This window comes from Sus scrofa, chromosome 6 (genome assembly GCF_054392235.1).
Source record: "Sus scrofa isolate SSC_HxYL_T2T_F1_AM1 chromosome 6, Sscrofa_HxYL_maternal_Yorkshire_Landrace_v2.0, whole genome shotgun sequence".
NCBI classification, from domain to species: Eukaryota; Metazoa; Chordata; class Mammalia; order Artiodactyla; family Suidae; genus Sus; species Sus scrofa.
Window position 1 is genome coordinate 39,423,616 of NC_139388.1, and position 60,948 is coordinate 39,484,563.

Genomic DNA, 60,948 nt, shown 5'->3' on the forward strand with positions numbered 1-60,948 from the left:
TATAGGAATATACATATAGAATATATCGGGAAAATATCAGCTAGTAATAAGTACGAGGTAGAAATTAGAATAGGGTACTGTGCTGGAGGTTGACTGGAAGGCTACTTTTGTTTGAGTGGCCAAGTAATGCATCTCTGAGGAGGTAAGATCTGAATAGCTGAAGGAGCTAAACATGAAAACCAGGGAAGTCTAATTCTAGGCACAGGGAAAAGCAAAGGTAAAAGTTCTGAGGCTGGATTTATTCCAGGAGTGTAAACTTGGTACTATTGGGGAGGGGAAGCCACCTTAGTTCTTCTTCTTCTTCTTTTATTTTATTTTATTTTATTTTTTTTCCTTTTTCTGCTATACACGTAGCATATGGAAGTTCCCAGGCCAGGGATCAAATCCAACCTGTGGCAACACCAGTTCCTTAACCCGCTGAGCCGGGCTGGGGATGGAACCAGCAATGCCACAGAGACAAGCTGGATCATTAACCCACGGTGCCACATCGGGACTCCTCCCTTAGTTCTTTTGCCTGGCAATTAAAATGACATAAGGCAGACTGACAGGAGAAAATCAAGCTTATTACATGTGCAATCCACACAGAAAGCAAAGCAAAGTGAGGTATTTGTATATTCGTATATACAAATATTCAAATATTTGTATATTCGTATATACAAATATTCAAATATTTGTATATTCGAATATTTGTATATTCTCAACAAAGGAGAAGGAGGTGGGCGTCTGAAGCTTCAAGGGAAAGTAAGGTAATTCAGAGGAAGATAAAAAGCGTTAATATTTGGTAAACAAATGTTTGCTGGCCACCCAAAGACACTGGGATGCAGAGAAGACTCTGATCGAATGGGCCTTGCAAGGTTTCTGTCTCCCACACTAATGCTTTACTATAGTTGTCCATGGGGATAGCTGCTTCTTGGGATAGGTTTCCTACATTAAATTATTTAAGGCAGTAAGGGGGAAGTTCAAAGGTTCTTCCTGAGTCTTTTGGGTCTTGATTGTTTTCAGTTCAAAATAATCCACATGCAGAGTGGCACATCTTGGGGATAGCTTGCCCTGAGTTCCATCAGTACAAGATAAGGAAATATATTAATATTGTGTCATATTGATAAATATAAGAGGAAAATCTCACAAGGTTATCTCTGTAGATGCTGAGAAGGTCTTTGGCGAAATTTGGTACCCATTCATGATAGAGACCCTCAAGAAAATAGGGACTGAAGAAAATTTTAACTTGATAAAAGTATATCTCCTAGTGTTAAAGTCATTATCTTATTTATACGGGGAAACACTACAGGCATATCCACTGAGATCAGAAACAAGCCAAGTGTCTCCACTGTCTCCACGATTGTTCAGTGTTATATTAGAGGCAAAATAGCCAAGGCAATTATATCACTGAGTAAGAGGTATATGAATGAGTAACAAAGAAATAAAACAATAACTATTTGTAGATCATGGTAAACCTGGACCCCAGAGAGTCGGTAATAAAACTAATCCAGACAGTGAAAGAATTCAGTGAAGGAGCAGGATTTAAAATTAACAAAAGCTAGCTTTCATATACAGGCATACCTCATTTTATTGTGGCTCACTTTATAGAGCTTCACAGATGACTACATTTTTTACAAGTTGAAGGTTTGTGGCCACACTACATCAAGGAAGTCTTTTGGTGTCATTTTTCCAATAGCATTTGCTTATTCCATGTCTCTCTGTTACATCTTGGTAATTTTTGCAAAATTAGAAGTGGAACTTAAAGATGTGACTGAATTGCTGTAATCTCCTGATAAAACTTTTTAACAGATGAGAAGTTTCTTCTAAGGATGCGCAAAGAAAGTGGTTTCTGGAGATGGAATGTGTTCCTTCCTGGTCAAGATGCTATGAAGATTGTTGAAATGACAACAAGTAATTTAGAATATTATATAAACTTAGTTAAGCGGAGGCAGAGTTTGAAAGGATTGAATCCAGTTTTGGAAAGAAGTTCTACTATGAGTAAAATGTTATCAAACAACATTGCATGCTACAGAGAAATTGTTCATAAAGGAAGAGTCAACTGATGTAGCAAACTTCTTTTTTGGCTTATTTTAAAAAATTGCCACAGCCACCCCAACCCTCAGCAACCACCACCCTGTTCAGTCAGCAGCCATCAACATCAACAGGCAAGACCTTCCACCAGCAAACAGAGAATGACTGAAGGCTCAGAGGATGGTTAGCATTTTTTAGCAATAAAGTATTTTTTAATTAAGGTGTATACATTTTTTTATCCATAATACTATTTATTGCACACTTAATAAGCTGCAGTGTAATATAAACATAACTTTGTAAACATGTACTGAGAAACCCAAAAACTCTTGTGATTTGTTTTCTTGCAATATTCATTAATGCTGTGGTCTGGAACCAAACCAGTATTTCTGAGGTATGCCTGTATACAAACTGTAAATATAAAATTATTTTACAGAAAAGCTCATCTATAACAGCAAAATGGAAGATTAAACACTTAGGAATAAATTTAATAAGGTACAAAACCTATACAAGGAAATTTTAAAATATCCTTGAAATATACTAAAGTGGATTTAAACAAATGGTAAAACATGAAGTTGTCAGTCTTCTCTAAGCCAATTCATAAAACCAGTGCAACCCTAATAAAAATTCTAACAAGTTATTTTACTGAGTTAGACAAACTGATTTTAAAGTTCACATGGAAAAACAAATGTGCAAAAAATAGCCAGGAAAATTGTCAATTGACTTAAAATAGGGTCCTTAAGGAAATTAAATGGTAAAGAAAATCTTTTCAACGAATAATGTTAGTATATCCCGTTGGATATCTACATGTGGAAGAATGAAGTTGTGTCTCTATTTCACAATATATACAAAAATAAATTCAAAGAAGATCAGAAGCCTAAATATAAGAGCTAATCAAACTGTACAGTTCTTCAAGAAAAACATAGAAGTTTTTGTGACCTTAGGCCTTGAATTCTTAAATATGATCCCAAAAGCACAAGTGACAAAACAAAAAATAAATTGGACTATCGGAAAATTCAGAACTTTTTTTTTCTTTTTGCTGCAAATGATATCATCAAAAGTGAAAAGACAACTCACAGAATGGGAAAAACTATGTGCAAACCACATTTCCGATGAAGGACTTGTTTCCAGATATAAAGAAGTAAAATAGTAAAAAGAGAAATAACCCGATTTAAAAAATGGGTATATTGGAGTTCCCACTGTGTTGCAAGGGAGATTGGTGGCGTCTTGGGAATGGTGGGATGCAGGTTCCATCCCCAGCCCGGCACAGTGAGTTAGGATCCCTGTTGCCACAGATTTGGGCAGGTCACAACTGCAGTTCGGGTCTGATCCCCAGCCCAGGAACTCCATATGCTGAGGGGCAGCCAAAAAAAAAAAAAAAAAAAAAGAAAAAGAAAAGAAAAAAAATAAAAGGTATAGTTGAAGACTATTGTGATGGGGCTTTTTCTGTAAACCTGCATTGTTGGAAACACCTCATAGAGTAACAAAGAGCTACATGTTAGGTCTGTGGGAAAGAACTACAAAAAAAAAAAAAAAAAAAAAAAAAAAAAAGAACTGCTGAGTAAACTATGGAAAACCTAACAGTCAAATCTTTTTTTTAAATCTTAGGTATTGGCATATTCCCAAGGATCTGTACTGTTCTAGGGTGTGATAGATTAGGAGTGAATATGATTTGAACTTAATGCATGTTTAGAAGATGTCTAAAATTCAGAACCAGGCGGATCCATCTCTTCTGACCCTAAAGGTAATCTTATGTAAAGCGAACTGCTTGAGTAAATTGGGTCCCAAAGGTAGGAAAGTTTGAAGTGTGTCCATATTCCGTTTGAGATCAAAGAAGGCTGACTAAAAGAACTGTGGGCTACTTTTGAAGATAACGACTCAAAAGTTGGAATGACTCAAAAACACTGGAGAAAGCAGTGGAAAGAGAATACTTAAAAGTTTATTGACTTGGAGTTCCTGTCGAGGTGCAGCGGAAACGAATCCGACTAGGAACCATGAGGTTGCGGGTTTGATCCCTGGCCTTGCTCAGTGGGTTAAGGATCCAGCGTTGCCGTGAGCTGTGGTGTAGGTGGCAGACATGGCTCAGATCCTGCGTTGCTATGGCTCTGGCGTAGGCTGGTGGCTACAGCTCTGACTCAACCCTTAGCCTGGGAACCTCCATATGCCAAGGGTGTGGCCCTAGAAAAAGCAAAAAAAAAAAAACCACACCAAGTTTACTGACTTAAATCTTGCCTATGTTACACATAATTAAAAAAAAAAACCCTTTCACTTTGAAAAAAATGGGTATAATAAGATCTGAATAGAGTTTGTCTAAAGAAGATATACAAATTGCCAATAAATACATGAAAAGATAGTCTACATTGTTAGTCATTGGAGAAATGCAGATCAAAATCATGGGATACTAGGAGTTCTCCTGTGGCACAGCAGGTTAAGGTTCTGGCTTTGTCACTGCAGCACCTTGGGTTGCTGCTATGGCATGGGTTTGATCACTGGCCTGGGAACTTCTGCATGCTGTGGGCATGGCCAAAAAAATCATGAGATACTATTTCACATACTCTATGATTGCAAAAATAAAAAAGACAAAATAACAAGTGTTGAGGAAAGTTGAAAATTGAAACCTTCATCCATTGCTGATTGGAATGTAAAATGGTGAAGCCACTTTGGAAACAGTCTACCAACTTCCTCAAATGGTTACATAGAGTGATCCAATGATCCAGCAATTCAACTCTTAGGTATATACTCAAAAGAACTGATAAACCTATATCTACACAAAAATCGTACATGAATGGTACTAGCAGCATTATTCATAATAGCTAATAATAGAAATAATCCTGATGGCTCTCAACTGATGATAAACAAATGTGCTATATGATGAAACAGTATTTTACAATAAAAAGGAAGTGATATATGCTACAACAAGAATGACTTTTTTTCCTCTTTTTCTTTTGGCTGAATCCACAGCGTATGGAGGTTCCTAGGCTAGGGGTCCAATCGGAGCTGTAGCCGCCAGCCTACACCACAGCCAGAGCAAAGCAGAATCCAAGCCGCACCTGCAACCTACACCACAGCTCATAGCAACGCTGGATCCTTAACCCACTGAGCAAGGTCAGGGATTGAACCTGAGTTGTCATGGATGCTAGTCGGGTCCTTTAACCACTGAGCCAGGACAGGGACTGCAAGAATGACTTTTTTTTTTTTTGGTCTTTTTGCTATTTCTTGGGCCGCTCCTGTGGCATATGGAGGTTCCCAGGCTAGGGGTCAAACTGGAGCTGTAGCCACTGGCCTACGCCAGAGCCACAACAAGGCGGGATCCGAGCCGAGTCTGCAACCTACACCACAGCTCACGGCAACGCCGGATCGTTAACCCACTGAGCAAGTGCAGGGACCGAACCCGCAACCTCATGATTCCTAGTCGGATTCGTTAACCACTGCGCCACGACGGGAACTCCAAGAATGACTTTTGAAAACATACTATGTGAGAGAAGCCAGTCACGAAAGATCACATACTGTATGATTCCAACTATAGGAAATGTTCGCATAGGCACATTTATAGACGAAAACAGATTAATAGTTTAGGGCTGGGAAAGTGGGCAATGGGTACAGTCTCTTGTGGGAGGTGGTGCAAAAAAAATCTAAATTAGATTTACAACCATGTTAATGTACTAGAAACTATGGAATTGTACACAATTGAACAAATATTATTTTTTGTTCCATTTGTTTTTTTTTTTTTGTCACACCTTCTTAATAATTCCATGTGAGCTGGCCAGTCGTCTTCAGGATTAAATAGTCTTCTTTAAGGTAATTCTTACATCTTACCTAAGCAAAGGGCTTCTGAGGTTAGTGCTAAGTCTACTAGGGTGTATTCTTTATTTTCTTCTTTTAGTTTTATTGAGATGTAATTGGCATCCAGCACTGTATAAATTTAAGTGTTATTTGACCTACGTACATCGTAAAATGATTACCGCAATACATTGAGTGAACATCCATCATCTCATTGAGATACAAAATAAAAATAATTTTTTTCCTTCTGATAAGACTTCTTAGGATTTACTCTCTTTAACCACTTTAATATGTACCCATGGAAGTGTACCATGTTGTATACTATATTCCTAGTACTTATTTATCGTACAACTGGAAATGTGTGCTTTTTGTGGTACTTCGTCCAATTCCCCTCCCCTTACCCTACGTCTCTGGTAACCACAAATCTGAAACTCTTTGTGAGTTTGTTTTTGACGTATAATTGGCCTACAACACTGCAGTAGTTCCCGATATATAACATAGTGAATCAGCATTTCCATGCGTTACAAAATGGTCACCACAATAAGTCGTTAACCACCTGTCATCATACAATAATGTTATATTATTTTTGAATGTATTTTCCACACAGTACATTTAATACCTGTGACTCATTTATTTTGTAACTGGAAGTTTATACGTCTTAATCTCCGTCCCTTATTTCTCTTTTCCCTCCACCCAGTCCTCTCCCCTCTGGCAATCACTTGGTTGTTCTGAGTCCATTTCTGTTTTGTTAATGTTTATTCATTTCTTGTTCAGATTCTACGTATATGTGAAATGATACAGTATTTATCTTTGTCTGGCTTATTTCACTGAACCTAATACTCTCTAGGTCCATTCATGTTGTCACAAATGGCAAGGTTTCATTCTTTTTTTAAGGCTTAGTAATATTCTACTGTGTAGTATGCATACCATGTATTTTTTTTTTTTTTAAAGCTCCATGAAGACAGGGTATTTTGTTTGTTCTACTCACTGATTTATTTACAGCTGAATTCTTTTTTTTTTTTTTTTGTCTTTTTGTCTTTTGTTGTTGTTGTTGTTGTTGCTATTTCTTGGGCCGCTCCCACGGCATATGGAGGTTCCCAGGCTAGGGGTTGAATCGGAGCTGCAGCCACTGGCCTAAGCCAGAGCCACAGCAACGAAGGATCCGAGCCGCGCCTGCAACCTTCACTACAGCTCACGGCAACGCCGGATCGTCAACCCACTGAGCAAGGGCAGGGATCGAACCCGCAACCTCATGGTTCCTAGTCGGATTCGTTAACCACTGCGCCACGACGGGAACTCCCATACCATGTATTTTTTATCCATTTATCTATCAGTGGGCTTTTAGGTTGCTTCCATATCTTGGCTATTGTAAATAATTTGCAGTGAACATAAGGGTGCATGTATCTTTTCTAATTTGTTTGTTTGTTTTGGCTGAGCCCATGGCATACAGAAGTTCCTTGGCTAGGGGTTGAACCCAAACCATAGCAGTAACCTGAGCCACAGCAATGACAATGCTGAGTCCTTAGCCACTAGGCCACCAGGGAACTCCTCTAATTAGTTTTTTATTTTTCTTTGGATAAATACCCAGAAGTGGAATTGCTGGATTGTGTGGTAGTTCTGTTTTTGATTTTTTGAGGAATCTCCATACTGTTTTCCATAGTTGCTGCACCAGTTTACATTCCTACTAACAGTGCATGAGGGTTCCCCTTTTCCATATCCTCTTCAATACTTGTTTTTTTTTAATGTTATGGTTTTTGTTTTTTGTTGTTTTTATTACTCAAATGAATTTATCACATCTGTAGTTGTATAATGATCATAACAATCCAATTTCACAGGATTTCCATCCCTCAACACTTGTTATATGTTATCTTTTTTTTCTTTTTTTCTTTTTTTGGCCACACCTGCAGCATGTAGAAGTTGCTGGACCAGGGTTCAAACCCAAGCTGCTGTTGCGACTTGCACCACAGCTCTGGCAACACTGGATTTGTAATCTACTGCACTACGAGGGAACTTCCACATGTTGTCTTTTTGATCATAGCCATTCTAACAAGTGTGACGTGGTACCTTATTGTGATTTTGATTTGCATTTCCCTGATTAGTGATGCTGAGCATCTTTTCATGTGCCTGTTGGCCGTCTGTATGTCCTTGGAAAAACATCTCTTCAGATCCTCTTCCTATTTCTTACCAGGTTGTTTGTGTTTTTTATATGGAATTGTATGAGTTCTTTTGTCTATTTTGGACAATAACCCTTATCAGATATATTGTTTGTGAATATCTTCTCCCATTCAGTAAGACAGGCTTTTCGTTTTGTTCAGTTTCCTTCACTATGCAAAAGCTTTTTAGTTTGATGTAGTCTCATTTGTTTATTTTTTCTTTTGTTTCCTTTGCCAAGGAGACATATCCCAAAAAACATTGCTAAGACTGCTGTCAAAAGAGTATGCTGCTTAGAGTTCCCATTGTGGCTCAATAAGTTACCATCCCAACTAGTATGTTTGAGGATTCAGATTGATCCCTGGCCTCAATCAGTAGATTAAGGATCTGGCATTACCCCAAGCTGTAGCATAGGCTAGCAGTTGCAGCTCTGATTTGACCCTTTGCCAAAGAACTTCCATATGCCGCAGGAACAGCCCTAAAAAGAAAGAAAGAAAAAAAGTGTGTCTGCTTGTTTTCTTTTAGAAATTTTATGGTTTCAGATCTTATGTTTAGGTTTTTAATCCATTTTGAGTTTATTTTTGTATATAGTGTGAGAAAGTAGTCCAGTTTGATTCTTCTGCATGTAGCTGTCCAGTTTTCCTAACAACATTTATTGAAGAGACTGTCTTTTCCCCATTTTGTGTTCTTGCCTTTGTTGTAGATTAATTGACCATAAAAGTATGGGTTCATTTCTGGGCTCTCTCTATATTCTGTTCCATTGATGAATGTGTTTTTTTGCCAGTAGCATGATGTTTTGATTTCTGTAGCTTCGTAGTATAGTTTGAAATCAGGGAACGTGATACCTCTAGCTTTGTTCTTCTTTCTCAAGGCTGTTTTGGCTATGAATTGTGCACTTGAAGTGGGCTAATTGTATGGTTTATGAATTATGTATTAATAAAGCTGATTTTAAATATAGCTGGGAAAACACTTATAAGGTAAAACTAAGAGGGTTGACTAGCTCTACTAGTCATTAACCTGCATTATAAAGCCTCTATATTTAAAACATTGTGCATTGACACAGACAAGCAGACCAGTGGAAAAGAATAAAAAGTGCAGAATTAGACCCAAATTCATATAGAAAATTAGTATATGACAAAGGTGGTATTGCAAATCTCTAGGGTACAAATGGACCTTTTACTTCTTTTTTTGTGGTGAAATACATATAACGCAATATTTACCACTTTAACCATTTGTAACTGTACTATTCAGTGACATTCAATACATTCACAGTACTGTGTACCCATCACTACTATTTATTCCTAAAACTTTCATCATCCCCAACATAGGCTCTGTACCCATTAAACCATTCCCCCTCCACCCTGCCCCAAACCTCTAGCAATTTCTGTTCTCCTTTCTGTCTCTATAAATTTTGTAAATTTTGTTCTAGGTACCTCATGTAAGTGAGATAATACAATATTTGTCATCTCTATCTACCTCATTCTACTAAGCAAATGTTTTCAAGGTCTATATCCATGTTTTAGCATATACCAAAATGTCATTCCTTTTTATAGCTGAATAATTTCCATTTTGTGTATGTGTCACATTTTGTTTAACCATTCATCTGGTTGGTGGGCACCTAGGTTGTTTCTACCCTTTGACTATTGTGAATAAAGCTGCTGTGAATGTTCAGGTACGAGTATCTGTCTGAATCCCTGGTTTCAGTACTTTTGGGGACACACCCAGGAGTGGAATCACTGGTTCATGTGGTGGTTTTGTGTGTAACGTAATAAAGAACTGCCAAACTGTTTCCTACAATGGCTATACTATTTTACCTTCCCACAAAAAATTCCATCCAATTGTTTCCACGTCCTTACTAACATTGTTATTTTCTGATTTTTTAAAATATTCAATCCATCCTAGTAGGTGTAAAGTGATATCTCATTGGGTTTTATATATTTCCTTAATAACTAATAATGTTCAGCATCTATTCATGTGCTTATTGGCCATTTATATATCTTCTTTGGAAAAGTGTCTATCCAGCTCTTTTGCCCATTTTTAGCTGGGTTGTTTTGGGGTTATGTTAAGCTACAGAAGTTCTTTCTATATTCTCAGTATTAATCCCCTGTCAGAAATATGATTTGCAAATATTTTCTCCCTTTATGTGGATTGTCTTTTCACTTTCTTGATCAGAAAATTCTTAATTTTGATGAAGTCCAATTTATCTGATTTTGTTAATTTTTATTGTTAATTGTGATAAAATACCCAAAATATAAAATTTACCATCTTAACCATTTGTAAGTGTGTATTTTAGCAGCAGTAAGTATATTCTCATCTTTGTGCAACTGTTCTCTAGAACTTTTTCACTTCCTGAATCTGAAACTCTATACCATTAAACAAAAACTTCCCATTTTTCCCTCTCCAGCCTCTGGTAACCTCTCTTCTACTTCCTATCTCTATGAATATGACTATTCTAGGTACCTCATATAAGTGGAATCATACAATATTTATCTTTTGGTGACTAGTCTTATTTCACTTAGCATACATCAAGGTTCATCCATTTTGTAGCATGTATCAGAATTTCCTTCCTTTTTTTTTGGTCTTTTTTTAGAGCCGCACCCATGGCATATGGAGGTTCCCAGGCTAGGGGTCAAATCAGAGCTGTGGTTGCTGGCTTACTACACCATGGCCACAGCAACCCAGATCCAAGCTGCGTCTGCAACCTATACCACAGCTCATAGCAACACCGAGTCCTTAACCCACTGAGCAAGGCCAAGGATTGAACCTGTGTCCTCAAGTATGCTAGTTGGATTCCTTTCCACTGAGCCACAACGGGAACTTCCCACGACGGGAATACATACTGGAATATTATTTCAGGCTGAATAATATTCCAGTATGTGTATTTACCATATTTTGTTTATCCATTCATTGGTTGATGGACATTTGAGTTACTTCTACCTTTTGGCTATTGTGAATAGTGCTGCTATGAATTTGGGTGTACAAATATCTCTTTGAGACTCTGCTTTCAATTCTTTTGGATATATTCCCAGAAGTGGAATTACTGGATCATATGGTAATTCTATTTTTAATTTTTTACGGAACAACCATACTGTTTTCCATAGCAGCTGCACCATTTTACATTCCTACCAACAGTACCTAAGGGTTTTATTTTCTCTGTATCTTTGCCAACATTTGTTATTTTCTGTTATTTTGTTGTTGTTAGCAGCCATCCTGATGGGTATGAAGTGATAATAGCTCTTGGTGGTTTTAATTTGCATTTTCCTGATGATTAGTGATATTAAGCATTTTTTCATATTCTTACTGGCCATTTGTATATGTTCACTGGAGAAATACTTATTCAAGTTCTTTGCCTATTTTTTAATCAGGTTATTTGTTTTGTTGTTGTTGAGTTGTAGGAGATCTTTATGTATCCTGGACATTTAACCCCTTACTAGATATATGATTTGCAGATATTTTCTTCCATTCTGTAGGTTCACTTTGTTGATTGCATCCTTTGGATAGAAATTTTAGATTTTGATGTAGCTCAGTTTACCAATTTTTACTTTTGTTGTCTGCACTAGATTCAGTGTCATGAAGATTTTCCCCAGTGTTTTCTTCTAAGACTTGTAAATTTTACATTAAGGTTTCTGATCCATTTTGAGTTAATTTTTATATATGGTGTGGGTTAGGGTCCAACTTCATTCTTTTTTCTTTTTAATTTGATGGCTACACCTATAGTATATGGATATTCTCAAGCTAGGGACTGAATCTGAGCCATAGTAGTGGCAGTGCCAGATCTTTTTAACCCATTGTGCTGGGCCAGGGATCGAACCCTTGCCTGTAGCCACTGCAGTTGCAGTTGGATTCTTAACCCACTGCACTACAGCAGGAACTCCCCAACTTCAACTTCATTCTTTTTTTTTTTTTTTTTTTGCTTTTTTGGGCCACATTGGATACATATGGAAGTTCCCAGGCTAGGGGTCAAATCAGAGCTGTAGCTGCCAGTCTACAGTGCAACCATGGCAACACTGGATCTGAGCCACATCTGTGAGCTATACCACAGCTTATATCAATGCCAGATCCTTAATCCACTGAGCAAGGCCCAGGATCAAATCTGCATCATAATGGATACTAGTTGGGTTTGTTACCCCTGAGCCACAATGGGAACTCCCAACTTCATTCTTTTGCGTGTGAATATACAGTTTTCCCAGTGCCATTTGTTAAAAAAACTTTCCCATTGAATGGTCTTGTCATGACACACTTGTCAAAAATCAGTTAACCATGTGTATGAGGGTTTGTTTCTGGACTTTCTGTTCCAGTGATCTTTATGTTTATCCTTATGCCTATACCATATTGTTTAAATTACTGTAGCTTTTTAAAAGTTTTATTTTAGGGCCACACCCACAGCATATGGAGGTTCCCAGGCTATGTCTGCGACCTACACCACAGTTCACAGCAATGCCGGATCCCCAGCCCATTGAGTGAGGCCAGGGATTGAACTCGTGTCCTTATGGATACTAGTCAGTTTCATTTCCCCTGAGCCACGATGGGAACTCCGAGATTGCTTTCTTAATTTTCTCTTCAGATTATTCATTGCTGGTGTATAAAACGTAACTGATTTTTGCTCCTATACCCTACGACATTACTAAACTTGTTTATTAGCGCTAGTGACTTTTTGTGAATTCTTTGGAATTTTCTATGTATAGAATCTTGTCGTGTATGGATAGAGATTTCTTTTTTTATTTTTTCTTTTTTTTTTGCTTTTTAGGGCTGAACCTGTGGCATATTGGAAGTTCCCAGGCTAGGTTTCAAATCGGAGCCACAGCTGCTGGCCTGTGCCACAGCCATAGCAACGTGGGAGATCCAAGTCTCATATGTGACGTACACCACAGCTCAGAGCATTGCCTGATCCCTGACCCATTGAGCGAGGCCAGGGATCGAACCTGAATCCTCATGGATACTAGTTGGATTCATTTCCACTGCACCATGACAGGAAAACCTGATAGAGATAGTTTTTACCTCTTCATTTCCAATTTGGATGCTTTTTATTTCTTTTTCTTGTCTGGTAGTTCTAGTTGAAAACTTCTAAGTACAGTGTTGCATAGCAGCAGTGCAAGTGAGTATCCTTATCTTGTTCCTGATCTTAGGGGGAAAGTTTTTAGTTGTTCATCATTGAATATGATGTTAGCTATGGGTAAAAATGGACTATTTTTTTTTGGTCTTTTTAGGGCCACACTTGTGGCATATGGAAGTTCCCAGGTCAAATCAGAGCTGTGGCTGCTGGCCTCTGCCACAGCCACAGCAACACCAGATCCAAGCTGAGTCTGTGACCTACACAGAAGCTCATGTCAACACTGGATTCCTAACCTTCTGGGCAGGGCCAGGATCAAACCTGCATCCTCATGGATACTGGTCAGGTTTGTTACCACTGAGCCACAATGGGAACTCCATGATGGACCTTTTAATACTAGTGCAGGGACAAATGTGTAGCCATTTAGAAAACGATCTATTTTTATCATGGAATAATGAACTATCTTACTTTTAGAAATTTCTGAATGACTACCCATTTTTCCTTGTACTGTTATATAAAAGTTCATCTGAATCCACTGCTAACTGCAGAAAATATGGTTAACGTGATATACAACCATAAGGTCACACAGCACACCCTCACAGCCCCACAACACATGCAAACCACGCACAAACACACAAAACACACAGCACACTCAGAGCCACAAAACACACACTCAGAACCACCCACACCTCCCCAACACAGCACACACTCACAGCCTTAAATATCTATTAGTCTTAATAGATATTTATAGAACATTCCATCCAAAAGCAGCAGAATACATATTCTTCTCAAGTGCATAGGGAACATTCTCTAGGATAGATCACATTCTAGGCCATAAATCAAGCCTCAGTACATTTAAGAAAATTGAAACCATATCAAGCATCTTTTCCAACCACAATGCTATATGACTGGAAATCAGCAATAAGAAAAAAACTGCAAAACACACAAACATGTGGAGACTAAACATGTTACTAAACAACCAATGGGTCACTGAAGAAAAACAGAAATATAGATCAATGGAAAAGAGTAGAAAGCCCAGAATCAAACCCACACACCTATGGTCAACTAATCTATGACAAAGGAGGCAAGAAAATACAGTGGAGAAAAGACAGTCCCTTCAATAAGTGGTGTTGAGAAAACTGGACAGCTACATGTAAAAGAATGAATTCAGAACACTTGCTAACATCACACACAAAAATAAACTCAAAATAGATTAAAGACCTAATATAAGACCAGATGCTATAAAACTCAGAGGAAAACATAGGCTAAACACTCTCTGACAGCAACCACAGCAATATCTTCTCAGATCCACCTCCTAGAGTAAGGACAATAAAAACAAAAGTAAACAGATGGGACATAATTAAACTTAAAAGTCTTTTCACAGAAAAGGAAAACCTAAACAAAACAAAAAGACAACCTACAGAATGGGAGAAAATATTTTCAAATGAATCGACTGACAAGGGGTTAGTCTTCAAAATGTACAAACACCTCCTACACATCAATATCAAAAACCCAAACAACTCCATCAAAAAATGGGCAGAAGAGCTACAGACAGTTCTCCAGAGAAGGCATACAGATGGCCAAAAAACACATGAAAAGATGTTCAGCATAACTACTTATTAGAGAAATGCAAATCAAAACTAATATGAGGTACTACCTTGCACCAGCCAGAATGGCTATCATCAAAAATTCTACCAACAATAAATGCTGGAGAGGGTGTGGAGAAAAGGGAACCCTCTTACCCTGTTGGTGGGAATATATATTGGTACCACTACTGTGGAAAACAGTATGGACATCCTCAGAAAACTAAAAGTAGAATTACCATTTGATCCGACAATCCCACTCCTGGGCGTCTATCCAGAGAAAACCATGACTTGAAAAGATACATGGACCCCAGTGTTTACTGCAGCACTGTATACAATAGCCAAGACATGGAAACGACCTAAATGTCCATCTACAGAGGAGTGGCTAAAGAAGATGTGGTACATATATACAATGGCATATTACTCAGCCATAAAAAGGAATGAAATAATGGCATTTGCAGCAACATGGATGGATCTAGAAATTATCATGCTAAGTGAAGTTACTCAGACAGTAAGACGCAAATGTCACATCAATCACTTACATTTGTAATCTAAAGGATACAATGAACTTATTTGCAGAACAGAAACTGACTCACAGACTTTGAAAGACTTACCAAAGGAGACAGGTTGTGGGGGGAGGATTGGGCTGGGGGTTTGGGATGGGAATGTTGTAAAATCAGATTCTGATGATGGTTGTACAACTATAAATATAATAAAATTAATTGATTTTTTTTTTAAAAATTGAGGGACAAAGTTCTAGGCATGAACAGAAAACTGACAAAAAATAAGCCATAAATGTGACTCTCAGGTATATGAAACACATGTTCAAATTCACTCATAGTTAGAGAAATGCAAATTAGAACAGTACCTGTCAGTGGCAAAAGTTTAAAAATATGACAGTATTCTTTGTTAGGGAAGCTGTGGGCAAACAGGTGTTCTCATACATTGCTGGTGAAAATACAAATTGTTATTGGCAATACCTAAAAATACTACATAGATATTTATTTACCTTTTGACCTAGCAAGACCATTTCTGGGACTCTACCATGAAGATACACCTCCAACAGTATGAAAATACTTGTAGGCAGATATTCACTGCAGCATTGTATGTAACTGCAAAATATTGGACACAGACAATCTAAGTGCTGAAATATAACAAAGTAATTCACCTGTGGTGTATTGATACAATGGAATGGAACTATTAAAAAAAAGAATTAAGGATGATACCTATCAACTGAGAGAGTGTTTTCCAGAATATACAGTTAAGTGAGAAAAGTAAAATACAGGAGTATAGTACACTACCTTTTATGTAAAAAAGGAGATATAAGACAATCTACATGTATTTGTTCATATGTGCAAAATTAGTCTCTGGAGGTTAAACCAGAAAATGAAGTGATTGGTAACCTATAGGGGGGTAGGTGGGAAAGGGGTGCAAGGAAATGGAGAAATGGGAACTGGGTAGCAGGAATGAGGAAGGAGTGACATTGAAGAGGATGAGGAAGAAAAGAACTAACGCACGTAATCTTGGAAAATATCTTGACTGGATACTGTGATTTAAATGGTAAAGACATGAGAACTGTGCCTTCTGGTGCAATCTAGTCAGTAAATGTATTTCTCACAGGAGTATAGATTAGCAATTCTGAAACTGCTTTGTGTGTATAACCTAACCGAACAAATAGGTAAGAATTTTTAGATAATAAGAACTGGGTTTCTCATAAATAAGGAAAAGAGGAGGCTAAAATAAACCCTGTAGGGTTGGAATGGAATGAGATATCACTATATGTGTGGATTAGAATGTACACATGTATTTCCTAACTCTCTCCACTGAGAGCGACTAGAAGTGATGACACCTCAGCAGTAATAAATGAATCTAGCATCCAGTTTTTTATTTCTAAGTATGATTCTCCAGTAAAAGGAACCAGGGCTCTTGGGAGAGGTGGTCGATTCTAGGACTGAGATGGGGGAAAGGTGCCTGGAACATCTTGAGGTGTGATAGATAATAACAAAATGCTTATTTAAAAAAAAATTTAAGTATAGTTGATTGACAGTGAGGTGCCAATTTCTGCTGTACCGCATAGCGAACCAGTCATACTACACACACACACACACACACACACACACACACACACACTCTTTTTCAAAATGGTTTTTTTTAAAAAAAGAACAGGGGGAATATTTATATGGGAGCCACCTTAATGGAGTTCCTAATGGCCAAAACTGGAACAATTTGAGCAAAAGAAATAATGATTTCGTTTGATTACCATCTGTAGAATAATAAAGTAAATATCCATGAGTCCATACTGATATAAATTTTAAAATGAGGGGAGGAGTTCCTGCGGTGGCTCAGTAGTAGTGAACCTGACTAGTATCCATGAGGATGCAGGTTCCATCCCTGGCCTTGCTCAGTGGGTTAAGGATTCAGCATTGCTGTAAGCTGTGGTGTAGGTTGCTACATGCGGTTCGGATCCGCATTGTTGTGGCTGTGGTGCAGGCCAGCAACTGTAGCTCTGATTCAACCCCTAGCCTGCGAACCTCCATATGCTGCAAGTATGGACCTAAAAAGCATTATTTAAAAAAAAAAAAAAGGAGTTCCCGTTGTGGCGCAGTGGTTAACGAACCCGACTAGGAACCATGAGGTTGCGGGTTCGGTCCCTGCCCTTGCTTAGTGGGTTAACGATCTGGTGTTGCCGTGAGCTGTGGTGTAGATTGCAGACGCGGCTGGATCCCGTGTTGCTGTGGCTCTGGCGTAGGCCGGTGGCTACAGCTCCGATTCGACCCCTAGCCTGGGAACCTCCATATGCTGAGGGAGCGGCCCAATGAAATAGCAAAAAGACAAAAAAAAAAAAAAAAAAAAAAAAGGATGGTTCTTCCTTATAATACAATTTCAATTAATAACTGTGGAAGAATTGCAAGGAGTAGAAAATAAGCATTAGCTAAACAGTAATTGTTGCAGACAAGATGCACTGATGGATAATAAAATAAATGAGTGAAAATTTGAGGGGAAATAAAAATTTTGTATTGATGCTAAGTATCTCCCCCAAGATCTTCATTAACTACACAGGGAAAGATAGTAACTTAATAGGGATGAATCCTGCCAGAATTTACCTTATTCAGTGATCAAAGTGAACATCACAATAATAAAACATATTACTGACATCATGGAACCCATGACAACATGCACTAAAAAGGATACATCCCTTCTGTGTATCCTTGTCAAAAATACTTAACCTTAGTCAGCCTATAAGAAAACATCAGCCAGACACAAATGAGCTACATTTGCAAAATGATGTATCAGTATTCTTCAAAAGAGTCAAGGTCATGAAAGGTTAAGGGAAGACTGAGGCTCTGGCAGAGACTGGAAGAGGCTAAGGAGGCATGACAACTAAATATAATGTGAGATTTTTCTTTTTCAAATGGCCTATTCTTGGATTCTATTCTATGTTTTCTGTTTGAACATTTAAGGCATGTTTTAAAATATCTTACTTTAACTTGTCTTAAAATGTCTGTTTCAGTTTGTTCCATTATTTGTATGTAGTTCTGAGATATGAATTCTATTCCTGTGTCCCTTCACCCCTGTGGCTTTGAGGTCTACCCTCCCTTCCTTGTGCATTTGAGAGAGTCTCTCTTCAGATTTAACTCTGTATTAAAATAAGGTTGTTTTTGTTTTTTGAGTGCGTGACAATGTATTATTAGGTTTGTAACTGTATTTATTTATTTATTTATTTATTTTCTTTTTAGGGCCACACCTGTGGCACATGGAAGTTTCCGGGCTAGGAGTTGAATCTGACCCGCATCTGTGAACTTTGCCACGGCTTTCAGCAACGTGGGATCCTTAACCCACTGAGTGAGGCTACAGATCCAATTTGCATCCTCACAGGTATTAGTTGGGTTCTTAATCCACTGAGCCACAACAGTAACTCCCAAGTTTTTTTTTTTTTTTTTTATCTTAACATATTTGTTTGAAGTGGAAGATGGACTTCTTACATCAATTAAACCTACTGTATTGATAGGAAAACTCTCCCCTAGTTCTATTCCATTAAGGAACAACGCGTTAGCTCCTTTCAGTATATTAGGGACTAAAATAAAGCTACTCGCTTTCCTAGTATTTTTCTTAGAGTTACTACATATATATATATATATTTTTTTTTTTTGAAAACAATATTTTAGGGTTGAGGTCAGATTTTTTTCTTTTGTAATAGAAGATTAATTATCAACTTATTTGAAGTAGCTTAAGTTAGAATTTAGGTGAGAGCAATCATTAGCCAATACACTTTCTACATCACCATTTTGGAAGCAGGGGTGGGGAGGGAGGGAGGGTGGAAAAGTTGCTATGGAGGAATATGTACTGAAATTAAAGCTGCTGAAAAAGAAACCTCCCCGTTTCCCCCCAAACACTGTGCACATCTGGATTCTGTAAATTAAAAAAGAACCCTTTTGGAGTTCCCGTCGTGGCGCAGTAGAAATGAATCCGACTAGGAAACATGAGGTTGTGGGTTTGATCCCTGGCCTCGCTCAGTGGGTTAGGGATCGGGCATTGCCGTGAGCTGTGGTGTAGGTCGCAGACGCGACTCGGATCCTGCATTGCTGTGGCTCTGACATAGGCAGGCAGCTACAACTCCAACTGGACCCCTAGCCTGGGAACCTCTATATGCTGTGAGTGCAGCCCTAAAATGACAAAAAACAAACAAACAAAAAAACAAAAAACAAAACCCCAATAAATAAATAAATAACCCTTTAGATGGTTTAGGGAACATGTATGTGATGGCTGTAGTTTTGAAAAATGCAGTAGGGGAGTTCCCGTCGTGGCGCAGTGGTTAACGAATCCGACTAGGAACCATGAGGTTGCGGGTTCGGTCCCTGCCCTTGCTCAGTGGGTTAACGATCCGGCGTTGCTGTGAGCTGTGGTGTAGGTTGCAGACGCGGCTCGGATCCAGCGTTGCTGTGGCTCTGGCGTAGGCCGGTGGCTACAGCTCCGATTCAACCCCTAGCCTGGGAACCTCCATATGCCGCGGAAGCGGCCCAAGAGATAGCAACAACAACAACAACAAACAACAACAACAAAAGACAAAAAGACAAAAAAAAAAAAATGCAGTAGGTAGTGAACTCTAGTGCTAGTTAGAATACATGACTGCAGGTGGAGGGGGGACGGTGAGGGATACAAACTTAGACAAACTGTTCTCTCACATCCCTAAAATACATCACTTTTATTCATGTACACACAATTAAGTATGAGGCCAAGAGGAGTGAAATAGAGGTGAAAGAAGATAAATTCTATAGTAAACAAGGATTTAGAAAACATGAAGAGGTCATGAAGTAGCAATTTTTCAGATCATATTAGACAGGGAAGAGGAAGACCTAAAAATACTTATGTCAGAAGATATAAGAAACAGGCATTTGTCAACCCACTATGGGAGACTCTTTCTCCAAGCATTTAATTGATCTGAGATCTTACTTTGATAGTACCGAGAAATTGTTTAGTATGTATTGAGTTCCTGGATTTAAAAGCAATACTTGTATTTTAGTTCAGAAGCATTTCTTCCATAGTAGATGCTGATAAAATTATTGAAAATTGTGTTCCTCTTGGAAAGCCAAAAAATTTAAAAGTATCATTCACCTGATATAAACAGATAGCAGCAGAGTACAGTGATAAAAGCATGTATTTTCCAAATAAAATTGGTGATATTTGACCAGTTGAAACTTGATCATGATTGGTAAAGTTGATATCAAGTCTATTTTCAGTTGTGTTTAATATTTGTAATGATATTATGCTATTCAGTTTCCTTTAATTATTGAGTTTTTATTGTTTATTTTCTCCACAGAAATGAACAATACCATGTCTTTGAAAGATTTATGAATACTTTTTTTTATATGAATTTAAACTAGGACATAGTGCAGCCATGGCAAGCAGAAACATCAATTCTGTCTTTGGAGAAGTCTCTGTCAGTGAAAGGACCATCCGATGGTGGTTTGAAAAATTTCGATCTGGGGATCTGAGTCTGAAATATGAGCCTCTAGGAAGACCCAAATCTGTTTTAAAAGATCAGTTGAGAGCCATAGCGGAAGCTAACCCCAAAACAGCAATTTGAGGTCTGGCAGCAGACTTAGGAGTTTCTGCTATAACAGTTCCTCGATACTTGGCTGCAACAGGAAAGGTGAAAAAACTGGACAAGTGGGTAGGTACCACACCAGTTGATGGATGGTCATAAACTCAGATGGTTAAAGATTCGCTCATCTCTTAAGATTTGAAAGAACAGGGAGACCTATTTTGGAGAGGATCGTAATGAAATCAAAAGTGATCTGGCCAATGGCTGGATGTTGATGAAGTTCCTGAACATGTGTTAAAATTAGCATTGCAAGGTCCTCCTGTTGTGGCACAGTGGGTTACGAACCTAACTAGTACCTCTGAGGATGCTGGTTCGATCCCTGGCCTCTCTCATTGGGTTAAGGATCCGCTGTTGCTGTGAGCTGTGGTGTAGTTCGAAGACACAGCTCAGATCTGGCATTCCTGTGGCCGTGACACAGGCCTGCAGCTGCAGTGCCAATTCGACCCCTATCCTGGGAACTTCCATATACCACAGGTGCAGCCCTGAAAAGAAGAAAAAAAAAAAATCACTGCAATCAAAAAAGGTTCTGGTAACTTCTGGTGTTCTGCAGAGAGTGTTTTCATTATTGCTTTTTAAGCCAGGTAAAACTAACAGTAGTATCTCATTGTCAGATGCTTGAAATTATGTATCAAAAATTGATCTAGGAGTTCCCGTCGCAGTGGTTAATGAATCCGACTAGGAACCATGAGGTTGCGGGTTCGGTCCCTGCCCTTGCTCAGTGGGTTGACGATCTGCTGTTGCCGTGAGCTGTGGTGTAGGCCGGTGGCTACAGCTCCGATTGGACTCCTAGCCTGGGAACCTCCATATGCCGCGGGAGAGGCCCAAGAAATAGCAAAAAGACCAAAAAAAAAAAAAAAAAAATTGATCTAAAAGACCTCTGGTTAGGAGACATGGCCCTCGACTTTTCCACCACAACATGTGACCACAGAAATTGCAAACCACCATAGGGAAGTTAACTGAATTGACCTAAAAAATTTTGCCTTACTTGACATTTTTTCAACTGATTTCCACCTTTTCTGTTATTTGGAACTCTTTCTATGAAACAAACCTTTCTCCAATTGAGATGCAGTAATTAGAGGATTTGAATAAATGTTACAAATGCCAAATTTTATAAATATGGCATATATTATTTAATATTTCGGGAAGTTTACCACTTGGGGAAAGCAATGACGACATTGCATATTTTGGTTGAATGAAGATTTTCTTTAAAAAAATTTTTTTATTTTTCTCAAAAATATATTTTCATTTGACTATAAAAAGGCAATTTCATGTGGGTCAACTTGATACCTTCCCAGATGCTGAAAGAACATGAAGGCTGAAAGGTACCTAAGACACTGGTCAACTTCAAGCTGCTCCTGAGTTTTGGGTTTCTTCACTGGAGGAAGGTGGAAAAACCCAGAGTATCTATGTATATAATGGGTACTTAGGAGTCAACCATGCAAAGGTCTGGGTAAAGTGAATTTCAGGGAAATAAAGCTGCTTCATTGGAGTTCCCGTTGTGGCTCAGTGGTTAACGAATCCGACTAGGAGCCATGAGGTTGCGGGTTCAATCCCTGGCCTTGCTCAGTGGGTAAGGATCCGACGTTGCCGTGAGCTGTGGTGTAGGTTGCTGAGGTGGCTCGGATCCCGCGTTGCTGTGGCTCTGGCATAGGCTGGCGGCTACAGCTCCGATTTGACTCCTAGCCTGGGAATTTCCATACGCCGTGGGAGCAGCCCAAGAAATGGTAAAAAGACGGAAAAAAAAAAAAAAAGGCTGCTTCATCAGAGGCTCTAAGGATCTCAGAAAATATTTTTTGTCTAAAGAAAGGAGAGCATGTTCTAACACTAAAAGCCACACACACGCAGCTCAGTGGTGCTTTTGGATAACAATAATGATTCTGTCACACAGAGCCAGTCCTTGCATATATATTCCATTCTCTCCATTGCTTTGAAAAAGGGGGAACTATAGGAACTTAGAGCTCTTTAGGAGCTATACTGGGTTTTCAAGAAAAATGATAAATTTTATATACACTAAGACCTCCCAAGCATCACAATGCTCTTGTTCTCCTTTCCCAAAGAAGAAATAAAAGGTTTAAAAGGCCCCTTGGTATAAACTTTGGTTAGTTTGAGTGTCAGAGGAGTGGCGATGGAGGCTGCTACCTCTCACCACTATCCCCCACCCCCTGTGTCAGGAACTTGGGTTGTAACTACAAAAGGGATGCAAAATGGCTTTGAATGGTCATTTTGGTTTCTCAAGTACATAACACCTATTACTAAAGAAATTCCTGCTTGGTCTAATTGCTTATTGTGAGACTGGAGCACCTCTAGCCACTTGAACAGCACACAAAAGATTTTGAGCGAAGTCAGAAGTAGCATTGAAAGATAGTGGAAGGTGGACCTTCCAGCACCCATCCTCAGTGTGCTGGATTCTCTTTTCCTCTTTCTGTTGGTGCTTCAACCACAACAGCCTCTTTTCACTTCCTTTTAACCTCAGCTAATTTGCCCATGCTTTCTTTATGGCTGAATATTTGCTATTCCCCTTTTCCTCATTAAATCTGCCCATCATCCAGGAAGTCTTCCCTGATTGCCCTAACCTACCACAGGTCAGATCCCCTTGTCAGTGGCCTTAGAACCCCAGTAAAGTACCTTCATAACGATAGGTTCCCAGGAGGATGGAGACAGACCCCCACTCCCTGAATGTGACTGTTGACCTTGGAGACCTGCTGTGGACATGGGTACAGCCCAGCACAAGATCTACACCCTTTCCCAGAATGTGGAGCATAGATTAACCACCCATAAGGAGTCACTGCCCTCTGTCACAGGACTCGGCCATCTACCCCTCCCTTGACCTTCCCCTCCTCCTCCTTCTTCACTGTTCCTGATACAAGTTCCCACCATGAATTCTAGCCACAGATTCCCACCACAGATCCTTTAAAAACCCAGCACCTCCTCACAGTCAGGGCTGGCACCATCTTGAGCTCAGCCCATGCCCTCTGATGCCTCCATAAATCTCTTTTGCTTTAGCAACTAGGCCTTTCGCGTTCCTCCCTCAGCAAAACTAACACATAATTGTGACCACAGTAGTTATGTGTTTATTTGTAAAACAGTATGTGTTTGTATGAGAGTCATAAGAGCAGGAACTTAGTTGTGCTCACAAGATCATACCTCGTATAAGTATTCAATGAATGAATAAGTGTCAGGGCCAGTATCATCCACTCTATAAAAAACCTTTGTTTTGGTATCAGTGTAAGTATGGAGTATGTTTGACAGCAGATAATTGAAAACGTAATGGACAATGGTTTAAAAAGTAGGCTTTGTTTCCCATAATTTATGAAAATTTTCAAACATACAAAATGTTTGAATTTTGTAGTGGATAACTGTATGACCAGCTAGATTGTACCATTGACATTTCACTAGCATATATTTGCTTTATAACTTATCTACCCTTGTAGCCATTTTTTAAAAAAATTTATTTCAATGTAAGTTGTGGGCATAAGCACACTTCACCCTAAATACTTCAGCATATATATCACTACCTAGAGTTCATTTTTTTTTTTTATTCGTTTGTTTTTTAGGGCCGCATCTGTGGCATATGGAGGTTCCCAGGCTAAGGGTCTAATTGGAGCTGTAGCCGCCAGCGTATGCCACAGCCACAGCAACGTCAGATTGGAGCTGCATCTGCAACCTACACTACAGCTCATGGCACCGTTGGATCCTTAACATACTGAGCGAAGCCAGGGATCGAACCTGCAACCTCATGGTTACTAGTTGGATTTGTTTCTGCTGAGCCATGATGGGAACTCCTAAAGTTCAATATTTGCTTAAGGTTCTTGTTGAGGTAAAATTTAGATTCAATAAAATGCCCAAATCTTAAGTGTACTTTTCAATACATTTTGACAAATGCAAACATTTGTGTAACACAACACCTATTAAGATACAATCACTGTCAGTCCAGAAAGTTCCCTCATACCCTTGTTCATTTAATCCCCACCCTTATCCCCAAGAGGTAAACACTGCTCTGATTTTTTTCTATCATGGAATAGTTTTGCTGTTCTAGAACTGCATAGAAAAGGAATTACAGTTATGTGTTCTTTTGTGTAAGGCTTTTTTACTAAACACAATATTTTTGAGATTCATCCATTTTGTTGTATGTATCACTAATTTGTTCCTTTTAAAAGCTGATTCATATTCTATCAAGTGATTATGGTACAATTTATTTAATGTATTTGATAGACATTTGTATATTTATCCCGCCTTTTTTTTTTTTTTTTTGTCTTTTTAGGGCTACACCCACAGCATATGGAAGTTCCCAGGATAGGACTCAAATAGGAGCTGCAGCTGCCAGCCTGCACCTCAGCCAGAGCAACTTGAGAGCTGAGCCATGTCTGTGACTTATAGCACAGCTCATGGCAACGCCAGATCCTTAATCCACTGAGCAAAGCCAAGGATTGAACCCACGTCCTCATGGGTACTAGTTGGGTTTGTTTCTGCTGAGCCACAACGGGAACTCCCAGTTGCCGTGTTTCAAGGCAGGTCTGTGAAGAGCCCATGTGATAGGGACAGGGGCCTGCCAACAATCAGATGAGTGAGCTTAGAATTGGATCGCCCCCTTGGACACTCAGATGAGATTGCAGAACCACACCTGCATTCCCTATGCATCGAAACCGAGATATATTGTTTTAAGCTACTAATTTCAGGGGTAATTTGTTATGTAATGATAGCTAATAGGACACCTCATTGTCTCATTGTCATAAGATGGCTGCTCTACCTTGAGGGCCTCCTGTTCATGCTCCAAAAAGAAAAGTGTGAGAGGCAAAGGAGGAAGAGGTTGTATTTTGCTTTGTTTTTGACATGAATCGCTTTGTTTTTATCAGAATTCAGAACTTTTCCAAAAATTCCACTCAGCAGACTTTGGTTTATATTTTGGCCAGAGATAATACCATATGACCACTCTTGGTTAGAAAATGGCTAGAGGAGTTCCCCTCGTGGCTCAGCGGTTAGCGAACCTGACTAATATCCATGAGGACTTGGGTTCCATCCCTGGCCTCACTCAGGAGGTTAAGGATCTGACGTTGCTGTGAGCTGGTGGTGTAGGTTGCAGACGTGGCTTGGATCTGCATTGCTGTGGCTGTGGCGTAGGCCGGTGGCTACAGTTCTGATTGGATCCCTAGCCAGGGAACCTCCATATGCCACGGATATGGCCCTAAAAGACAAAAAGACACACACACACACACAAAAGAAGATGGCTAGAGGGAAGGGGTGACCTGGATGGAATCTGGCATATTAACCATTTCAAAATCTCCATATAAAGACTTCTTTTAACACCCACACCAGCCAAATGGCCTTCTGGGGAGACTTCCATAAAAAGGACCTGGTCCACTGAGATTTTCAGAAAATTCTTCAGGGCCAGGTTTGTAGGCCCTGGTTCCCCATTCATACCCACACCATTTCTAAGGAAAAGTGAAGTACTACCTTCCTCTGCTACTTCTGTCCCTCCATGCCTTTGCTTTGAGAGTCATCCTGGGAATGTCCATGGCCACACCTCTCCCCCAGAAAAACAGCTTCTCAAATTTTGCTTAATATTATGGGCTTAATGGATTTTTAAATTTTTTATTTATTATTATTATTATTTATTTATTTTTATGGCTGCATAGGGAAGTTCCTGGGCCAGGGATTGAATCCAAGCTGTAGCTACAACCTACACCAGAGCTGCAGTGACACCAGATCCTTTAACTTACCGTGCCAACGGGTATTGAGTCCCAGCCTCTGCAGCAACCCAAGCCAAGTTGGATTTTTAACCCACTGTAAGAACTCCTGGCCTTCATATTTTTAAAATCCCACTCATTTTTTTCTTTATTGTCCATCCTCTCCCCTGTGCCTTAGGTCCAATACTAGGTCTAATACCTGAGGCATTTTGCTGGCCTAATCTTTATTAACATCTAATATAATCCATTATTTCCCATCTTAAAACCCTTACTGCCCCATTGGCTTCATCCTGAGTTATGATAGCAAACTCCTTCCCATGGCAGCAAAGACCTTGCTGCATAGCTAGACATGGCCCACCTTTCCGGCCTTAGCTTTTTGCCCTGTGCTCAGTGTACACACAACACCAAAATGCTGACCTCTCTCCCTTTGCTTACACTGTCCCATCTGCCTGATAGGTTCTCACCTTTGATTGGGCAACTCCACCTGACATACTTAGGGATTTGGTTTTGGAGATAACTCTTCTAGAAAGCCTTCTGGGACCACCAACTCCCTCAACAGTGGGTCAGGACACTTCCGAAGTGAGCTGTGTACAAATCCTTCTCCCTTTTGTGAGGGAAAAGGTCATACTAGGTTGACCTAGTGGAAAATTCAAATAATGCAATAGGATACGGAATATGTCTTCCTCCTCTCCCTGCCCTCCAGTTCCTTTATATGCAATATTACCATATTATTTTTGCACAATTTTAAACAAGATGTTCTATACTTTGCTTTTTCAATTAACACTATTTTGGAGATCATTATATCACTTCATGTAGAACTATCTTATTCTTTTGAAGAGCTGCCATGATACTTTCTTGTATTCATACTTTAATTTGCCCAAGTAATTCGCTGACTGACACCCGGGCTGCTTCTGATTTTTCTCTGACAAGCAATGCTGCAAAGTGCAATATCTTTGCACAAATGCATCTGGACACAGGTGGAGAATATCTTTTTTTTAAATTCTTAGGAGTGGGATTGCAAGATCAAAGGTGAGGTGGATTTTAAATTTTGATACAACACTCTAAATAGTCTACCGATATACTCTTTCCAGTAACAACCCAATGCCCCTGTATTCTAATGTTAGGCCGTCTACACCTCCAAGTTGCGTGGTTTCTTTTTTTTTTTTTTTTTTTTTTCCCCCTTGGCTTTTTCAGGGCCTCTCTTGAGGCACATGGACGTTTCCAGGCTAGGGGTCCAATCGGAGCTGTAGCCACTGGTCTACACCACAGCCACAGCAATGCCAGATCTGAGCTGCATCTTCAACCTACACCACAGCTCACGGCAACGCCCAATCCTTAATCCACTGAGCAAGGCCAGGGATAGAACCTGTGTCCTCATGGATATTAGTCGTTTCTGCTGAGCCATGACGGGAACTCCTAGATTGCGTGTTTGTGTTTGAGGGCAGGCATCTCCTATTCACATTTGTTTGGCAGAACTGGCCTTCAATAGCTATTTGACTTAACTTTGATACCTCTCAGCGCGAGCCCAAGGCTGGCATACAGTAGACTCATCAGATGTCTATTACGATTCCTCAATGATTAGACCTACTGAAGCTTATCAAACGCCCATCTGGGCTAAGAGCTTAACCTTCTACCTGCTCTTCACTCTCACGTGCTCCTTTCTCGGGGGAGGGGGCGTGCTCAGCACCACGACAACTCCTACTTGTACAGTCGTTGGTCGAGCCCAACGCCCGTTACGACCGAGCCCCGCCCAAACCACGCCCCCACGCCGGCCGTCGGGCCGAGAGAGGGCGTGTCCATTGTCCCGCCGGACGATCCAGACAGTCTCCTCTCGTGAGAATCTGAGGATCCGGACGCACTCAGGGACCCGAGCGGTGTGGGTGGGCGCTTGTTCCGCGGTCACCCGGAGCCGGCGCACGCCGCGCCCCGCCCCCTCTACACGCAGGCTCCGTGCGAGTGCACGCACGCGCCCGCGCGCGCACCCGCTATAGCCTCGGTCTGGCCTGCGGGGACCCGGCGCGCGGAGGCCGGGCCACTGAGGTACGAGGGGCGGAGCCCGAGCCGCCGCCGCTGCAGCCACCGCCACCGCCGCCGCCGTCGCCACCGCCGCTGCCGCCAGAAGGAGCATGTCTGCAACTCGAGCCAAGAAAGTGAAGATGGCCACCAAATCATGCCCGGAATGCGACCAACAGGTGGGCTCCGGGGGCCGGCCATGAGGGCCAGCGGGGCGAGTGCGTGCGGGCGGGCTGCGGTTGTCGGCGGCCGTTGGCTGTGGAGAGGCCGCTTGGCCGGGGTCCCGGCGGCAGAGCGAGTGGGTCGGTCCTTGGGCTCGGTGGCCACGGTGGGAGTCCGGAACCGGCCGGGCCGAGCAGAGGGGTTGCTGGGGAAACGTCCGGGGCCGCAACCCGGCCGGTGCCCACCTGGCGGCGGTCAGACGGGGCGAGGGTCTTGCTCTGTGGCCGGGCCACGCGAGGGGGGCGTGGGTTTGTCGTGAGCTGACGGGGCGCCCTGTCCGGACTCTCCCTGAGTCGCCAGGCCGGCTCCGGTGACAGCGGCAGGAGTGAGGGGTCAGTGGCCCAAGTGGGCGGAGCACAGCCCCTTCAGCCCCCTGCTGCCCCGACGAGAATACCCGATGTGCCCCCCGACTCGGAGTCCGGGCTCCTGGCTCCGAAATCCCCCTCCTGCCACGCAGTGTTGCTTTGTTCCCCTTTCATTTATATACCCTGGACCCCGCAAAACTCCCCACCGCGACCAGGGCTCATGCTTGAATGTGACAAAGGGGTTGCAATGTAATAGTTTTTAAGTTTTGGCGAAATTGGAGATTATTTTTGTCTTAGCTATATTTATTATATTTTTGACGCGAATAATTGTGGTTCTTTTCTATACGTTGTTTTAAATGGAACGTTATTGAATAACGCCCCTTTGAAGCCCTTCCTTTTGGGGAGCTCCTCACTTCCCCCCATCTGCCGCGGTAGTCACTGTTAAAAAAATTGGCATTTCTGCTTCCAGATCTCCTAAAAAACATGTAGGTGGTTTTATGAATTTTAAATGACTGCTTTCTACACCATTTTTTAATGTTGTCATAGTTGTAATTATTAAAAATCTCGTTTTAGTGTTTTAGTTTAAGCGTGCCTCATTTTTTTTTTAGCGGAATAATACACCTTCTTCTAAACGTTACAAACTAATGAGTTAAAACTCGGTTAAGAGCATTAGTGCCTTTATTTCATGCCAACATGCTGATCTGGGTGTGTTTTTTTCTTTTCCACTGAAAGAATTTTTTCAAAATGACTACCTCTCTCCTCCCCCTTCCTTTTTCTTTCTTTCTTGCTGCCTTTTTTTTTTTTTTTAAATCAAGAGCAATTTGAAATGGCTGAAGACTTAAAATAAGCTGATTTCAGTGCATTCTTTAAGAAACTAGCTTAAAGGTTGATCAAACATTTTAACAGAAAATGTTGCATGTTTTGTTCAGTATCTCTTATAGGCAGTGGTAGATATGCTGATCAGAGGAAGGCTGTGCAAGGAGAATTACAATTTATTGATCTTATGAGTTTATTGAATATGCAGTATAAAAACAGTTTAGTATGTTTTTCAAAGTAGAGTTAAATTTCGATTCTTACCAATAAACTAAATTTACTAAATTCTGAAAAAAATTGGACTTTTTAAGTCTCCTTGCAGATTATTTCAGTATTTAAATTATTTCCATTTGTTCCAATTAATTGTGCAGAAGTATAAATTTTACATGGTATGCATTATGCATTCCAGTTTCTGTGGGGCACCAGTTTTTACAAATCCTGACCTTGTTGTACTTGGCAAGTAACCTTTTGGGAAAAAAATAACCTGTTTTTAAACAAAATGTGAACAGCGTTTTCTTTGGGAAAAAAATCACATTAGTTTTGTTGTTACACAACCATCTCTCCAGCTGCCATAACAGAATATCATAGATTGGATGGCTCAAACAGCAGTAATTTATTTTCTCACAGTTCTGGAGGCTAGACATCCCAAGATCCTGGGAGAAGGGAGAGCTTTCTGGTATCTTATTTTTCTAAGGACACTAATCCTGTCATGAGGGCCCCACCCTCATGATCTCATCTAAACCTAATTATCTCCTCTCCAGATACCATCACATTGGGAGTTTGGGGTTCCCATCTGAATTCGTTGCTGGGGTGTGGGGGATGGTGGGAGAGCAGAGGCACAGTTCAGCCCATAGCAAGCTACAACATAATTTAAAGTGTTGGTTTGTGGTGTTCTTTATTTTAAATACTTAAGAGAATATAACATGTATGCGGACTAATTCAGAATTTTAGTGAGAGATTTTTTTTTTTGTCTTTTCGAGGGCTGCACCCGCGGCATATGGAGGTTCCTAGGCTAGGGGTCTAATTGGAGCTGTAGCTGCTGGCCTATTCCAGAGCCACAGCAGTGCCAGATCTGAGCCGAATCTGCAACCTCCACCGTCTGCAATGCTGGATCCTTAACCCACTGAACGAGGCCAGGGATCCAACTGCAACCTCATGGTTCCTAGTTGGATTCGTTTCCACTGTGCCACTATGGGAACTCCTTGAGTGATTCTTAAAAGGGATTTATCTTTTACTAAAAGTAACTAAATGAAAGAAAATGATAGATTAATTTTAGCTTTCTAATTATTTGAAAATAGAAGTTTCTTATAAATGAAAAAGAATTATAATCCAGAAATCCAGTTTTTAAAAAACAGTAGAATGCTGCTGTTATTCTGAATTGCTTGCTGAGTATTAAATTATTGCTGTACAGCAGAAATTTACAGAACATTGTGAATCAACTATAATAAATTTTTTTAATTTAAAAAATATTAAATTATAATTTAGATATAGTTTATAAGCAGAAATGTAAAATCTTTAAAGTTTGAGAAGATTGCACCAATTGACTAGATATTCAAATGTTTGTGTGTATAAGTTTAAAAACAGGTACAGAGATCAGCAAGAGACCTAGATTTTCAATTGCTTTATAACATCCCCTTTTTTATGTCTCTACTGAAAATACAGTTCTGAAACATCTAAACCACAATACTTTTCATTTTCAAAGGTTTCACATCCACTAACTCAAATTACTGAGCCATTTTGAGTGTAGTAGTAGTCAAGATTCTTACTATTTTTCTGGTATCTTTTGTGTATGATTCTGTTTTTGCCTTTAAAAAAACTAGATCAGCTTCTTTCCCTCCATTTATAGGAAATTTTTGTTTATGTGACATTTAGCAAGTGTGTCTGCTATAGATTACGTTCTTGCAGCAAAGAGTATAAATGGATTTTCTGTAATGTGTTTATTTTTGAGCTTTTTAAAGTCAGTGAAACAGTATAGGACCAGGATTTTGTTTTCTGCAGCTTTTTTTTTTTTTAAACCTGTTTTACTTGTAAAACATGCAAACAATCTAAATACTTGATTTTCAAGGAATAAATTGCTGTACAAGAAACCGTCAGTAAACAAAACTTAGAAGTTTTTTTCTGACATTTTAAAATCCTGAAAGTTAGAGTTCCCTGGTAGCATTCCTTTTTGTCACTGCTGTGGCTTGGTTCGATCCCTGGCCTGGGAATTTCCACATGCCATGGGTGAGGCCAAAAAAATCAAAAAAACAACACTAAACAAAAGAATCTTAAAACAATTAAAATTCTTGAAAGTTATAACATTAGAACTTTCATTACTATTTTTGGCATTACAACTGAAATTTAAAGGAAGTTTATAATTAAAGTTAGTATATTTTACTCTTTTGTACTGATATTTACATTTAATACTCTTGAAATTTATTTTTTAAATCCCCATATAAAATTAGGTTCTAATTTGTATTCTTTTAGTAACATAACATTTATTGAAAAGAAATCTTTGTTATGAGGAACAGCGTTATATGTTAATTACTATATGACCACATGTACCCTGGAAAAAATTTTCAAATTAAAATATTTATTTTAAAAAAATAAGGGAAGTTTAAGTGTTTTCTTAAAATTTAAATTATACAATAATATAAAGGGATTAATATTACTGAAATTGTCCACCCTTTAATAATTCTTTTTACAGAGTCTGTGGAGGTGTTTTTTTTTTTTTTTTTTTTGGATGGTGTAGAGGGAAGGACTCCAGTTTAAGAAGCACTTTCGGGTGATGTTAGCTCAGGAGCATGAATGGTTCTTGAGCATAAGACTTTCATTAAGGGATGTAAAATAGTCTATCAGTTGCATTAGTCATCCCAAAGCCAAATGTACATTTCTCATCTAACACTCTATTTAATTCTGGATATGGGTTGATAAATTTTTTTTGACTTAAATTTCAACTTACTGAGTTTCAGTAGCTGAGAGAAAATAGTCGTTGAGTAGCAAAGGAGCTGTTGAATAAGAACATGCTTGTGTTTTTTGGATAGCATTAACTTAAAACAATTTATATTAATGTGGATGCCTTTAATGATGTGTTTAAATGTAAAGGAAATGAGTCAGTAACTTTGAGCTTGGTTTCTGTAAGATGTGAAATTTTTAAAATGATAAAACATACCTATTTTGGGCAGATTTTACACTACTAAGAAATGCAACATTACATTTTCTGTCATGGTTTAAAAGAATCTTACTACATTCTTGATAAAGCAAGCTGTTAGACATATCTGGAGTTTGATTATTTTTGTAGGATTCATTGTTATTTTTCATAAATACAAACTAGAATTCTTCAGCATTTTTATACAAAGAGAAGGAATTCAGCCAAAATTCTAATCTAGCTTATGATTATTTAGATCAAATATTCTAGATTATAAATCATTCTGTACATGTGTATGTATGGATGAAAGCTTTACAATTGTAACTAAACTTTTACATAAGCAGAACTGTAGGCAAATGGAATTTATTTTACAAAGGGAATTAGTTTTTTGACTATAATTATTCTGTGAGTACTTTTTGTTGAGATTAATTTTTGGTTTTTGGTGAAAGTGTCTTTCTTTAGTCCAAGATCATTAAGGTTAATATTATTGAAACAGGGAGTTACCATCGTGGCTCAGCAATAGTGAACCCAACTAGCATCCATGAGGATGCGGGTTCAATCCCTGGCTTTGCTCAGTGGGTTAAGGATCCAGTGCCGTGAACTGTGGTATAGGTCTGTGGTGTAGGTTGCAGATGTGTCTCGGATCTGGCAGATGCGGCTCAGATCTGGCCTTGCTGTGGCCAGCAGCTGCAGCTCTTATTCTTCGACCCCTGGCCTGGGAAACTCCATGTGCTGCAGGTGTGGCCATAAAAAGCAAAAGCAAAAAAAAAAAAAAAAAAAAAAGAAAAGTAGTGAAACAGCTATGGAGAGAAATCTAAAACTTTTTTCAGTGCTTTTCAGTAACATTTGGCTTTAAAAATATTTATAGACTTGAAACGGAGAAAGAAGCCACTTTGTTGAAATAGTTTATGTATGTATGTATGTATGTATTTATTTATTTATTTATTTATTGTCTTTTTGCTATTTCTTTGGGCCGCTCCCGCGGCATATGGAAGTTCCCAGGCTAGGGGTTGAATCGAAGCTGCAGCTACCGGCCTACGCCAGAGGCACAGCAACGCGGGATCCGAGCTGCATCTGCAACCTACACCACAGCTCATGGCAACGCCGGGTCGTTAACCCACTGAGCAAGGGCAGGGACCGAACCCGCAACCTCATGGTTCCTAGCCGGATTCGTTAACCAATGCGCCACGACAGGAACTCCATAGTTTATGTATTTAGAAACAGAAGCCTGAAGAGCATAAGTGTTAGCCAACGTCCTTCCTGGAGCTGAGACTATAAGATCGTAGGTATCAACTCCTACCTTGCCCAACACTCTCTTTTGTTTGTACCATACTTTTGTCCCTCAAACTTGTAGTTGTAAACTATTTTTTTTGTTGGTGGTAATTGGCATCTTACCCCTTCGTGTTGGAACTTGGGTTGTTTTCAGTTCTTTTTTGAAATATTCCAGTGGGGGCCTCATAATGTTATGTTGGGATTACTTTCATGACTTCCAACCATGCCCCCTTTTCCAATTTATTCTATATAAACTTCTATCAAACTAATAGTTTAGGAAATGCTACGATTTTTCCCATGTATTTTCCTTGGCTTTGACTCTGTTATGGTTTTCTATTGTTCATTCACATTGACATGTTCATCAAGCATTTACTATAATTATGGTATTGTAATGCATTAGTAGAATGTGGAGAAGTAGAGGACACAATACCCATCTCATATAATTTTTTTTTTTTAGGGCTGCACCAGAGGCATATGTAAGTTACCAGGCTAGGGGTTGAGTTGGAGCTGTAGCTGCTGGCCACAGCTCACAGCAACGCCGGATCCTTAACCCACTGATCAAGGCCAGGGATCAAACCACATCCTCATGGCTACTAGTTGGCTTCATTACTGCTGTGCCACAATGGGAACTCCTCATATAATTTGTTTTAAGGAGGTAGGGTTTAAATCCATGATTCCTACTTCAAGTAATTTATCATTCAGTTCAGGAGACTACATAAACATTGAGAAGTTTAACAACAGAAAAACAATAATAATTTATTGTTTCCTTTCTTTCTCTGCAGGTTCCTGTTGCATGTAAATCATGTCCCTGTGGTTACATATTTATTAGCAGAAAACTTTTAAATGCAAAACACCCAGAAAAATCATCATCTACTACAGGTAATTCTGAGTTTGCTACATTTTTTTTTAGCTTTTTGATGGAGAAATAAAATTCTTGTGAATTTACTATTCAGTTTTTGTTGAAGTTAAAGATTAAAATCTATCGAAGTATGTGGTGTTTTTTTTTTGCTTTTTAGGGCCACACCCATGGCATATGGAGGTTCCCAGGCTAGCAGTCTAATCAGAGCTGTAGCTGGTGGCCTAAGCCACAACCACAGCAACACAGGATCCGAGCCAGGTCTGCCACCTACACCACAGCTCATGGCAATACTGGATCCTTAACCCACTGAGTGAGGACCAGGGATCGAACCTGCATCCTCATGGATGCTAGTCAAATTTGTTAACCGCTGAGCCATGATGGGAACTCCAGAATATATGTTTTTTTATTTTTGGAGGATGGAGAGCCATTAAAGGGAGTGACCTATTCTAATTTTTAAAAATTAAAAAAAAATGTATAGTAAAGGTATAATTGACATTCAATAAATTGTGCATATTTAAAGTATATGTTTTAAGTGTTGTCATATGTTTATATCAGTTAATCAGGAAAATGAACATGTCCATCATTCCCATAAGTTTTCTAGCTCCCTTTTGTAATCTTTCCTTCTTGTTCCCTCCCCCCACATAATCACTGATTTGCTTTCTGGTACTGTTTTAGAACTTTACTTTACATGAAAGGAGTCATACAGTATGTACTTTTTTTGCCTAGCTTCTTTCACTGAGTGAGCATAATTTAAGATTCGGCCATATTATTGTGTATGTCAGTAAGAATTCATTCCTTTTTATTCCTTAGTATTTCTTTGTGTGGATCCGCCACAGTTGGTTTATTTGTTCACTGGTTGACGGACACTTGGGTTTTTTCCCCCTCATAGTGCTGGTAAAATTTGTAACAACTTTAAAGTTTTTTGTGTTTTTTTTTTTTAAATTAGTGACTGAAAAAATATGACCTGATTTTGGTGTGAATATAATTTTTAAACGTTGATTATTTTTTGTAATTCTCTGATATAGAATATCTAAAAAATGTCTAGTTCAAATTTTATTTTCCTATTAATGTAGACAGATTGGATTTATTCAGTGGATATATTTTTTAAAAGGTGAAATTTTATTTGTTCTTTCTATAAAGTCAGAGCTTTGTACATTCCTGATCCCCAAATAAGAGTAGATTGATTACAAAATTATATATGAGATGCTAGACACTGTTCTAAGCTTTAGGCCTAAAGAAATGAATGAATCTGTTATCAAGGCAGGTTCACTCCAGAGCTGGCTTCATTCTTGTGGGCAGGAAATAAATAGTGAACAAATAAGCAGGGAGAATATAAAGCTGTGATAAATGTGCTGCAGTGTGTAACTAGAAAGCTACTTTTGATTGAATGGTTGGAGGCTTCTCTGAGAGGTGACATTTAAGCTGAGGCTGAATAGGGTAACCATGAAAAGACCAGGAAGGAGACCATTCTTGACAGCTGAAATAGCAAATGGAAAAATTCTAGGATTGTTAAAAGTTTGGTATATTTTAGGAACAAAAAGGCCAGTGTGGTTGCAGTGTAGACAGTAGGACCAACAGAGTGAGATGAGGCCAGAAGGATACACAGGGCCAGATTATTTAGGGCTTTGTAAGCCAGAATAAGGTTTTGGATTTTGTTCTTATAATGTGAAGAGAAACTATCTCTAGGATGTGGGATGAGGTGAGGGAGAGGTGGCATGCTTTGATTTGCCTTTTAGAAAGATCATTCTGACTGCTCTCTGGAAAACAGTTTGTGGGGTTACAAGGTGGAAGTGAGCTATTGCAGTATGTTAACTGAATGAGGATGCCGAGTTAGAGTGGTTATAGTAGGAGATGATTCAAGAGTTATTTATATTTATGTCTTTGAGAGGTCTGTTTATCCTAGGTCTACAGAGAAGTGAGAGGAAAGCTGTTTAATTCTGTTTCTGTCTCTGTTTGAGTTTGCTCTCTTTCAACATAAGAATGGACTTACTGTTAATTTATTAGTTCTTAAAAGCTGTTCCTGGATTGGTCAGTAGAGAGCTTGTTAAACATGGATTCCTATTTCTTATTCCTTAAGAGTCTGATTCGGGTATGGGAATCCTGGAATGATTCATTCAGATTTGCTGAGGTGGAATGTCAACTCGGTTCTGTGTCTCCAAAATGACTAAGACATGGTCCATGCTGTTAGTAAGACAAGTTATGTTTTTTTTTTTAATTTGAGAAATATTCTTGAGCCCCTCCTATATACCTATGATTAAGGTGAGGAATGAGGTAAGGAAGAAACCCAGTGAGGAGATAGAGAAAAGGGACAGATGCTACAAGTGTTAAGGAGCTAGAATCATTTGAAGGAGAAGGAAGACTTTAGAATGACTCCCAGATTTCTGACTTGGGTTACTGATTAGAAGGGGAATATAAAGATGAAGACAAGTTTTGAGGGAAAGATTAAGTTAGGTTTGGATATAGTTGTGAAATACCATTCATGTGGATTTTTGTTTTTTTTCCCCGTTGGACATATAGTCTGAAGCTGAGGGAATAGCTTCAGCTAGAGATAAAGGTTTTGAACCAGCAATGAATAGATGGTTGTTGATGTCATGGAAATGGATGAGCTGGTGCTACGGGGTCTTTAGGATTGGAAGAGAAAGCAGTTGAGGGACTGAACTCTGGCATACTCCAATCTTTTCTCTTTTCTTTTCTTTTCTTTTCTTTTCTTTTCTTTTCTTTTCTTCCTTCCTTTCCTTTCCTTTCCTTTCCTTTCCTTTCCTTTCCTTTCCTTTCCTTTCCTTTCTTTCCTTTCTTTTCTTTCTTTCTGCTTTTTAGAGCTGCGCTTGTGGCATATGGAAATTCCCAGGCTAGGGGTCAAATTAGAGCTACAGCTGCCAGCCTGTGCCACAGCCACAGCAACATGGGGTCTGAGCCGTGTCTGTGACCTATACCACAGCTCACGGCAACGCTACCCGACCCACTAAGCAAGGCCAGGGATTGAACCCACATCCTCATGGATACTAGTTGGATTTGTTTCCACTGTGCCGCAACAGGAACTCCTGACAGACTTTGGTCTTAAAGTCTGGGTAGGAGGTCCTGTCAGCTGTGGAGAGCAACAGAGGGTGATTGTCAGCATACATAGGTCGGAGTGATGAGTAAAAAGCAGTTCATTATTATTTTACATTTGGAGTTTCCTAAGGTTCTGTTGTTTAATAAGAGTAGCCTTATGACCTTGAAGTGAAGATGAAACATTGAAGCCTAGAAATCCTAGGGAGGAGGAAGAAGAACCAGCAAAAGAAACAGAAAGAATAAAAAGGATAGAGAAAAATCAGGGTAGACTGTGCTGTAGAACCAAAGGAAGAAAGAGTTTTAAGAGAGCCTGTAAAGCAGTTTGCTATAGTACGGACATCAGGGTTGGAAGATCTTGCTTCAGATTCAGATTCCAGTTTGGTCATTTTTTTAACCTCCACGAGCAGCTACTGTTTACTTGCGTATACATATATTTATAGTACCCACCTTAGAGGATTGAAGTTTAGATGAAGTTCATATGAAAATGTCTAACATTAAAGAAAGCTTGGCATGTTATAGGTTCTCAGTAAATACTCATTTTTACAGTTAAGCTTCTTAAAAGTAAGATTTACCTTGGGTAGCCTGTAGTTTGTAGGAAATTGAGAAGAGTATGATTTTTAAAATGTCCACATTTTATCAAGTACTTGATGAATGTTGTCAGTGGGTTCTAGAATATTTCAGTTTTAATTAGAGAATTTGTAGAAGAAATGAAATTGATATATATTATATATCTGGAAAGATAAATTCACTAATAATCTAGAAAGAAATGCTGTTGAAATAAAAGACCATTCTTTTTGTCCACATTCTGACAAAAATTTAAAAGATTTCTAAATGCTTTGTTTTTTTCCTTTTATGGCTGCATCTGTGGCATATGGAAGTTCCCAGGCTAGGGGTCGAATGGGAGCTGCAGCTGAGACAGCATGGCAACACCAGATCCAAGCCGCATCTTTGACCCATGCTGCAACTTATGGCAACTCTGGATCCTTCACCCACTAAGATAGGCCAGAGATTGAACCCGTGTCTTCACGGAGACTAAGTTGGATCCTTAACCCACTGAGCCACAGTAGGAACTCCCTAAGTACTTTTATAATTATGGCAAAATGAGTACTTTCCTTCTAGTGGTGAGAGTGTAAATTGGCTTGCCTTTTCGGAGAGCACTCTGACAGTAGTTAAAACTTTTAAATTTATATAACCTAGAATCTAGACTTCTTTATCAATTGATATGTAGCCTAGAGATATAATTGTATATAATACACAATAAAATATTTACTAGGATTTTCAGCCGGCATTGTAATAGCAAAAAGTTAAGCCTGTTATCATCACTAGGGAATGGGTAATTAAGTAGGGTACATCTTTTAGGGAAGGCATATGTACTAATTATGAGCTCCTGGGTTTTTTTTTTTTTTTTTTTTTTAAGATTCCAAACGTAAGTGAGATTGTATGATATTTGTCTTTCTGTGTTTTATTTCACATAGCATACTGCCCTCAAGGTCCATCCATGTTGTCACAAACGGCAAGATTTCATTTTTTTTTTTAGGGCTGAATAATACTCCACGTTATGTTTATCTGTTCATCCATTGATGGACATTTAGGTTGTTGCCATACCTTGGCTATTGTGAATAATACTGTAGTCAACATGGGGATGCATCTATCTTTCAAGTTAGTGTTTTTCATTTTCTTTGGATAAATATCCAGAAGTGGAGTTGCTGGATCATATCGTAGTTCTATTTTTCATTTGTTTTTAAGACCCCCACAAAATGATTTTTACATGTGGTATTAATCACTAAATGCCTAAATGGATAGGTAACTAGTTAACAAAGAGGAATCAAGGAAGACTTTATTTGCATAAACATTGAAAACAAAAGAGAGAAATATCTTTAAAACTCAAATAGCATTTAGGAGTTCCCGTCGTGGCTCAGCTGAAACGAATCTGACCAGGAACCGTGAGGTTGCGAGTTTGATCCCTGGCCTTGCTCAGTAAGTTAAGGATCTGGCGTTGCTGTGAGCTGTGGTGTAGGCCAGCAGCTACAGCTCTGATTTGACCCCTAGCCTGGGAACCTCCATATGCCACGGGTGTGGCCCTAAAAAGCAAAATAAACAAATTAAAGAAAACCTACATTAAAAAAAAAAAAACTCAAATAGCATTTATCTTAAAAGTAAAATCAGGAGTTCCTGTTGTGCTACAGTAGAACCGAATATGACTAGTATCCATGAGGATGCAGGTTCGATCCCTGGCCTTACTTAGTGGGTTAAGGATCCGACGTTGTCATGAGCTGTGGTGTAGATTGCAGATTCGGCTTAGATCCCATGTTTCTGTGCCTTTGGTATAGGCTGGCAGCCATAGCTCTGATTCAACCCCTAGTCCAGAAGCTTCCATAAGCCTCGGGTGTGGCCCTAAAAAGCAGAAAAAAAAAAAAAAAAGCTATAAAAGATAATTTTAAATTTCAGTGGGTTGAAATCTCTTATTTATTATAATTTTGTGACATGCAGGGAGAAAATAATCTCTTACGCTATTTTTTTTATCCTGGTTTGAACTGTTCAACTTATATTTTTCAAATATAGTGATCATCTTTATATCTTCATAACATGTGTGGAAATATGGAAGTAGAACATTAGACCAGCATATGAAACTTTGTCTAGCTGAAAATATAGATGAAAATTCAGAATCAATTATAGAAATTAAGATATTTTTACAAGTTTAAACTTAATTTTGACGAGGAAAAGATGAGTGTTACAAATTAATACTCAGTGTTTTTGTATGAGTACATAGAACCTCAAGGCAACAAATTATTGTTATTAATATTATTATTTTGCTTTGTAGGGCTACACCTGCAGCGTATGGAAGTTCCCAGGCTAGGGGTCTAATCAGAGCTCTTGCTGCCAGCCTACGCCACAGCCACAGCAACACCAGATCTGGGCCACGTCTGCCACCTACACCACAGCTCATGGCAATGCCAGATCCTTAACCCACTGAAGGAAGCCAGGGATCGAACCTGCAACCTCATGGTTCCCAGTCAGATTCGTTTCTGCTGTACTACAACGGAAACGCTAATAAACTATTCTTTGATACCTTTCCAAATGAGTTAGGAATGTATTGTTTTATCCTTTTTTGAAGAGGGCAACATTAAATGGAGGTAAATTTTAAAAAATTGACTGTCTTGTTCAGTAGGATTTCATTTCTTTTTTTTTTCTTTTTTCTTTTGGCCATACCCATGGCATATGGATGTTCCCTGGGCAAGGGAGTTGGATTGGAGCTGCAGCTGTGGGCTGGATCCTTAACCCACTGTGGTTGGGCCAGGGATCAGACCCATGGCTTAGCAGATACAGCACCAGGTTCTTAACCCGCTGTGCCACAGCAGAACTCCCAGGTTTCATTTCTAAATTGAATAGGTAACAGAGTTTAAAAGTAGCCATCAGATTAAGCCTTACTTAGTCTGTTAATTTGAGGAGATTTCTTTTCTTTCTTTTTATTTGCCAAGCCTACAGGGCGTGTGAAAATTCCTGAGCCACAGATGGATCCTGCAGTACAACCTGAGCTACTGCAGTGACAACGCCTGAGCTTTAACCCATTGTGCCACAAGGGAAATTTCCTTAAAAAAGAAATTAAAGGAAATATTGCATTTCCTAAAATTGAAAGTATCTGTACTGTGGACTAAACCTACTAAACTCTAGTAGTAATCTATTCAAATATTTGATCAGTCCGTAACTGCTGTGGTGGTTGTCTATTCAGATATTTGGTTAGTCACCAAATACTGACAAAAGCAGTTTTTGGTGAGAACAAACTCAGTTCACTCCAATCTTTTTGTTTGTTTGTTTTTTGCTTTTTAGGGCCGCACCTGTGGTATATGGAAGTTTCCAAGCTTAGGGGTCTAATCAGAGGTGCAGCTGCCAGCCTGCGCCACAGCTCATGGCAACATCGGATCATTAACCCATTGAGCAAGGCCAGGGATCGAACCTACATCCTCATGGATACTAGTTGGGTTCGTTACTGCTGAGCCACAATGGGAACTCTCTCACATCTCTTTTTTTTTTTTTTTTTTTTTGCTATTTCTTGGGCCGCTCCCGTGGCATATGGAGGTTCCCAGGCTAGGGGTTGAATCGGAGCTGCAGCCACCGGCCCATGCCAGAGCCACAGCAGCGTTGGATCCGAGCCGCGTCTGCAACAACCTACACCACAGCTCACGGCAACGCCGGATCGTTAACCCACTGAGCAAGGGCAGGGACCAAACCTACAACCTCATGGTTCCTAGTTGGATTCGTTAACCACTGCGCCACGACGGGAACTCCACTCTCTCACATCTTTAAATTTGGTTTTCTAGGTGAGTGTTCTGGGTGGTTTAATTACATCACGAGTGCTATTTTGCATTTAATAACCATGGATATACCTTTTTCCTTTAAAATTTTTAAATTATGAAAACTGTAAAGAAAAAGTTAACTAAAAATCTAAATGAGATACTAGTTTATAAAAGACTTCCTCTAAAGATAAGAAAAAGATTTAAAATAGTAGGAAATTGGGGAGTTCCCATAATGGTTCAGTGGTAGCACACCTGACTAGTATCCATGAGGACTCAGGTTCAATCCTTGGCAGCTGTGGGTTAAAGGATCTAGCACTGTGGTGGAGGTCGCAGACTTAGTTGGGATCTGGCATCGCTATGGCTGTAGGCCAGTGGCTACAGCTCTAGTTGGATCCCTGGCCTGGGAATTTCCATATGTGGAGGGTGTGGCCCTAAAAAGACAAAAAAAAAGTAGGAAATTGGACTGGCTTATTAGTATTTAATTATGTATTTCTCAGTGGTTTAAGCTTAAACTTAGTCAAATAATAACAACCTCTCCATTTTTTAGTGGGGGGAGGAAAAAAGGGATAAGAATATTAAACCTAGATTAATTTTCAAATTACATTTGAGAGCCTGATAAATAAGCAAAATCTAGGAGTTCTCTGGTGACTGAGTGGGTTAAGGATCTGATGTTGCCACTGCTATGTTGCAAGTTTGATCCCTGGTCAGGAAACATCTGTATACTGCAGGTTTGGCCAAAAAAAAAAAAAAAAAGCAAAGTCTATTTGTCATTGTACGTTTGTCCAAACCCAAAGAATATAGGACACCAAGAGTAAACCCCAATGTAGACTATGGACTTTGAGTGATAACACTTTGGTTGTGTTAGTGCAGTTCATCAGCTGTAACAAATGTGCAAATGTATCTGTAAATGACATACTTGCTTTTGGAGTTGAGGAAAAAAAATAGAAAAGGATTATTGCCAATGCGTTTTAGAAACCCAGAGTGACTGAACAACAGTTCAGTAGTAAATGATCCTCAATTCTGAACTACTTCATAGTGAAGGTTTGCTTTTGTTACTTTAGAGAACACTGTTTCTTACATGCTAATCACTTAAAATTGCTGTATATTCATATGTGGAACGTAGTTTTTTGGGGTTTTTTTTGTCTTTTTTTTGTCTTTTCTAGGGCTGAACCTGCACCATATGGAAGTTCACAGGCTAGGGTCTAATTGGAGCTGTAGCTGCTAGCCTGCTCCAGAGCCACAGCAATGCCAGATCCGAGCTGTGTCTTTGACCTACACCACAGCTCATGGCAATGCCAGATCCTTAACCTGCTGAGTAAGGCCAGGGATCAAACCCACAACCTCATGGTTCCTAATCGGATTCGTTAACCACTGAGCCATGACGGGACTCCCAGGAAGGTAGTTTTTATTTTGCCTTTTTTTTGGGGCCACACTTGTGGCATATGAAAGTTCCCAGGCTGGGGGTCAAATTGGAGCTACAGCTGCTGGCCTGTGCCCAAGCCATAGCAACGCCAGATCCAAGCTATGTGTCTGTGACCTACACCACAACTTGGCAGCAACTCCAGATCCTTAACCCACTGAGTGGGGCCAGGGATTGAATCCTCATTTTCAAGGATACCAGTTGGGCTTGTTTCTGATGAGCCACAACAGGAGGTCCTATTTTGCCTTTTTTTTTTTTTTTTTTTTTTTTTTGGCCGCCTTGCAGCATATGGAGTTCCAGGCCAGGGATCAGATCAGAGCCATAGTTATGACCTAAGCTGCTGCAGTTGGATCCTTAACTCACTTTGCTGGGCTGGGGATCGAACCTCGTCCCAGCGCTCCAAAAATGCTGTCAATCCTGTTGCACCACAGAAGGAACTCCCCTATTTTGCTTTTTGGTGAAAAAATGCATACCTTCATCTCTGTGCTTGTATTTTTAGGTTCTTAATCATATACTTTACATAAATGGTATCTATATTCATCTTTAAGACATTTTGCATAGAATCCTCTGATTTCTTCTAATCAAGACTGCCTGATTTTAGGTCTGCTGCACAGCTGTCATACTAAAATTTCTTTCCATTGTACTACAGGGATAATCTCACTTTTTCTTATATACCTTTTTTTTTTAAATCCATATGTTTTTATTTCTGGAACTAATTTTCAAAAAATTGTTTCAGACCTGGAAAAAATTTTCATAAAAGACACATGGTGGTACATTTCCTATCTATCATTGTGGAGAGTGTCTTTACTTTGCACTCCCCGTCTCTTTCCTGATACTCAGTGCTTTCTATCTGAAGACTCAAGTCTTCAGTTTAGCACAGTTTTTACCTATTTCTTTTTCCCATATGCTCTCTTCTTTTCCTTCTGGTATCCTTACTGGATGATATATTGGAATCACTATCCACAGAAAACCTGACCAACAGTGGATTGGACAGATAGTTTTCTTTTCCTGTTTTTTGGGGGCCACTTCCATGGCATGCAGAGGTTCCCAGGCCAGGGATTGAACCAGTGCCACAGCAGTGACCCAAGCCACAGCAGTGACAACACCAGATCCTTAACCCACTGAGCCACCAGGGAACTCCTACTTTTCCTATTTAATAAAGAAAGATGAAGTGGGCACTGTAGTTGAACCTCTGCATCCATGGGTTTCCACATCTGTAGGTTCCAGCAACAGTGGGTTGAAAATATTTAGGAAAAAAAAATTCCAGAAAGTTCTGTAAAGCAAAACTTGCACTTGCTGTGCACCAGTAACTGTTTACATAGCATTTACATTGTATTAAGTATTATATCTAGAAATGGCTTAAACTACTCAGGTGGATGTGTGTAGGTTTTGTGCAAATAGTATACCATTTTATATAAGGGACTTGAACATCTGCAGAATTTGGGAGATCCTAGAACCACTGTGGGAGTCCTAGAACCACTTCCCCATGGATATCAAGGGACTACTGTACAGGACTATTGGTTTAGTGATATCATCAAGGACTTAGGGTCTTCTGTTTCTTGAGAATGTGTGGCTTTCATCCTCACTGTTACAGGATAATCTTTGTACATCAAGGCATCCTGTAAGCATTCCAAATAGGAAGAAGAGGGATGGGCAGAGGGACAAAGTGGTATGCCAGTCATGCTTACCTCCTTAAAAGGAAACTTTCTGGGATTTCCTTGGTGATTTAGAGGGTTAAGGCTCCAGCATTGCCACTGCTGTGGCTTGGGTCACTGCTGTGGCGTGGGTTTGATCCCTGGCCTGAAAACTTCTGTTTGTTGTGGGTGTGGCAAAGAAAAAAAAAGAAACTTACTGGAAACCTTATCCAGTTCCATTTACATGTCATTGGCCAGAACTAAATTTCATTTCGACTTCACCTGCAGGAGAATGTGTATATTTTAGTTGGGCACATTGCCCTCTTGACCTTAACAGGATTCTATTCTTTTTTTTTTTTTTTTTTTTTTTTTTTTGGTCTTTTTGCCTTTTTCTAGGAACTGCTCCTGAGGCATATGGAGGTTCCCAGGCTAGGGGTCTAATAGGATCTGTAGCTACACCACAGCTACCACAACGCCAGATCCGAGCCATGTCTGCGACCCACACCACAGCCCACGGCAACGCCAGATCCTCAACCCACTGAGCAAGGCTAGGGATCAAACCTGCAACCCCATGGTTCCTAGTTGGATTCATTAACCACTGAGTCACAACGGGAACTCCAGCAGTTTTCTGTTCTTAAGGAAGAGCTGGAAAATGAACATTAGGTAGGTAATTAGCAATTATGTCATAGATGAGCATTAGATTTCTTGGGTCTTTCCTTTATTTCTGTTCTCTTATTATCATATTCTTTTCTTTGTTCCAGAAAATTTAAATGTTTTCTTTTTCTAGATCTATAATCCTGTCTTCAGCCATTTCCATTACTTAATTTGTCTTTTGAACTTTATTTTGCACAGTTCATTTTGTTTTCTAATTTCTTTTTCATGGATCCTTTTTTTGTTGTTCATCTTGTTAAAAAATTTTCTTTTTAGGGCCACACATGTGTCATATGGCAGTTCCTAGGCTAGGAGTCGAATCAGAGCTGCAGCTGAGGCCTATGCTGCAACTTGCAGCTTGAGGCAGTGCCACACCCTTAACTCACTGAGCAGGGCTAGGAATCAAACCCATATCCTAACAGAGACAGTGTCCTTAAGTCGCTGAGCCACAACAGGAGAACTCCTTTGTCATGTCTTTTATTGTGGTAAAATACACGTAACATAAAATTTCGTATTTTAATCATTTTAAATTGTACAGTTTAGTGGCATTAAGTACATTCACACTGCATGCTTAATCATCACTGTCCATTTCCAGAACTCTTTTAATCTTCCCAAACTGAAATCCCATACACATTAAACAATTAACTCCCCATTCTCCCATCTTCTGTCCCCATTCCACCCCAGACCACCACTATTCTTTCAGTGCTTGTGAATGTGACTACTGTAGTTACGTCCTATAAGTGGAATCATACAGTATTTGTCTATTTGTGTATGGTTTCACTTAGCATGATGTCTTCAGAGTTCATCCATTTTCTAACATGTTAGAATTTCCTTCCTGAATAATACTCCATTGTGTGTATATACCCCATTTTGTTTATTCATACATTGATGGACACTTGAGTTGCTTCCACCTTTTAGCTATTGTGAAAAATGCTGCTTGTGAACATGTGTGTACAAATACCCATTCATTTCCCTATTTTTATTCCTTTTGGGTATATGCCCAGAAGAGGAAATGCTGAATTATATAGTAATGCAGTTTAATTTTTTGAGGACTTGCCATTATTGTTTGTACCATTTTTCATTACCACCAGCAATGCACAAAGGTTCTGATTTCTCCACATCCTCACCAACACTTGTTATTTTATGTGAATTTCATAATAGCCATCCTAATGGGTATGAAGTGATATTGTGATATTAATTTGCATTTCCCTAATGATTAGTGATGTTGAACATCTTTTTATGTGTTTAGTGACCATTTGTCTCTCTTTGGAGAAAGTCTTCAGATTCTTTGTCCATTTTTGAATTTTTTTTGTTCTTGAACTGTAGAATTTCTTTTTATTCTGGATGTAATCCCTTATCTGATATATTTTTGCAAATATTTTCTTCCATTTCATGAGTTGCCTTTCTAGTTCTTTGACAAAACAGAAGTTTTTAATTTTGATTAAGTCCAAAATGTCTTTTTTTTTCTTTTGTTCCCTATACTTTCAGTGTCACATCCAAGAAATCATTGCAAATCCTCTGTCATAAAGGATTTGTTTTTTTCCTAAGTGTTTCATGGTTATATTTGGTTTGCTGCTTGGATCTTCAGTCCATTTTGAGTTAATTTTTGTCTATGGTAAAAGATAAGGGTTCATTTTTGACTGGATATCCAGTTTCCCCCAGATCACTTTTTTTTCTTTTGTCTTTTTAGGGCCGCACACAGCATATGGAGGTTCCCAGGCTAGGGGTTGAATCAGAGCTGTAGCTGCCTGCCTGCTCCACAGCCATAACAAAGCTGGGTCCGAGCCACTGGCTTACACCACAGCTCACAGCAACACTGGATCCTTAACCCACTGATCGAGGCCAGGGTTCAAACCTGTATTCTCGTGGATACTAGTCAGATTCATTTCCGCTGAGCCACAACAAGAACTCCCAAAATCACTTCTTAAAAGTTCTGTTTTCTCAGGAGTTTCCGTGAAACTGTTGCTGTGGCTTGGATCCCGAGATGCTGTGGTGTAGGCCTGCAGCTGTAACTCTGATTCCACCCCCAGTCTGGGAACCTCCATATGCTGTAGGTGCGGCCCTAAAAAGCAAAAAAAAAAGTTTTCTCAGCTGCAGCTGTGGCTCAGATCCGATCCCTGGCCAAGGGGCTCCATATGCCTTGGGGTGGCCAAAAAGAACAAAACAGTTTATATATATATATATTTTTTTTTTTTTTTTTCCTCTTCCTCCTTGAATCATCATGGCTACTATTCCTGAAAATCATTAGACTATATATTCAGGGATTTAGTTCTGGGCTGTTTTATTCTGTTGGTCTTTATGTCTCTGGTAAGGCACTACCATACTTTTTTGAATACTATAGTTTTGTTACACAAAGTTTTGAAATCAGGAAGTGTGATTCTTTGTTCTTTTCCAAGATTATATTGGCTATTTGAGGTCCCTTGAGATTCCATATGAATTTTAGGATGGACTTTTCTATTTCTGTAAAATGAATCATTTTTTTTCTTTTTAAAAAATTTTATGGCTGCACCCATGGCATATGAAAGTTCCTTGGCCAGGGATTGAATCTGAGCCACAGCTGTGACCTACACCTCAGCTGTGGCAACTCCCAGATCCTTTAACCTACTATGCCAGGCCAGGGATTGAACCCACACCTCCACAGCTACCTGAGTCACTGCAGTTGGATTCTTAACCCACTGTGCCCAGGCGGGAACTCTAAAAATCTTAATGATAGAAATGTTTTAAAAAATTTTTGTTTCTTGAACTAACTTTGTTCTTCAAGTTTTAATCTTGTTTCTTCTCTCTCACACTTTTATTTTCTTAAAATAGCTGGTAATCTTTAATTGTCTATTGATATTTATAAATGAATTTCTTGATTTAACAGTGTAGATAACTTATACTGAATATCTTACACTGTTTTGAAGATCTATTTTGACAACAGATCTCTTTAGCGTGTAATTGGAAGAAACTTATTGGCAGGCTTTTAGATGTAAATTAGGTGAGTTAGGGGATGCTGTTGACATCCGTGATTGCCAGAATAAGGAAAACTTTATTCTGGAGCAGAATGTAAAATCCTTTATAGTATTTCATTTTTATGAGGAGCTGCCTTGTTTGCTTCTTCTTCCTGTGTTGTGGAGGTTCAGAGTCCCCTTGAACATTGCTTGATTCCGGAGAGCTTTACTCCTTTATGTCAGTTGCTTTGTATATGCAGGCCCAAATGTTTTGCAGTATTTCTGTAGTTACTTAGATGATCACCATGTGGCCTGCACCCCCCCCCCCCTTATTTTACTTTTTGTTCTGTCCTGGGAATGTCTTTGTGAAGGACAGCTATCCCTTCTGTAGGATCCATCTCTTATTCTTATTTTGGATTTTAATTTTTTTCTGTTCTGGTTACTGTATCAGAATCTGTCAGCTTGCCAATTGCTGAGATTCTATAATTTCTGATCACTAATAGCACCCTTTTCTTGTTTCCAACACTGCAGATTTATTTTCCTTTTTCCCTTTACCTTTCTCCTGTGTTTATTCTCATTTCACTGGGATTTTAGAGAAAATGGTGAAATAAATGCATGTGCTCAGTCTGATTTTATTTATTCAACACTACTTAGTATGTGTAGGTAATGTTCTGGCTTCTGTGAATGAGACAGAGAGAAGTGTCCCAACTTTTACAGAGCTTATATTTTTATGGGGGAGACATATTGACCATATGAGCAAATAAATAGCAGACTACAGTAGAAGTAGTAGTAGATTATGGAAAGTAACTTGGCCTGGGAGACTCAGAGGGGGTGACCTATAAATTGACATCTGAAGGAAATGAAGCCTGTCTCATGAAGGGCCTTGGGAAGAGACCTCTAGGCAGAAGGATTAGAAAATGCAGAGACTTGGAGTTCCTCTTGTGGTGCAGTGAAAACAAATCCGACTAGGAACCATGAGGTTGTGGGTTTGATCCTTGGCCTCGCTCAGTGGGTTAAGGATCTGGTGTTGGAGTGGTGTAGGTCACAGACGCGGCTTGATCTTGTGTTGCTGTGGCTGTGGTGTAGGCTGACAGCAAGAGCTCTGATTTGACCCCTTCCCTGGGAACCTCCATATGCCTTGGGGTGCGGACCTAAAAAGACAAAAGACAGAAAAAAAAAAGAGAAAAAGAAAAAAATGCAGAGACTTAAGGGGGAGGAAGGAACTTGCTTTATCAAAAGGAAAGTGTGTCTGGAGATTAGTGAACAAAGTGGCTAATGGTATGAGATGAAATGGGTGAGAGGGGAATGTCAGATCTTACAGGAACTTGTAGTCTTTGTTCAGGAAATTGGACTTTAAGTAAAGTGAAAAGCTAATGAAAGCTTTTAGAAAGGGTGCTATTCAGTCTGATTTTTTCTTTTTTTATAAAAAGATAATTTTGGCAGCTATGTAGTGATTGTATTTGGTTTGGATGTTGACCATGGAAATGTGAGAAATGAAGTTGTGGCTATATTTTGCAAGGAGTACCTATGGACTTTTGTGATGATAAAAGAAACAAGCTGAGTCACAAATTACAAGTTACTTGGCTTTCACCACTGGCTTGTGCTCCTTACCAGTATACTGAAAGTTGGAGGAGGGAAGATCAAGAGTTTTTTTTTTTTTTTTTTTTTTTTTTTACATTTGAAATGCTTGTGAGTCATCAAACTTTGGGGAGAAGTTAGAGCTTGAAAGTATAAATTTTAGAACCATTATAACAATAATGTTTAATGTTTTGGGTCCATGGATTATCCAGGAAGAGGGCTGAGGACAGTCCTCGAATGTTACTATTAGAGATGAAAAAGAATCTGGAGAAGGAGGAGAAGACAGTGGAGGAGATAAAGAGGAATGGCTGATGAGAAGGGAAACCTGGAGAAACTGAAAATCGAGTAAAAAAAATTTTTTTTCAAGGAAAAAAGTAGTCCTCTTTGTTGAATTTTTGAGAGTTGGTATTAAAATGATTAAAGAGAAATGTCTGTTGGATTTGCTAACAGGCTCTTGTCCTTCTTGATCAGTTTCACTGGGTTGGTAACTGGAATGAATTGATGAGTGAATGGGAAACTGAAGGCAGAAAGTATAGACACTTCTTTAGGCAGAAAGTATAGACACTTCTTTTTTGAGAAGTTTGACTCCGAAGAAGTTTGCAGAGATGAGTGGGTAGCTTGAAGAACAAACCTAAATTCAGTGTTAAACTCTAAAAGGCATACTATAAAAAGCTTTACCTATTACTATTTCTTGAAACTTTTTTTAGAAGTTCTGAGCATACCCTGCCCCATCCAAACCCACATCTACTTCTCTTGTACATTATTTTTAAGCAAATCTCATATTTCAGTTACAAGTATTTCATTATACAGTTCTAAAAGACCTTTAAAGGCATAACCACAATAAAAAATTAAGAATAATTCCTTATTATCTAATACCCCAACTGGTGTTGAAATTTTCAGGTTTCTCATAAGTGGTTCACATACTGCATATGGGTGATAATTTTTTTGCTCTCTGTTATTTTCTCTTTTATTCCTTGCAAATTATATGTTAAACTGCATCACCTGTCCATTTGAATTTACTGTTTTTGTCTCCATCGTGTATGTTAACACATTCCTTGAATGAGTTCTGTTTTCCTTATAAATTGTAATTGGGATCCAAGGGCCTGAGGAGTTTTTTTTTTCTTCCTGGGAAGACTACTTAGTAGGTAGATATTCTATCAGGAGGCACAACATAGTCTACTTATCTGTTTTTGTGATGTTAGCCATCATTGTGTTTAGCATTCAGGTCATTCAGATCATTTCAAGTTGAAAAGACTTTGAACTTTGGTGATACTTTGATTTTATCATTCCTTCTTCATTTTTTAGTCACAGTGATTCTAAATTGAGAAATTGTTCTTCATCTGCCACTTAATTATCCAGTGAGTGGTACAGTTTGAATAGAAAAGGCAGGATAAATGCTTTATTCTTTCCCTGTAATTCTTTTTTAGATGTTTCAATGTATCATAGTTATTATTGATGCTCAAATAGTCTTATAATGGTCAGCGGGAGCTTCTTCAAGCTAGCCCTTGGGTCCTTAGCAAGATGCCGGTTGTCTTGGATGACTTGCTTACAATCCGGAATAATTAAATGTTCTTGTGTCATCTAATATATGTCTAATCTGAGACCTGGAATTAACTAATTCTCCAAGGATATGGTATTTGGAAATAACTTATTTGTCTTTACTTAAATTAAAAAAAATTTTATAGTACTCCATTAAGCATACTTAATTTATACAGCCTTTTAAATTGTTTCCTTTGGTTCTTGGGATATGAATTTTCTTAATTGTTTTGCCCCTTACCACCATGATTTTAAGCATTTGGGGAATTCTTTTTCTTGCTTTTGAGTTCAGGTATGTATTAAAGCAATTTAAACAAATATGTTTTCTGACTTTATCCAGCCTTTTGATCTGTTTGGAGTAAGAGGGGTGGCTTCTTGCATTAATTAAATCAACATATTGAGTAAAGTTCTCCTATTGCTATTCTCTTTGGGATAAAAATGCTCTTAGAATGTCAGAAATGACCTCATCTGTGACTCAGTAAAAACTACTTACTTCCCTAGTGTTTTATGTTTTCCCTAGATACTTTGTTTGCTTTTTATTGGTAATCTTAATATATTATGGCTAAGGTCAGTTTTGCTTCTGTGTATTTGATATAGTTCAGTCTTTAATTTGGGTAGGGAGAAAAAAGAATGGAAAATTTTTTTTTTCCTTTTGTAATACTTTACAATTTTTGGCTTGAGATCAGAGAGAAGGAAGAAGGCAGAAAGGTCACTGTGGAATTGTATGAACTTGTAGGGGTTGAAATTAAAGGTACCAAATAAAGAAACTTGTCTTCTGTTACAATATTCTTCCTACTTCATGTGTTAATGTCGATCTGAATTCTGTTGAATTTCTTTTTTTCCTACAAGAGTGTGAGGAACATAGATATTATGGTTGTAGTTTTATAAATTATGCCAGGCAGCAAACTCTAGTGCTATTTAGAAAGAAAAAGAACAAAGCAATGAAAACATGGGCAAACAGTTCTTGCTAAGCCCTAAAATATATCACTTTTATTCATCCATACAGAAAACAAGCATGAGGCCAAGAGGAGGCGAACAGAGAGAGTTAGGCGAGAGAAGATAAATTCTACAGTAAATAAGGATTTAGAAAACAGAAAGAGGTCTCGAAGTAACAGCCATTCAGATCATATCAGACGAGGAAGAGGAAGACCTAAAAGTGCATCTGCCAAAAAACATGAGGAAGAAAGAGGTATGAGTAAATCCAAGTAGTTTTTTTTTTTTTAAGTATTAAAATTTTCTAAGATCTTAATTAGATAGTAGTGAAGAGAGTATTTGGTAGGCATTGAACTCAGGGACTTAAAATCCCAACTCATATTTCAGTTTGAGAAGCATTTCCTCCAAGGTAGATATTTGATTTTTAAAATCACATAAATTTAATATTTATTGAAAAACTGAAGGCTTAAATTAGGTAAAATTCACCTTGCTGTAAATTGATGATCATAAAGTTCAGAGATAATAATTTGTGTTTCTCCTGGTAAGGCCTGTTTTAAAATAGGTATATATATATATTTTTTTCTCGATTTATACTTTTGGTGGCAGGGGTGAACCTTCAGCATATGGAAGTTCCAAGCTAGGGGTCAAATTGGAGCTCCAGGTGGCAGCCACAACCACAGCTACAGCAACATGGGATCTGAGCCGTGTCTGACCTACACCACAGCTCATGGCACTGCCAGAGCCTTGACCTGGGGCCAGGGATCCAACTAACTTGCATCCTCATAGATACTTGTGGAGCTCGTTTTCGCTGAGCCACAACGGGAACTCCTGATTTATACATTTTTTAAAAAAACCCTTTATCATGGAAAATTTAAGAGATTACACCAAAGTAAAAAGAATAGTCCATAATGAACCCCCATATACCCATGAATATCTTTTTAAAAGTGAAACTTTGAAGCCAGTAATTAATGAAAAAAAGAGATAGTTGCTTTTTATAATTCTTTAAAAACCTCTATCAAGGAAATCAATCATATTTCAATTAAAAATAAATAACAGTGTAGTTAGACACTACAGAAACCTTTGTTAAAATAATTTCATCCTCAGAGTTCCCTTTGTGTTGCAGTGGAAACGAATCCGACTAGGGACCATGAGGTTGTGGGTTCAATCCCTTGCTTTGGCATTGCCGTGAGCTGTGGTGTGGGTTTCAGACATGGCTCAGATCTGGCGTTGCTATAATTCTGCTGAAGACTGGCAGCTGTAGCTCCAATTACACCCATAGCCTGGGAACGTCCATGTGCCTCGGGTGCAGCCCTACAAAAGTAAAAATAAAGAAAAAAAAGAAAGAGTTGATGCAGGAGAATCACCTTGATCTAATCCTTAAAAATAATAATAATAATTTCATCCTCAGTGAAATGCATTTATAATTTCTCGTGTTATTTGTGAGTTATACTTTGCTTTTCAGGTCTGGCCTTAGGTGTTCAAGTATTCAAGCATGAATGTATTTTAGACCTTGAATATTATTTTTTTACCTGTTCACTATTTCTCCCTGCTTTGTGTGCTTAAAATTAACTGCTGTTAGGGAAAATAACTTCACTGGTATAGCTTTTAGCAAAGTTAAAAATTCCTTAATTTGTATGACTAAAGGATTAAGGTTTATAATGTATTTGACTATTTCTTTGAAGACTGTGCTTTGATACTCCCTGAGTCGATTTTACTGCTTTTTCCTCTTTCCTTCTATTATGCTGATATTCTGGAGAGTTTGAGTTATTTTCTCAAAAAATGTGCTTCTTTAACAATACGATGACCAGAAAATGTATACTAAAGACTGTTTCAGAAGGAAAACTAGGTAAAGAAAAGTTATCAAAGATAAGACAGGGAAATACTGCTTGTCCCAGAAAACAGAACATTCTTTTCAGTTGAAGTAAAGGGAGTATAACTCAAAGAATGGAAAAGGAATGCTTCTGGTGGTGGATGAGAGGAAATGAGAAAACAGATAATATGACAGTTTTTTATTTGGGGAAATGAAGTCTCTGTATATGTAGGTTTGAATCTTTTATGCAATATTAACTTGGCAAAGAAGAATTAGTTTAGCTATAAATTTAAGTATTTTTAGTTTATTATAGAAAAGTTTTTAAGAAGGCTATTTCTAGAGTATGTTTTTAATACAAACAAGAAAGTGCTCAAAGCAGTTTTTGTATAATAAACTAGAATCTTTTAATGTAGGCCAGGGATGGGAGCAGTCAGCAAACTTTTTATGTAAAGAACCAATTATAAATTATATTTTAGGCTTTGTGGGCCATACAGTCTATCACAGCTACTCTGCTCTGTCATTGTGCCTGGAAAGCAGCCATAAAGAATATGTAAATGGCTGGGCATGGCTGTGTTGTAGTAAGACTTTATAAAAACAAATGGTAGGCCAGATTTTGCCCCTGGGCTGTATTTTACCCAGCTTTAGGGCGGACCATGTTTTCTAAATATAATGCTGGTAGGAAATAGAAACTTTTGAAATGTCTATATATTTTATTTTATTTATTTATTTTGTCGTTTTAGGGCCGCACTAGCGGTATATGGAAGTTCCCAGGCCTGCACCACAGCCACAGGAACGCTGGATCTGAGCCGTGTCTGCTACCTACACTATAGCTCATGGCAGCACCGGATCCGTAACCCTCTGATCGAAGCCAGGGATTGAACCTGTGTCCTCATGGATACTGGTTGGGTTCATTACTGCTGAGTCACAATGGCAACTCTGAAATGTCTATATATTTATTTATTTATTTATTTATTTATATTTTTGTTTCTTTTTAGCTAAAGAAGTTTTGGGTTTTTATTTATTTTTTTATTTTTATTTACTCAGTGAATTTATTACATTTATAATTGTACAATGATCATCACAATCCAATTTTATACAATTTCCATCCCACAACCCCAGCGCATACTCCCACTCCCATACTGCCTCTTTTGGAGACCATAAGTTTTTCAGTCAGTGAGTCACTATCTGTTCCGCAAAGTTCATTCTGTTCTTTTTTCAGATTCTACATGTCAGTGAGAGCATTTGATGTTGATGTCTCATTGTATGGCTGAGACATATTTTAGAACAGACTTCTTTGATATTCTTCTTAGTGTTAAGTAGCTACTTGAGTTCAGTATGTATTGATTCCCTGCTCATATGGCACATGAAGAATTTGAAGCAAGCTTTACCTTTATTTTAATAAGGAAAAACCTGGCAATGTGTCTAAAAGCACATTTTTAATTGACTATTTTTTTTTATATTTTGAGAAAGATGGGAAGAAGAGCAATCAGAAAAGGAAATCTTTTAGGTATCTAGGTAACAACATTATCATAAAAGTGAACCATTAAACTTAACATTTTTTGGTTAGTTTAAGTTTTCATATGTAGGAGGTATGATTATTCTGAATATTAGTAATGTAGGAATGACATTTTGACTGATTAAAATGTATTAATGAACATATAACGTAGAATTGATGTAGGCTTAAAATTAAAGATGGTGGATTGGATAAACACATCTAGCTCTGTGCCCTCCCATAATCCTAGTAAAATGACAGGAAAGGGGTCTTTTTTTTTTTTTTTTTTTTAATCTTTTTACGGCCTCATCCAAATACAGCATATGAAAGTTCCCAGGCTAGGGGTCAAATCGGAGCTACAGCTGCCAGCCTACACCACAGCCATAGCAATGCAGGATCCAAGCTGCATCTGCGACCTACATCACAGCTCACTGCAATGCCAGATTCTTAACCCACTGAGCAAGGCCAGGGATCAAACCCGTATCCTCATGGATACTATTTGGGTTTGTTATCACTGAACCACAATGGGAACTTCTGGAAAGGGATTTTTTTTTATTTTTTAATTTTTTTATTATTTATTTATTTATTTTTTGCCTTTTCTTGGGCTGCTCCCGTGGTATATGGAGGTTCCTAGGCTACGGGTTGAATCGGAGCTATAGCCGCCAGTCTACGCCAGAGCCACAGCAATGCGGGATCCAAGCCACGTCTGCAACCTACACCACAGCTCACAGCAATGCCAGATCCTTAACCCACTGAGCGAGGCCAGGGATTGAACCTGCAACCTCATGGTTCCTAGTCGGATTCGTTAACCACTGAGCCACGATGGGAACTCCGAAAGGGATTTTTTTTTTAAAGTGCCAAGTCCCACAGGTGTGAGTGAGAAGCAGCAAAATTCTGGAAAGTGATAACTTCTTTAGCAGACCCAAGAAACCTAAATTGTAATGTCCTTTGAGAAAACCTAAAAAAGAAACTGATTTTTGTTACACAACTGTCTTAAGGTCAGGGATTTATGTATCAGTTATGTCTGAAAGGGTAGAGGTGAAGTTGAGGCTGAAAACAAGATTATTTGAAAGTGTTTTTAATAGCCGCCGGCCTACGCCAGAGCCATAGAAACGCGGGATCCGAGCCTCGTCTGCAACCTACACCACAGCTCACGGCAACGCCGGATCCTTAACCCACTGAGCAAGGCCAGGGATCGAACCCGCAACCTCATGGTTCCTAGTCGGATTCGTTAACTGCTGCGCCACAGCGGGAACTCCCCAAAATCTCTTTTTTTCTTTTGTGTTTTTTTTTCTTTTAGGGCTGCACCCATGGCATATGGAAGTTCCCAGGCTAGGGGTTAAATTGGAGCTATAGCTGCCAGCTTACGCCACAACCACAGCAATATAAGATCCAAGCTATGTCTGTGGATGGACAGCTCATGGCAGGGACAGATCTCTGACCCACTGAGCGAGGCCAAGGATCGAACCTGCATCCTCATGGATTCTAGTCAGGTTCGTTTCCACTGCGCCACAATGGGAACTCCCTCTTCGAGTCTTTACTCAGTCATACTGTGAAGTAGTGTGAAGAAAGACTAAAGACACTTTCTGATATTCAGGGTCTCAAAAATTTGCTTCCTGCACTCCCTTTCTCAGGAAGCTACTGCAAGTATTATATGCCATCAAAGTGAAGAAATAAACCAAGAAAGTATCCTGGACCTAGGACACAGGGTCCAATTTGAGAGAGATGAGAATCTCCAACATGATGTTGAAGAGAGATCTCAAGATGATAATTGTGCAGTAGGCCTAGAGAGCAACCATTTCAGATTGGAGCAGAAGGCTTTCCTCAAGAATTTCTTTAAGAAGATAAAATTTATGTGTGTAAACATTCCGAAAGATTTATCCAACTATGAGAGAGTTTGGATTCAATTAGTAATGAAATTAAGCAAATGAAAAAAAATCTCTTCAGAAAAAAACAACGTACAGGAAAAATGAATAATGTAAACACAGTGTTGATCTCATTAGAATTGGGATTAAAAAATCAGAATTGGGGTAATATAAAACCTATATTGGAAAGATGGAATAAAAAGAGTTGGTGGGGGCAAGAGACAGAAAAGGAAATCCTGTTTTTTCATGGTGGAAAATCAGTTAATAATGCCTAAAACTAAAAATCCATGATGGTGCATTAGAGAAATAAGTCACTTAGGTAGAAACCAAAAGGAACACCTGAAAAAGTAGTCGCATTTGGAGAGTGGAAAATGTGCATTAGAGCAAGAGGACTTGTGGTTTTTTGTAACAACTTTTGTAAAAATAGTTAGACTCTATCATGTTTAACTTTTTTTTTTTTTTTTCTGGTCTTTTTAAGGCCAACCTTAGGCATATGGAAGTTCCCAGGCTAGGGGTGGAGTTGGAGCTGGAGCTGCACCTGCAGGCCTCTGTCAGAGCCACAGCAACACAGGCCTGAGCCAAGGACCTGCACCACAGCTCACGGCAACGCCGGATCCTTTACCCACTGAGCACTGAGCGCGGCCAAGGATGGAACCTACACCCTCATGGATATTAGTTGGGTTTGTTACCAGTGAGCCATGATGGGAAATCCTCATGTTTAACTTTGAGTAAAAAGTCAAAACAAAACAAAAACAGATAAAAATAGAATCAATAGTAGAGCCTGAAAAGATAATTTGTGAGAATATACAAAGATTTTAATTATGATTTTAACTGGCTTATGAGATACTAGGTGATTTTCCTTTTTTCTTTGTTTTTCAAAATTTCTACCTCGAACTTCTCTTACATTTGTAATCAGGAGGGGAAAAGTAGAAATAAATATTGGTTATTCTTATTTTCTGTATAGCAGGGTGAAGAACTTAATTGATTTGTAAATATATTCACCATTGATATTCATCTTTAGGGTGAGGAAATCATTTTGACTGAGACAGTGAGTTTCTGCTGGTGAGATTCTTAAGAAGTGATGTAGATATTAGACTTTGTGTATAGAAATATATATAGTCTCCATTTAGTCTTAGAATTTAGTTCATGGCATTTCAGTAACTCCTTTGTGTAATTTAAAAATTTCTGTTCATAGAGTTCTCTTGTGGTGCAGTGGGGTTAAGGATCCAGCAGTGTTAGTGCAGCAGCCCAGGGCACTCCTGTGGTATGGGTTTGATCCCTTCCCCTCAAATTTTCACATTTTGTAGGAGTGGCCAAAAAAAAAAAATTCAGTTCAGTAGCATGACACTTTATAACATTTAGCATACATTGTAGTACATATTAGTATTGTCATTTAAAGAAATACTTGAAAACTTTAAAAATATTTTTACTGCATCTACTGCCTTTATATTAAAAGCTTTCCCTTTTTCTTTTAACAGAGAAACAGGAAAAGGAAATTGACATCTATGCTAACCTCTCTGATGAAAAGGCTTTCGTGTTTTCAGTCGCCTTGGCAGAAATAAATAGAAAAATTATTAATCAAAGACTTATTCTCTGATATTTGTCACAAGGTGTGTGTTGAAACTTTCTTCAGGATTACATCAGCAAATTCTCAAACAGTAATGGACTCTCAGGAGCATTCTGACTGCATCAATAAGGGCCATTGATTGTTTCTTTCCTTATCGTAGCCTGTGCCACACTTTTTTGAGCAAAGCTGTAGGCTTGGACTGTTCTGGGACTTCCTTGTTTACCAAGGAGTATTGTCAGTGTTTTGTGTTTGGGATGTTGTGCATTTACCACCCCACGCCCCAAAAAAGTGCTGGATAAAGGATAAAGGGGTGGGGTTGGGAGTGGAAGTATGAAAACTAGAAAAATAAAGTGATAGTTCGCAGGTTTGCCACCAGAGATGCAATATTTTAAATACTTTGAGAAAGAGTGATTTTTAAATATATATATTTCAGGTTTTCAGCACTAACTGATTGCATATTTACAGTTCATTTAATAAATTGGCAATTGATATTTTATTGAATGAGGAATTAGGAATGTAAACTGTAAATTTTGTCTTAAATTGATTTTTTTCTTGGTCTTTATTTTTATGACTTAAGGTATGAGTTATTTTTTAGAAACTTTCTAGATAGTTTGGAAGTTTGGGTGCTATATGAAGAAAAACATTTAAGGATATATCATCCTTCAGATGTAAACACCTTGTTTTCTTGAATGTAATTTATTTATTGGTTAAAAACTTTTTTGCTCTCAAGATGGTGCCTGTTAACCTTAACATAAAATATATTTATTACATACAAAATATTTCTTAGATAGCCACTTTTAAGCAGTAATGTTCTTTCTGAATGGATGTTCATTTATACGTCTTGAAAATTATTTAAATTGTTACTTAACCTCACTCTGGAGGAAAAAAAAATAAACCTTAATATTGAAACTAATAGATTCAGTAGTGTGGCATAAGCTTTTTGTTCTACTGAAATTTGTGAAATATATTTTAAATTATTAATTTTCTAGTGTTAATTTGTTTTATACTAAATGCCTTTTCATTTTTGCATGTCAATTTAATGCTTACCATATTCAAGTTTGATAAGGACTTTTATTATTTTGAGTCAACAGTGGCATTTGTGCCCCTGCTCTGTGCCTCCCTCCCACCTCACCCCAATCTGTTGGAAGTTCTAAAGCCTTATTAGTGAAGGTAGGCATCAGTTAGACTTAGCCCTTTCTTAAGAAAGTTTTCCTTTC

The 60,948-nt window shown here is 38.8% G+C and overlaps 1 protein-coding gene across 1 annotated transcript; it reads left to right on the forward strand.

The window, feature by feature from the left end:
- Positions 1-28,451: 28,451 nt before the first annotated feature.
- On the forward strand, positions 28,452-60,644 carry C6H16orf87 (chromosome 6 C16orf87 homolog). The gene is made up of 4 exons (XM_003355829.5): positions 28,452-28,550; positions 34,893-34,989; positions 53,071-53,253; positions 59,643-60,644. Exons 1-4 carry the CDS (start codon positions 28,485-28,487, stop codon positions 59,759-59,761), a joined length of 465 nt encoding a protein of 154 aa, XP_003355877.4. The 5' UTR covers positions 28,452-28,484; the 3' UTR covers positions 59,762-60,644.
- Positions 60,645-60,948: the final 304 nt, after the last annotated feature.

Coding starts and splice junctions, on each gene's coding strand:
- C6H16orf87 (XM_003355829.5), top strand. CDS start 28,485: ATGTCTGCAACTCGAGCCAAGAAAGTGAAGATGGCCACCAAATCATGC. Junction 34,990..53,070: donor AAAATCATCATCTACTACAG/GTAATTCTGAGT, acceptor TCATCCATACAG/AAAACAAGCATGAGGCCAAG. Junction 53,254..59,642: donor AAAACATGAGGAAGAAAGAG/GTATGAGTAAAT, acceptor TTCTTTTAACAG/AGAAACAGGAAAAGGAAATT.